The 72,089-nt window shown below is 48.6% G+C and overlaps 1 protein-coding gene across 1 annotated transcript; it reads right to left on the reverse strand.

The window, feature by feature from the left end:
• Positions 1-13,618: 13,618 nt before the first annotated feature.
• Positions 13,619-52,100, reverse strand: LOC149339014 (all trans-polyprenyl-diphosphate synthase PDSS2-like). Its single transcript, XM_089550392.1, has 5 exons — positions 51,801-52,100; positions 31,245-31,566; positions 25,350-25,580; positions 19,706-19,861; positions 13,619-14,079 (listed from the first exon to the last, which is right to left on the reverse strand). The coding sequence occupies exons 1-5, from the start codon at positions 52,094-52,096 to the stop codon at positions 13,924-13,926; spliced, it is 1,161 nt and encodes a 386-aa protein (XP_089406518.1). The 5' UTR covers positions 52,097-52,100; the 3' UTR covers positions 13,619-13,923.
• Positions 52,101-72,089: the final 19,989 nt, after the last annotated feature.

A 72,089-nucleotide genomic window follows, 5' to 3' on the forward strand; every position in this document is an offset into this window, starting at 1 on the left:
TGAGTGACGTCACATGGCGCACATCTGAGAGCAGCGCGGAACCGCCGCCGACTCCTCCGCTGCGCGGGTGACTCAGAGGTGCCGTCGGCGCTCCGATTGCCGCGCCGTTGCTTCCGCAACTCTACTTGGGATGGCCATTGGTCAAACCACCGCCAATTTTTTATAACAGGAAGTGTGCTCGAGGACAGCTTGCTCCGTTTTCACACCTTTCTCTTTAAAGTGTACTTACTGCAGAAGGAGGCGTTGCACTCCTTAGCCAATGTGAGCAGAGTAAACACCTGATGAGGTGCGTATACACAGCACTCGTGCTCTTTCTGAAAGAGTACGATTTAGTAGAAGTGTAGTCTAGCATAGTTATTTGAAGCTTGCTTCTATATTTGAAGCTTGTTTCTATATCTTTATATATACATATAAAGCTTCTATAGGTATACCCAAAGGTAAGGTACCTGTATAAACGGCTCACAGGTATTTGATCCTGTTGCTGAAGGTGGGTGACTAACAAACATACACACGTACTATCGGGGACAAAAGTGGTATGCTCCACGCGGCGGGAGCCAGAGCAACGGAAAACTGCGGCCTTTTGGCGAGCTAAAGCACGAAACATTGAAACGAGCCAAGCGACATGCCTGCCGATAATAAAGGCCACGCATTGGCTGCCTCTATCCCACATTACGCCAGTAGATGACTAAAGCCCCTCAATGAGGGGCTTTAGTTTTCCGTTGCTCCGGCTCCCGCCACGTGGAGTATGCCACTTATGTCCCCGACGGTACACTGATAATTGTGAGACGCACAGTTGCGCGCGTACTGAGGTTCAGTGTCTTGTCATGTCGTCCTTAAGCCTAAGACTAGCCTTTGTGTTCATAGCCTAAACCTCGCGGCGGGCACTAAATGTCGGTATGCAGCACCAACTGTCCTGCAAAGTAGCTTTCGTTAATGCAAGCACATATGATGGCGTCAAATCAGCTCGCAGTCGTGTAAAGTTTATTACTTGGTCTATAGACCGCACGTACGAACAAAAAGAAAAAACGATACTGCGTTATTTAGCTTCGATGACACTGCCTTCGACGCACAAGAAACCTCCCGGGCCTACGGAGTAAGTTTGATGGGTCCGGGTCATTGCACGTCGCTTGTAAAGCGAGGTGCTTGTAATACGCGCGTGTTTCATGGTAAGGTGCCGCCCTCTTGCCTCGGCTTTCGGCAAGGTAGTTGCGCCCACCACTTTCCCACGGTATGTGGCGGTCATGGTAACCGTAGTAGTGCTAACCGTAGTAACACCAACGGTAGTAACACTACACTAACCGTACACTCTTAGAAAAAAAGGTAGTGAAAACGTAGTAACGGCTGCTGTTACAACCTTTTTTTAACCCTTACTACCTATGTACTATGTTGCTACGACCTTGTTACTACCTCGAAAGAAAATTAAGTAGTAACAAGGTAGTGACTTCTGCTGTTACTAAGCTTTTTTGGCAGTTACTACACTTGCACTACACAGAAGATTTCCTTATGTCATTGGCCATCAGCCACTGAAAGGTCCTTCTCAACAACGTTGTTGTCCCGTGCGAGAATGTAGATGCTGCTGCTACATTTACACGCAATGGAAAGAACAAGAAACAACTGTGGCTGCACATATCATGCCACATAAGCTGATAAATCAACGTCTGGATAAATCAACGTTGAAAAAAGAAGAAGAAGAAGAACTGGAAAGAGGCCTGCTCCGGTCGGTGCTGGTGCTTGGCTGTGAAATCAACTGCGGTTTCTTGGTGGTGCCTGCGTGCTCGTTACTGGTGAGGCCTTTCTACGTGGGGGGATTTGGCCAGGTCTAAGGTTAGGTCTGTAGGCGTGGTAAATGCGCATTTGAGGGCGCGTTTGGCTCAGGTATGTCGCTGACCTCCCCGGGCGGAGGGTCGGCAGCCTGGTTTGCCAGCTTGCCCACCCAAAGCTTGCCGCTGGAATCTTTTAAGAAAAATGGAATTGACGTCATCCCTGTGGCTCTCGTACCGATCGGTGAGGGCGTGATCAAGATGAAAAGCTCTAAAATTCTTCAACAGGAGCTGAAGTCTCTAACCAAGCACTATTTACAGATCTCTGAGGTGCGGCCGTTCGGCCGTAGAGGCATTGTCTGCAAGTCCTCTGACATTGCTTGCGCCACAGACCTGCTACAGTGCAAAATTTTTGACTCATTGCCGGTGAAAGCCTTCATCCCGGAACAGCTCGCTTGCTCCAAAGGCATTGTTCGTGGCGTCGACCCAGCTTCTTCCCCGCAGGAAATACTTGATGAGTTTCAAGATGCAGGTGTGGGGGTTCTTGCTGTCTACAGGTGCAGTCGAGAAGTAAATGGTTCGCGCGTACCGACAGAATCAGTCATAACAACTTTTGCTGGCTCCTCCTGTCCTTCTGAGCTCAAGGTCTGGCCGATAGTGTACCGTGTGGACCCTCTGCAGCCCCGTCCTCTCCAATGTTCTAACTGCTGGCGATTCGGTCACAGTGGTAAAGCGTGCAAATCTGCGACGCGCTGCCGTCTTTGTGGTCAAGGTCATTCAGCTGACAACTGCTCCTCTGATCAGCCCCTGTGTTGCCTCTGCAACTCCAACCACCCAGCTGATGATGTTGTTGTTGTGACTGAGAGAAGTATGAAAAGGAAATTGCACGGGCCTGCTACTGGCTCGAGCCAAGCCACCACCGCTGCCACGTGCAGATAGAGGAGAGTAAAAAGATCAGAGGAAAGAGAAAAAGGAAAGGAAAGGAAAGACGCGCGTCGCAGCAACAACTGCGTCCGCCGGAGCGGGCGCTGCTCAAAAAACAGATAAGCGGCCGAAGCCGCGCTCGCCGAAGCGAGGACATGATGCCAACTGCTCGAAACGCGCTGACGAGCAAAGCCTGTTAGATATTATCCAGGTGAAGCGATGGTCGAGAGCTGATGCTTATGCACATATTGATCGCAAGAATAACTCGTACGCTAGCCGTGCGCGATCTTCTGTTGGAGAACTCGAGTCAAATGTGACTGCTTATATAGTGTCCACAGTAGAGCAGGCTCTTTCTGTGGTCGTCGAGCGAATGCTGAGCACTTTTGCTGAGGCTTTATCGCAGCTAGTTGCAGGCCAATCTGCGCTTCCTCAATCATCTGTTCAGGCGGCGACGTCTGTATCTCTCCCAACTTGTGCTGCTAGTTCTAGTCACTCCATGTCGCCTCCGGACGCATCCCAAGTCCCGCCTCCCACCACCGCCCCAGGCAATGTGTCTAGCGTCGATATCTGCACCACGGATGTTGAAATGCTATGCCCTACCCAGAAGCGTCCAGCTCCTTCCTCACCCTCGAAGACAGTTGCTTCGCAACCCAAAGCAAGGAAAGGACCTTCAAAAGTAATCCCCCAGTCTGATGTGCTGAAAGAGGCTGTTGCTGCCTCTTTCCTCAGTCAATAATCATGGCGGGTCTCAAAGTTATTCAGTGGAATTGCCGCTCTCTACTTTCTTCCCTTCCAGATCTTGAACTACTTCTTCGTAAACATACTCCAGATATAGTTCTTTTGCAAGAAACGTGGCTCTCTCCACTTAAATAATTCTCAATGAAAAACTTCCGTGTTTTCAGAGTTGATCGCGTTACCGGCAGGGGCGGCGGGTTAGTAACTATGGTCTCTACCAAAATGTGTCACCGGGCCTCTATTTCGAACAAAATTATGCTCCCTGACTGCGAACTGTTGGCAGTCGACATCTCACTTCCACAGTGCGCGAAAGTTATTACTATCGCAAACGTCTACTTCCCTGTAGGCGTTCACAGGACCGACAGTTTGGATAGCTTACTTAGCAGCGCAAGCGGTATAGTCATCGCAGGAGATTTTAATTCGCACCACAGTACCTGGGGTAGCAGTTCAGACTCCTGCGGCCAGCTTCTTTGGTCATGGATGGCCACGCATGCAGTGCGCTGCTGCAATTCCGGAGCTGTAACCTTTATGCGAGGAGCTTATCGTTCAGTCACAGATTTAACATTAGTTACTCGTGGGGTTGGGGTGTCTGCATGGTCAACAGAGGACTCGGGTACATCTAGTGACCACTTTCCAATAACTTTTAACATTCTAACATCTCCCTTCAGAAAGAGTGGGGCGACAATGAAATTTGTAAATCACATTTCATACAAAAAATTAATGTCTGCCACACTTCCATCTATAGTTAGCTCGAGTCGAGCAGAGAGAGCTCAGCAGTCCATTTCCTTTCTGCAAGATGCTGCTGAGCATTCTGTATTCTCTGTGTGCACCTCAGTCCCTGACAGACAGCCGTCTCCATGGTGGACGGAGGAGTGTGAGAAGGCTTATCGTCGTCGCAAAGCTGCCTGGAAAAGCCTTTCCTATAATCAGAGCCCAGCTAATTGGATAAATTATAAGTTCTTCTCTGCCTCTTTCAAACGAACTGTCAAAAAAGCCAAAGAGGAATATAATCAAGATTTAAATACGTATCTGTCAAGTCCCAAGAATAGGAAGGCTCTGTATAGGTTCATGGCGCGCAATAAGAACTCTCTGACCGCCAACTGCACTAAGTCAATAGTGTTGTCTCCTCAGGAGGCTAAGCAAAACCTTGAACAAATCGCTCAGGGGCTGGCTTTGCGTTTTCAGATGCAGAAAACAGAACCTCTACACACACTCGCCCCAAGCTCGGACTATACTGAGGTTGATGTATCGGAGCTCCTACCAATTGTTTCTTCAATGCATTCTGCTGCCCCTGGATCTGATGGGGTTACTGTGGGTATGCTGAAGATTTTAACGCAAGACTTCTCCACTCATCTTCTAGATATCGTCAACGCGTCATTGCAAAACACGTGGATTCCTCAGAGTTGGAAGATTGCGAAAATAATTTTGCTTTTGAAGAATGCAGAGAACGGATTTCAATTAGACAATATACGGCCAATTGCTTTAACCTCAAATTTAGTCAAGTTGATCGAAAGAGTAGTACATTGTCGCCTCACAAAACATGTTAATGCCGTAAATGGCCTCAGCTCTGCGCAGATTGGCTTTCGTCGCGGCTGTTCCATTTGGACCGCGCATGTGGATCTAGAAAGCCGAATCAGACTTTCAATGCGCAAGAGGGAAGTTTCGGCCTTGGTGACACTTGATGTTGCTAAGGCTTATGACAGCGTGGAACACACGGTCCTTCTTAACAAACTTGCACAGCTACATCCACCGCACTACATTTATGCCTGGATTTGTGAATTTTTAAAAGACAGGATGTTCTTCTGTACAGACGGATCTTTCTGTTCTAATACCTATGTCCAATCCAGAGGTGTGCCACAAGGATCTGTTCTGTCACCGCTGCTTTTTAACATATTGGTTCGAGACATTCCCATTCATCCCAACATTAGAGTGTTTGTATACGCAGACGACATAGCTTTTTTCGCCTCAGAAAAGAATATTCATGCTCTTTACCAGTCTTTGCAGGCATACCTGTTTGCTCTTGAAGATTGGTTGGACCAAATTAGTCTATCTCTTAATGTCAGCAAGTGTGGCGTGCTGGTATTTCCTCCAGACACCCCTTTGTACATCTCGCTAGTCTACCGTTCCACCCCAATTCCGCAGGTGGAGTCGGTTAAATACCTAGGTGTAACTTACGACCCAAGTTTGGACTGGCGCCAGCATATTAAAAATAATGTTATTAAAGGCGAACGTGCTCTAGGCCGGCTGATACGGGTAGGCAATAAAAATTTTGGCATGCGTCGCGACACCTTACTTCTCCTCTATAAGGCTTATATGAGACCAATTCTGGAGTTCGGTTGCGTCTTGTTCTCTGGCAGCGCAAACTATAAGCTGCAGCCTTTAGCCTTACTGGAAAGGCGTGCCCTACGGCTATGCCTAGGGCTCCCAAGATCGTCTTCCAATGCTCTCCTTTATCTGGAAGCCCGTATTCCAGATCTGTATTCCCGCTTCCAACTACTCACAGTGCGTACTTTCCTCAGGTCCTTTGACCCGGCCCCCGGTGTTAATACTCCCATTTTCCTATCCCACCCACACCTGTTTTTCTCTTCTCATTGGCCACGTTATCAGCTCCCGCAAGTTAGGTTTACGCAGAACCTGTTGGCCCCGCTTCAGGTCGATCTGACCTCCTTGCAACGAGTTGCTGACATGCAGGCTGATCCCGTCTTCTATTACGACCATATCTTTCCGTCCCATGCAAAACATATGCCCGCAAACACCCTAAATGGTCTTCTGGCTGAGCATTTACAGCATTTTCCTCATCATGCTGTTCTCTCCACTGATGCTTCCGGGAGCTGTGAGAAGGCGGCAATTGGGATATATTCACAGGATCTGGATTTCAGCTATTCCGTTCGTATCCCGGATTACACTTCTGTATTCTTTGCAGAGTTTTTGGCACTTGGTTTGGCTCTTTTTAAAATTCCGACGCATGTAGCACGGGTACTTATCCTTGCAGACTGCCTTTCAGTTTTAATCTCTCTCCAAACTTCCGGCTCCTCTCTATTGATGCGTTCCCTTAGGTTTTTTGTTCCGCGCACAGTAAAGGAGGTCCGCTTTGTCTGGGTACCTCGTCATTCGGGAATCTATTTCAACGAGGTGGCTGATTTATTGGCAAGGTCAGCTCTCACTGCCCCTGTAATATATCCCGTACCGCACCTTATTATGTTGGAGACCTCCCGTTTCCAGCGATTCCAACATATATCAGCCAGCTTGGGTGATCCGTTGCTGAATACCGCGGACTTTCAACATTTAAAGTTCCCATGGAATGTCCGTTCATGTAGGACAAGGCGGTGTGAAGTGTCCATGACGCTTTTGCGATGCAGAATCCCCCACCTTAACTTGTACTTATGCAGATGCGGGTTCGCTACGACAAACCTTTGTAGCACATGCAGAGAAGTTGAAACAATTGACCATTATCTCCTCTCTTGCCGGCGGTTCGCATTTCAGAGAAAACAGTATTTGGAAATCCTTCTTTCGAGGTTAGGTCTCCCTTTGTCTCTACCCGTTCTGCTCTCGTTTGGTGCGAGCGCCACGGGTTTCTCGTTAAGCTCTATTTGCGGCTACCTTCATGATTACATCATTGCAACTGGTCGTTTACCCTGCTAAATCCATATAAAATTCCACCGAATGTCCAAAAAGCGTATTTTATTTGATTCCTGGAATATCTAATTTGTTTATTAATTAATTTTTAACAATTCATACATATTTTCTAATTTCAAACATTCACTATTTTACTTCGCTTTTTTCCCACTTTTTTCCCCCTCTTGGCATTCACCACCGTACCTTGGCCAATCCCCCCCGTGGGTATGTGCCATTTTTATATGGTGAAGAAGAAGAAGAAGAAGAACGGTCGCGTTTTTGATGCTCTCCGCAGAAATGGATAAATCGGCCCTAGGCCGAGGTACTGTTGCGGCTTCTGCTGCCAGTAATACTTACCGTACTGTTCTTCCCCGTCTGCCTGCTGGTAAGCTGGTTTTTAACTCCGTATTTCTGCATGCGGACCTTGCTGGCCGTCCCTATCGTGCCCAGGACTTTAGAGATGCCTTACGGGGTGTCATTGACCTCTGTGACATCAGCTCTATCGGACAGTTTCAGATGTCTCACGTATGGGTGATAACATGCAAGACAGCGTTAGCGAAAGCTAAGCTCGTGAGCACTCAGGAGTTACAAGTGAAAAACCGCCGTTGTGTAGTGATTGACCCGGAACCGAAGACAGTAAAGCTCAAGATACTTTGGCTCCCAGAACACCTTGAGATTGTTACATTCGGGACGCCCTTCGCGCTTGTGGAACGATTACGTCCATCACAGTGGAGCACTGGAGGGTTCCAGAAATGGAGGGCATGCGCACCTTGAATCGAGACGTTGCCTTGACTCTTGCTGATGGCGTCACTGTCAACGACGTGCGTCACATTTTGACAATTTGCGGTGTACAATGTCTGGTTTTAGTGCCAGGAAGGCCACCACTGTGTCTCCGTTGCCACAAGGTTGGCCATATACGCCGTCATTGCCGCACTCCTCGGTGTGATGATTGTCGGCGTTTCGGCCATACTACAGAGGAGTGCGTAGAGTCGTATGCTGATAAGCTACGCGGTGGCACCCGTGCCATGGACGACGCATTGCAGGAGCACTTGATGGACGCAACAGAAGTTTTGGATGCTGCTGGTGGCACGCCAGCTGTTGCGCCCATTGACTCAGCGACTACTGACCCGCTGTCTGGCCCCGTTCCTGCTGTGCAGAATGAGCCTACCCAGCTTTCACAGATGGAGCAGCTGTCTGCAGATGATGAGCGTCGATGCCTGGCGGAGCAGGCTCCAGCTATGTGCAGTGTCAGTGATGGCACTCTTGGCGCACGTGCCTGTGCTGTGCGTGGGCCAGAGGAAGACAAGGACGACGGTGTGGCTCCGGCGCCGAGTGCCTGCACTGCTACATCTTCTGAGGCTCCTGCCGGATGTGCCACACAGGTAACAGAGTGCCAACCTGGCACTTCACTCCCCGACGGCAACTGTGATGCCGATGAGAAAATTTTAGGTGTGGTCTCGAAGCGCGGTGTGTCTCCGAGTTCTGCCTCCTCTGAGGAGGACAGTGTCCCCGCCAATCACAAGTCCCGCCGTCGAAAGTCAAAGAATAAGAAACCTCCTCGGCGCTCCAGATCAAGGAGAAAGGGCGTCAACTCTAGGGAGGTCTCACCTTCCGGAGTGATGCCCCCAGACATCGTGGATGCCTGATTGAAGCTCAAGTTAGCCACCATGGCGTCTAACCAGCAGTTGACTGTCGCAACACTCAACATATGTGGACTCCGTTCAAGGCAGAAACAGGTACAGTTACGCCGATTGCTTTGGGGCAATCGGCTAGACATTGTCGCTATTCAAGAAACTAAGATAGAAAGTGAAGTGGATACAGAGATAGCCCTGCGACCTTTCCTAACAGATTAGAACGTCTGTTCATGGAAGACAGTTGGGCTAGTTGGTGTGAATTCGTTAATGACTGCGACATTGCAACTAGCGTGGAAACACAAGGACAGCGACACAAGAAACCGACGGGACAGCACGCTAGTCCCGCGTGCTGTACCGTCGGTTTCTTGTGTCGCTGTCCTTGTGTTTCCACGCTAGTTGCAATGTCGCAGTCATTAACGGATTAGAACGTCTGTGTGTCGCACTCAGTGGGTCTTTCGGCAGGTTGCTTTCTTTTCTTAAAGAAGTGTCTACCTATTTCTGACTTTAAGTACCAGGTTGACATAGAAGGGCGTCTGATATGTTGTGACTTTCGACTGCATGGCGAGTCATGGAGGGTTATCAATGTGTATGCTTCAAATAATCCGGTGCAACGAGCAGTTTTTTTTCATGCAATTGCAACTCTCCTAGGACGTGATCGTTAGGTCGTTTTCATGGGTGACTTCAACTGTGTGTGCGACCCACGCGATCGCACAGGTCCTAACCAAAACGTCGATAAGAGCTCTGGTATATTATTGTCTATTACCGAAAAAGCAGGTTTAATTGATGCCGGATTGTCATCCGCCTTCACATACATCAGAGGAGCCTCACATTCACGCCTTGATCGCATTTACGTTTCCGTAGATCTCCTTAAACGGCACATTTCATGTGATGTCAAGCCTGTTTCTTTCTCAGATCATGCTATGGTCATTGGGCGGATTGGAGAATGCGCCCGTCCCAAATTTAAGCCGCAGTGGGAACTGTGGAAGCTTAATTCCGAGCTTCTAAATGATGAGCATTTTCAGCAGCGAGTGATGACAGCTTTGGAATCTTGCTTGGTCATGGATGTCCCATTATTTGCAGCTTGGGAGATGTTTAAGCTAGAAGTTCGTAGCATAGCTATCGAGATTGGCTCCGTGAAGTCTTATCTTAAGCATGGTGAGGAGAAACGGTTACTTCAGAGTCTTTATAATCTGCACGCGCTTGAATGTGAGGCTCCTGGCTTGTACACAGAGGAAATTGGTGCTGTTAAGTGCAACCTTCAGAAGTTTGATGCAGAACGCTATCGTGCGGCCCGTGTACGATCCCGCAGCAACCGTGCTCTGCACTCTGAGGAGCCTACTAGACAGGCCTTGCTAGATGAGCGTCGTCATGTGGCTGCCAAGCGAATTTCTGAGCTCTACTGTGGTGGTGCCCTGGTCACAAGTACAGATGTCATAGTTACTGAGTTTGAAAACCACTATAGCTCTCTGTTTGCTGCCACGTCTAGCACTGCTGATGATGATCATACAGCGCGATTGGTGTCCATGATTAACCAACTGAATGAGGATGAGTGCAAGACAATAAGTGGCTCTTTAAGCTTGGGTGAATTGCAAGATGCAATTGAGCAATTGCCGCTTTCGAAAACCCCGGGGCCTGACGGCCTCTCAGGAGAATTTTACAAGGCATTTAAATCCGTTCTAGCCCCTGTCCTGCTCCAAATTTTTGAGACAAGTATTGATGTTGAATTTCTGCCTCAGTCATTTACGAAAAATCATATTGTCTTTATACCAAAGACCGAGGATAAGGAAAAACTTCGATTTGTAGATGGCTACAGACCAATCACGCTTTCTAATGTAGATTATAAGATTTTTGCTAAAGTACTGTCAAATCGGCTGCAGCTTGCAATGTCTACTTTGATTGGGCCTCATCAAACATGTGGCTTGCGGGGACGATCAATGCAATCTAACCTACATGTAGCGCGTACGGTGTTGCAGTATTGCAGTGACGCTCAAGAACGATTAGCAATGCTGCAAATTGACCTGGCAAAGGCATTTGATCGAGTGTGCCGTTCATTTCTTTTTGCACTTTTAAATCACGTCAATCTCGGTTCAATACTTTCTACTGGCATACGCCTTTGTTACAAATCCTGTACCACGCGCTTGATTGTTAATGGCTGTCTCTCGCAACCAGTCCCAATTCAGTCTTCGGTGAAACAAGGGTGCCCACTGTCTCCGCTCCTGTTCGCATTATACTTGGAGCCACTTTGCATAAGTGTTATAAACAGTAGAGCTGTCAATGGTTTCCGAATAATGGGCCACGAACTGAAGGTATTGGCTTGTGCAGATGACCTTGCGTTTTTTGTACTGATAAGCCAAGCATCGATGAGGTTATTCGTTTAACGGAGGACTTTGGTTCGGTGTCAGGAAGTCGGATTAATCGCTCTAAGAGTTGCGGTCTATGGTTTGGTAGCTGGGGTACGACACCTGCTGAATATGCTGGTATAACATGGACATGCAGGCCACCAAAGTACCTTGGCGTCCCTTTGAGTGCCTATAAGCATAGCGCACATTATTGGAAAGACCGCGTGTCAGCTCTTCAGCGCTATGCTCAAACGTTTGTTCCCTATGGCCTCTCAATTTTTGGCAGGGCGACCGCCTGTAATCTGTTTCTCGCCACTAAAATATGTTATGTACTGCAAATTATTCATTGCGCAAGACTTCCTATCCAGCGTATTCACAGGGTTTTCGCAACTTTTGTGTGGGATTCGTCTTTTGAATCCATGAGGCGTGATAACCTTTTTCGGCCTGTAAGCGCTGGCGGCCTTGGTCTTGTTCACCTGTATGTCCGACAGATAGTGTCACGTTTCATGTTTTTCCGTGACACTACACACCCAATAGTACGTTCATTCCTGCAAACAAATTTAGTTCTTGTTTTACCCAACCTCATTGTGTCTTCCAATGTTTGTGACCGTCCGTGTTTGTGGGGCATAATGCAAGAGGTGTATTTGGCTGTCCGTTTCCTACTTGTTCGTTTTTCTCCCGAGTTCCTTTTTTTAGTGTCGAGGAAAAAGTTGTATAAGGATTTGATTAGTATGCTGTTCCCTCCGCTCATGTACCGCTCTCTGTATTTTGGTTTACCGGGGCATGACGTACTCAAAAGAGTACGTAAGATGCCAGTCTCTCCGTGTACAAAGACCTTTTTCTTTAAGTTACACACCGGTACGTGTCCCGTTAGAACATGGTTAGAGAAAAAGGGCATTTTTGTGTCTACCGTTAATTGCCGCCTTTGTGATGAACCAGAAACAGTTGAGCATTGCTTCATCAGTTGCAAAGATGCAGTACTCTTCTGGGATATCCTGCAACGCACATTTAAAAAAAGAATTCATCTGACTCCACATTCTGTTCGCTATCTCACTGCGCTGCCATTTGTTGATGAACCCCTGGACATGTTCTTTCTGACTGGACTGCACAGCCTCTGGAAAACCCGCATGATGGACAGACACTGTGAACCTGTTGTGTCTACAAAGGATCACTTCAGTCGAATGGTTGTTCATCTAAGAGACGTGTATGCCCAGACTGAGTACGAACCGGAGTGGCACTCACTATTAGTGATGTGCTATGCATTGCCCCTTTTCTAGTGCATGGTGTTTTCAATATGTATTGTTTAACACTGTTTTCATAATGGCTTGTATATAGTTCATGTACATAGAACATTACATCACTGTAATAAATACCATGTTGAAGAAAAAAAAAAGATAAATCAACGTCTGGTGGCGTGGCGTAGTGGTTAGCGTGGTAGGATAGAGGGAGTCGAAGGTCCGCGGTTCGGAGCCTCGTGAAAGTAGATGATTTTTTTTGCTTCTGCTCGTTTTTTTTTATTTTGGCTCTTATTTTGCACTATTATCATCTAGGCATAAGATCCTAATGTCAAAAGTCATTAGCTTTTTTTTCTTAAGGTGTATTCTCTCCAGAGGTAGTAAATGTTACTACCTTGCAGTTACTACGTACAGTTACTACCTAGGTAGTCATATATGTGACAGTCGTTGCTACCCCAAAATGTAGTAACCTCAACTACCTTTTCTTTTAGAGTGTAGTAACACTAACCGCACTAAAGCAACGCTATGTTACAACTTTCCCCTACATGAGCCAACGCAAATTTTGAGGCTGAGTGGTCGGAAAGGAGCTTTCTTGTATGGATGTTACCTTCAGACGTTCGCAATGATGAAATGACAGCATTTCCTGCATTGATAAGCATGAAACATCAGTTCAAGGGGCAAAAAATATTTCAAGATTTTTTTGCATAGACATCGCTTGAAGTACTTCAGAAGCTCACCTTTTGGGGGATGCTGGCAAAATGGAAGCAGCAGGTATCGCCGTAGCTCTCGTTACTCCCGCATGAACAAAAACAAAGGGACAGTTGAAAGAATTACGCAATTTATTTTTTTATATATAAAAACATGTGATCACAAGCGCAGTCGTTACTTGCATCCACTGCTTGCGTCCGGTGTCACTTAGCTTTGTGCGCAGATAAGATAAAAGACACATATGGCAATCTCTTAAATAAACTATTCTGTGATCTCATATATAAAACTTGTAAAACAACAATAAAATGGTCTAAAAGCGAGCGTTGCAAGCTTCTTTCGCCTCTTCTTTCGTTTCCGACAGCCGCAAAAGCAACAATTAAACAGAACAAGTATACAAAGGCAGGACGGAAAGCGATCAGCAGTGCTCAGATAGAACGTCTCCCGAGTCATTTCCGTACAGTTGGTCGGTCACATGCCAGGGGGCACGCACAGAGCCCAGTATGTATTCGTCGTTATCTTGATCTGACAAAAAAGTGCGCTCGTCATGTGACGGAATTGGGCCCAAACGATGGCCCCAACTATTCGCCCATCCTCACCGCTGTACAACAAAGACGTGTGCCGTGCCCAGTTTGCAACCTGGACTGGGTCGCTCATTGGACCCCATTGGCCGACAGGGCAAGATGAACAGCCTCATCGGCCAGCTGTTCACGACCGTGTCTTCTCAGCTGCTATGAAGCAATACCTGTTGCATGCAGCTTACCGCGGAGCCTCCCGCGTTTTACATGTAACATCCAGGACCACCGCGTAAAAATAAAAAAAGAAAAGTTTGTTTTCATGCGTAGCAAACGTTCCAGAAGCGAGGCTGGCGACCTCGCGGGCTCTTGTATTCTGCCCAACTCGAGCAGATGCCGAGAAACAAACAAGATTTCAACACAGTCGCTTTCTGACGATTCTGGAACAGACAGCCAAGGCGTCACAGTTCCTTGAGGCTGCTGACGATGGCGACGAGCGACTTGGCGGCGTCCGAAGGCCCCAGACTCCGCGCCAGCAGCCGGGCCTCCTGGATGTAGTATCCCAGCATGACCTGCGCCCTGTCCAGTGCGTCGCCGGACAGCACTTCAGACTGGAGCTGGAAGGGGCGATCGTATACCGCATTCGGAGAAGGAAAAAGGAGGAGGGAGAGAGATGGTTATAGTTACAGACTACGGGTATAAAGGAAGTAGCTATAGCTCGGCCTTCTTTTTTGCCCTTACAAACCAGTTACACCCTCGTGACCATAGAAATGATGTCACGTATGGCTACATGGTAAAGGCTGGTAAAAAACAATTCCACTGTTGAGAATGCTAGTTTTAAAGGGAACTGCAGCACTTTTTTGAGAATTCCTCGATATTCAAGGCTTCAAATCTATATAGGCTGTAGGTAAAGCATGCCAAGTGTTTTCGCACTAGCATTTAAAATAGTGACGTAATCAACGATCGAATTTCGCGCTTCTCCTCAATGCACCGGAGGAGCGCAGAGAAACTCGCGTGACGTCATGGAAGGTATGATTTCAAATTACCGCTGTCGTCAGCCACACCCTGCCTTGACTCGTTAGGCGCTGCCAAACAACTCTAGGCAGTGTTTGCCTTCGGTGGCGTTGGTTTTCTTCCTTCAAAGCAGGCGTTTGTGCGTTGGAAATGTACCGATACCTTCGATGAAGCCATCAAGCGCCCCCCACTTGGCGTTATGCGCTGCGGAGAAGCTTGAAGGGCGTCCGGATTTTAATCGGCGATTACTTCACTATTTCAAGTGCTAGCCCGAAAAGACTTTGCATGCTTTACCTCCAAGTTTCACAAAATCGACCCTCTTAAGCTCGTTGGTTTCCAGAACCTATGCAGTTTCCCTTCCAGGCGGAGGTTCCCGGCCTACGCGTAGCACAGGCTCTCAGTATCTATCGCCCAGGTCAGGTGACCACATTTTAGCCGACTTTGGGTGACCAGTCACACAAACAAGAAAACTAACGCAGCTACACAAGCGCCGAAAGAGTAAACGCCATACAGAGACGGTATATTTGTCCCCCTGCCGATTGCTTTCGTTCTGAGCGCGCAAAGGTGCGATGGATCAATTAGAATTTCCAGCCCCTCTAATAATAAAAAAAATATCAAAAGGCAGACTTCTGTACACAACCAAAGAGCTCCGCTTAAGTAGTTGAATGAATTTATTCAAGTCAAGCTAAAAAAAAAACTAAACAACCACTCCTAGTTATCGCTGCTGCCATCACGCGTTGCACAGAGCAGAACATCAAATATTACCACGGGAATTTTGATTGTTTGACACACCCCATTCATTTCTCATGGCCTGATTTGTCGGTGCGAGCGTATGAAGCATTTTATAGGTCAGGATCTGCAGCGCGTAGGAACAGTAGGCCTTTAGTATCAACACCTTCGAGTGCTATCTCAGCGCACTCTTTAGTTTTCTCTCAATTACAAATGTGAATACTCCCATTGAGTTACGCAGTGTTCGCTCCTCGAGGTTGCCAGATGGCGCCAGTTGATGCGGTTCAGTAGGAAATCCTCCGGTGATAAATGTTGAGCTTACTCCTTACTCTTCAGCTTGTTCTGTTCAAAGGCGTGCGAACCTTTCAGTATTGCAGTTCATTCGCTCTGTAATTCTGCCACGTCTCATATTTAGTGTATGGAGCGTTACATATCTGCATATGGCGTTACAGAAAGACGTAGGTAAGCTTAAAAAACACCAGTGAGATTATTGATTATAGTGGTCGCCGTAGAGGCTTCTGTCAGTTATAGAAACAAAATCTCCTTTTAATTGTCGAGGGGAAGGAAAGTTAACTGCTGTTAATTGCTTAATTGCTGTTAATGCTTAATTGCTGTTAATTGCTAATTCATCCGACGGCAAAAGAGAAGATAAGCCATCCCAGGTGAGCCTACCCACGAATCCCCCACCATGGGTATGTGCCATCGCTTCAGAGGCAGCAACAAAAACGACCTCACTATATCGCATGCTATGCGCTACACCACGAAGAGAAAGGAGTAAGGATGGAACAAGGAAAGTGACACCTTACTCCCTTCTTTACGCCCGTATAGGACTAATTGTGTTCACAGTGTACCATTCGAGCTACGGCGGAGACTTACCTAGTGTCATTTGGGCCTATGGATTTAACATAATGAACAGCTGTTACTTTTGCGCTTAATTTTTAACAAGTAGCCCAGCCTTCAACAGACTCATATAAGCGTTGGAAATGCAACCGAGCTCTGAGCGTTTTGTTTAGGGCGAGATGACCCTGCTTTACGTCATGATGTGTACAAGAGGACAAACTGCGGTGTCGGTGCGGTTTTAACGAGCGACAAAAATCGCCCCGATTGCGCCGTCGGCTGACTCGTGTGAGCGAGCTGTATACGTGATGTCATTCAGCACTGTGAAGTCACGTTGCTAGTTGTCTGCGGCCCAGAACTGGGACTCGTCCCGTCGTGCGGATTTACCAGAGGGCTTATGTTACCACATGAGTAACATAGCTCAAGCGTGAGTGACTCACTGCCGAGCAAGCGTTAGCGCAGGTCAAATCTGTCGCTCTCGCAAGGGGCACCCTACTAAAATCAGGTAGTACCTCGTCTGCTGTAAAAGGGTAAAGAAAGCCGACTGTGCGTGCCTCTCTTCCACTGTGTTAATATAATCTTGTTGGGTGCTCAAGAAATTGAAAACTGCATACACCACGAAGATGTAGAAAGCGGAGTCACTGTCACTTCGTAAGCCTTTTTCTTACGGGCGATATACCAGGTGTTTCAGGCAAGCCCGCCACTAATTTTTAAAACTAGGTTTATGGTTTATGGGAATTCCAAAGCGACTCAGGCTATGAGGGACGCCGTAGTGAAGGGCTCCGGAAATTTAGACCACCTGGGGTTCTTTAACGTGCACTGACATCGCGCAGTACACGGACCTCCAGAATTTCGTCTCCATCGAAATTCGACCGCCGCGACCGGGATCGAACGAGCCTTTCGGGTCAGCAGCCGAACGCTATAACCACTGAGCTACCACGGCGACTCATTAAATCTAGGCTTCGCGAGGTACGAAGACTACGTCTGGGCTTTAGTAACAGTCTTGAAGGACACCATGAAACAGGTCAATAATGTTAAATAGTAAGCTGGTTAAATAATTTTTTTAGTAGTTCCCCAGCCTCACAGTAATAGTCAAAAAGTTAAGCATATATATATATAAGATACCCAGCTTACTAGTTAACATTATTCACTCGTTATCAGATATTCATCAACTCCAGTATTGTACCGCAGAAGCCGTCTGCCTACCTCACAAACCGTATTATTAAAAATTAGTGGTAAGATTCGTTGAAATATCTGCTCGACTGCATTCATGTGGTAGTATTGAACCGCACTGAAATTTATCCGTGCCTAAAGGGGTTGACCACATGACCTGCGGCAGGAGGTGCGGATGCCCATGGTAACGTGTGAGGACTAGGGGCGAGGTGGACTGCGCGATCAAGTCTCTGAACAAGCCGAGGAACGGCTCTCCGCTCGTCAGCGAAGCAGACTGAACACGCCTAACCGACACTACCATCGACCCTGCAGCGTCTTCCTAGAAGATTAATTGCGTGGGAAAAACTGGCCTTCTAACACTATTCACTCGTTGCATGGAGGCATTGTATGTTTATTTATTCCCATGCGCTAAGACAGGAATGATTGCGTTTAGAACAGGATAGTGTGCTCCGTTTTCTTACTCCAGGAGTTTCAGGGAAGACGAAGAAATTTTCAAAGAAGTCGCTTTGGGGTAAAATATGGCTTTTGCAGCATACTATTGCCAGTGTTGGCGGTATCCTCCTACAACCGCTACGTAACTTATAATCGAATTTCTTTCTCGTGCTGTTTCGGTTTCGTTTTCAACAGCCGAACGATGGTTGTGACGTCAGTGTGTAGTTATAGGTCACGTGATGCATTAAAAACTGCCATATAATCGTTGCTTCTGCATTCGTTGTCATTCCGGCTCTTGTGGAAGGTTAGCTTCAGCACTGTAATGAATTAAAACGGTGAAGCAGCGATTATATCAGAGTTTTTCCATGCCTCACGTGACCGGCTGTTGAAACCGAAACAGCGTGACAGAAAAAAAATCTATTATGAATTATTTAGCGGTTGTAGGCGAATACCACATGGTGGCTATGCACAGTAGTGCCTTCCGCATCATTATAGAGAAGAAAACATATCACCAATATTAGGCGTCTATACTCCTTTAACCATCACAGCTATGCAACTAGTTGCAATTAGAGCTGTTGCTTGAGCGAGTTGGTATGCCATTTTCAAGGAGAACATCGCGAAAAAGACAAGCACTAAAGGAAGACTCAGACCTTGTCTGCGTGTATCTTCCTTCAGTCCTTGTATTTTTCGCGCTGTTCCTCTTGCAATTAGAGATTTGTGGCCGGTCGTTAGTAATAGCCATATCAGTTTTTAGAATTTCGAAAACGAGATTAGCCCCGGCGCTGTGGCTCGACAAAATTTGGCTACATCGTGCCAAAATACGTGTGCTTTCGGAAAGCATGCAGGCAAATCAGCCTTCCCAGTGTACGTAACTAGTCGAGAAAGCGAAATTTTGTCGAGCCACGGCGCCAAGGATTACCGCGTTTTCGAAATTCTAGAAATTGATATGGCTTTTACTAACGACCGGCCACAAATCTCTAATTGCGGTGCGGCCAGAATAATACGAAGCACAGGAAGGGACGCGGAACAGCGGAAACGTGCTTATGCGCGCTGCCTAGCAGTGGCGACAGGAACGATCTTAATTTGGACGCGGCGAGATGGCGCCGGTAGCACGGACCCACTTTTCCCGCAGGCCTATCAACATCATAGCATATAGCACGAAATCCCTTGCTCTATGATCGACTGATACTCTGCTGACAGCGCCACGCGCTTCGTTGCCCCGTTTCTCGCATCGAGGAGCGGCGCGCGCTGTAAACGGGCGCAAGATGGCCGTTTTGGCATTACGTGTTATCTCGGCCCTTGAGTCCGCGCGGCCACCGCTTTGCAGCTTAGTCGACGCGCGACACCGAGGCTGAAGTGAGACGCCTGGATTAAGGCAGCACCTGGCGGTGTTGCCTGAACCAGCTCAGCACTTTTCGAACAGTGATAACGGCAGGGTTGCAGCAAAGAGGGGGGCCCGGCAGCAGGCACTCTGGCTGCGCGCGGATAGCCAGGGGTGTCTTTGTTGTGCTGATAGGTGGCGCTTAGATGCAGTTTCTGCTAGCTTGGCCGCCTTTCGCGTGCTCCGTATTATTCTGGCCGCACCTGTACGTGGAGCACAAGACCAGAGAACATCACAGGATGTTGGTTGGTTTGGCTGATTGGTTTATTGGGGTTTAACGTCCCAAAGCGACTCAGGCTATGAGGGACGCCGTAGTGAAGGACTCCGGAAATTTCGACCACCTGGGGTTCTTTAATGCGCACTGACATCGCACAGTACACGAGCCTCTAGTGTTTCGCCTTCATCGAAATTCAGCTGCCGCGGCCGGGTACGAATCCGCGTATTTCGAGTCAGCAGCCGAGCGCCGTAACCACTGAGCCACCGCGGCGGGGCCATCACAGGATGTTGCCTGCCCACTTCATCTCCGTGGTAAAGTGACGAGTCTTACAATCTCTTCGTTTGTTTACGGTCGAGAGTTAGCTTGCCTACAATGACGGCCGTATTCCGCTCCACTGTTCGTGCAAAGTGGCGACCACAGAAGAGTGCTGTGCGCAGTTCAGCTCTTTCCGTGCACCAACCTTTGAGAATTGAAGGTTCTTCATGCCGGACTCCTTGAGACGGGCCAGCAGCTGCGGATGCGTCTCCATGTGCAGAACGAGTGGAAGACTAGTGACGTCAAAGTTGAAGCCGGAGGAGTAGGGCGTGTCCAGGAACTGCCTTGTTTCGTGGTAAGTCTGCGTACAGTGCAAGAGGGGCAGCAAAAATTACGGTGGGAAAACATCTACGACGCTACCCCCGCAAGACCATGTCATACCCGGCCATGGGGCATCTCTTGAAGGACCCTTTCGTTCCTTGTCCAACACACTTTACAGTTTAGCAGAGCTAGGCGCGCTATGTTTCCTGGCTGCAATAGAGAGTTTTGGATTAGCGTATACCGCTACCGCTTATCACGCTCCGCGAGCCGCCGTTGCGCATGCGCATACTCGCAGTACTGGGGAAGAGGGGTTGCGGTGGTGGTGTACGCTGGTATGAAAGTCTCTAATGTTTCATTCATCTCTTTCCCAGCTCAGTAAGAATTATCACTGCTATCAGGGGCTCCGGAACTTTTTTATTTGTTTTTTTTTCTAAGGGGAAGGGAGGAAGTGGGGCAAGACTAAGTTTTTATTTATTCCTCGTTGAATTCAATATTTAATTTTGTTTATATTTTTGTTTTTTTTGTGTACTTTTCAAAGGTGCTTTTTGCTAATGCATTTAAAGCCAGAAGGATTATAGACACCAAATTTGTGTCTATGTGTTTTCTTTTTTCAAACGATTCATTAGACATTATTACACACAGACCACCGCGAGCTTGATATTCGCGTACGACAGCTAAATAATTTATAATTGAATTCCTTTTTGATGTTCGTTCGCTTTTGGTTTCATCAACCGAGCGATAGCTGTGAGGTCTGTTGGTCTAAGTCGCAGAAGGCTTAAAAAAAAAGGCGATATAACTTTTGATGCATAGTTTCTTGCAATCAGGCATTTAGTGAATAACAATAAAAAAAATATGGTTGCACACTATGGAGGCAGCAGTTTTTATTTTCGTGCGTACAGTGCTTGCAGATGTCGGTAACGCCCAATGGACGAGCAGTTGAATAGCAATATTGACCGCGTGTCCTCGCGACACGCATTATTCCGCTCCCTAGCATTTTAGCATTTCGCAAAGCCGCTCGCACACTTGCGATAACAATACATTGTACTCAGCCTCACTAAGTATTGACCCTCAAACTTGCAGCTTTAGAGAGATCCTGTTAAGTGCATTGCTGGAAACGACGCACTATATTCATAGTGCTGGAAGTACAAGTTAACCTTTATAGTGTGTAAAGGCAACTGCAATATACCGGCACACTGCGTTTCTCTATGCCCCTGAATCGATGTCGACTGCCAGCCAGAAAAGCGGCAGATATGACTCCGCATAAGAACATCTTGAGGCCAACGAGATTCGTCGTCTTACGCAAAGAATACACTGCATGAGCGATATTGAAACATCCGACACCTTTCGGCTGCGAGTTACCGTGACCGTGCCTCACAGCCTCCACAACGTTGTCAGCGCTTCATGCACAAAACTAGCTGCATTTGAACGCATTTCCAGCTGTAATTAATGAGAGTCGGCCAACTTTATTGCGCATGGAGACATTAGAGCCCCCCGGAGACGGTAATTCTTTTTCAGCCTTTAATAAAGTAAGCGATATCGTACACCAGTTGCGTTTCGCTAGACAACGATATCCAAACTTCGCTAAGGGCCCAGATAAATCAGAAGAATGCTGCTTCAGAAGATGTCATTCAACAATCCGGCTAAGCTCCACAATATAAATCCAGAAGCTCTCAAATCAGAATGCAAGTTCTGTGGTGAACACGCAGACCTATACAATATGATATGGGCCTGCCAAGGCCATATCAGTGGGCTGTTCTATTTTGTCCAATGGACAAAATAGAACAGCCCACGTAGGAAGGATGGGAGGCAGCCCTGTCCAGTTCGGACCTCGAGGACCAACGTGCACTCATGGATAGGATCAGAGCTGTGGCTTTCGCTAATGAAATCCCGGACTGAGGATACAACCAGTCTTCCCTAAATTTTCCTCTCTTTTTCCTGATACAAAAAGTTTTCATAACGATCATCCTCTCTTCTTCCCCTTTTATCAGTTATCATCCACCCAATTCTCATATCGCCATTCATCACCATCATCAGACTAGCTGCGCCCACTGCAGGGCAAAGGCCTCTCCCGTGTCTCTCCAATTAACCCTGTCCTTTGCCAGCTGCGGCCACCTACAATCTACGTTTCTGAAATGCATATTCACATATATTCCCTTTTCAAGATACTATTTCCATAACTGCAAACTCTACTAATAGTATCAGGTCAGCCCAATCCGTGTACATCCAACCTTCAAAATGCCTTAGCCCCCACTGCCGAAAAAATATAAACCATTCCCCTGGAGAAATACCCCAGACTTCAACATAGACTCCCCGAATGCCATTTTGAAATAAATAAATGAACTTTCCCAAGCAATCGCCATTTAAATCAAGTGGGTAAGGACAGATTAACTTATAGATTTTTAAGATCAGCCAGGCAGCAATCGGAATTGAGGCAAGCCTCCCTCTTCAAATACGAGCCGGACAAACTCCCTACAGACTACTCCATGGATAAGACCACCAGAGATACCGGACGGACCAGGAGAGCTCCACTACAGCCAACCCTCAATGAACCTTAAACTATCTCACCCCTTCCCGCAATGCAATACTTGCATCCATTCCCAAAACCAAATAATCCGCTGAGCGGCCATCGCGTTCTCCTGGCAGTGGTCGGGCTGGATACTGAATATTTTCGTTTCTTTTTTTCTAACAACTTTTTTTTTGTTTGGAGCAATTACTAAATATTTTTATTTTGATTGGTTTAAGCCAGTTAAACCTCATGGTACGGGCCGGGGTATATGATTTTTAAATTATTTTTTCCACGCATCAATGTAGCACTTGTTTCTTGGTCGTAATTTAGGGTGTTTCACGTCCGTAACTTGAAAAAAAAGTTTTGAGAGTTTAAAGACCCTTTTCTTCTGTATGGTATTGTCAGCGCTGTTGTGCGTCGAAATGCCGGTAATAAGTGTTAACTAGCAGGTTCGTTAATTGGTGTCTAACAGTTAACTTTATAGCTATTAATGTTAGGCTCCTAATTTATAGGCTTGAAGACCACCGCAGCACGATATTAATACCAGATAACATTTTTAAACATGATTGTCGCCGCCGCTGGAGGGTGAGGAATTCGGGCCCCCACATGGGCGAAACTCAAACCACGCGGACGGGCAGCGTCTGTCGCCGCGCCTACAAGCACGCGTCGCTTTTGTTACCTGCTCCTTTCATAACGCCCGGCTTGAAGCGGTGAGCGAGGAGAGAACACGTGACATGCGTGCAACTGGGTGGTGTGTTCTCGTAGGCGTGGCTACGTGGTTTGGATTTCGGCCATGTGCGGGCCCAGTATTCCTTACGCTCCAAGGGCTACAAGAAGCGCATTTTTGAAAATCTAAAAGCTGATATATGGATTGTACTTACCGAGAGCTGTAGACCTCTAAATAAATGAGGAGCCTAACTGAAATAGATATAAAGTTAACTATTAGATATTAGTTAACGAGCTTACTAGTTAACGTCCTAGGTGTATTCTAATGTACAACACAGCTGAAAGTACCATGCCGAAGAAATCAAAAATAAAAAAGCCAATTTTTAAAAATAACAAACAGCCTCAGGTGAAACTTCCTGTAAACCAAGGATAGAAGGCATGCTATGCGTACAAGAGTAGAGCTGGGTTTAGTGTAGCGTATGGTCTACATCGGCTAACAATAGTTCACTGTCTTCTAGGTTCACTGTACGCGTATGATGTACAGTCATGAAATTTATGAGCGTGAACACGGGAGCGCGTGCCAGATAGTCTCCAACCCTACTCGTGGCGCTACGCAGCGGCCGCCTTCATAACCAAAGTGGAAAGGGAGGTGTGACCTCCAGCTTGCTGGTAGCAGGCAAGGCGGTGTAACCCTTTCCACCGCGTTGCAGAAAGCAGCCGCCGCGTGTCGCCACAAGTAGGGCTCGAGGTTATCTGCCACGCGCTCCCGTGTTCACGCTCATAAATTTCATGACTGTACTCTTTGCAGATGGCCAAAGCGAACTACAATTCCTCGCAGTAGTATGTGGGAAGGAAGCAGCAAACAAGAGACTCTACTTCAGTGTGAAAATCGGGAGTAGTGATACGACTGAGTATCAATGCAGGAATGTGAAATACCGTTCGCTGAGGAGTGCAAACATCTGTAGGTGTGAATTAATGAAGAAAGATATTATTCAACCATCCGTGAAGAGCACCTCAAGACGAAAGGAAAGATGAACGCGGCCTTTATGATGCGCAAAGCACTATGGGGATACAATATATATGAAGTAACGCGAGGGCTGTAGAAGGCTGTAATGGTTCCAGGCCTGATAATGGGGGACGGGGTACTGTGCTTTAAATTCGATGTGGTAGAAAGACTCACGGAAATACAGCAAACGATGCTGTGCAGAGGGATATGGGTTGGTCGTATCATGAAGCTCGGGAGGCTGAGCGCAGAAATATCGTTTGAAAAGATTCTAACAAATATTGACAAGAAAATATTATCAGATACTTGTATAGCAAAAACATGAACATGCGGTAGATGAAATGGACTGTACAGCCTACGATAGGATACGCAGGCAACCACAGAATAAATGACGTTATAACGAACGTCAAAAAAGAAAGTCCGCGAAGAGGAGACTGCTAAAGGAAGGAAAAAAAAAGGAAGAAGAAGAGTGTTCATCGCATGAATTCCAATTCGGAAAGAGCGCAGTCCGGAAGGAAACGCTCTAAGGTAGTTCAAAAGGTAGCGTCCTGATCTTTGAGGCTAGGTTAGATCCCCTTAGACCGAAACAGTATAGGAGTAATCATGAATAACCGCATGATATTTGTGTATAATGCAGGAGTAGTGTAGAAAACACGGTTCGCCTTCCAAGAGCTCTGGTTTTTAGACATAGTGAGTGCAATATTAACACATCAGCAGTAAAAACGCGCAAGCGAGGACTTGAGTACCGGTTGCGCAAAAGCAGAATCAAGAAATTGCACGAACCGCCGGAAAATTGAAATAATATAACTTAAATAAATATGAAAAAGCATAGACTGGCAAAGAACAAAGAACCATAATATCACTAAAAGTAAAAAAAAAGAGCGAAACAAATACAACAGCAACTTTAACTTGCTACTCAAAGATGGCGCTCACCACCACCTAAATCCGACGACGGTGCCAGTATGATCTGTCTGTGGTATGCGCTAATATCAACGAAATCAAGTGTTGCTCAAGTGTTGTGGACAAGCGTGAAGGCAGACTTCACGAAAAAAAAAATTCGAAGGCTAGATAACCGCTGGTTCTTAAGGGTAACGGAGTGGATTCCAAGAGAAAGCAAACGTAGCAGGGGACGGCAGAAAGTTAGGCGCGCGGATTAGATTAAGAAGTTTGCGGGGATACGGTGGCTGCAACTGACAAAGGACTGGGATACTTGGAGAGACATGGGAGATGCCTTTGCCCTGCACTGGGTGTAGTCAGGCTGATGATGATGATGATGATGAAGCCTGTATAGGCACCAAAAACAGGATTCCTGCAACTGTTATAACGAAACAACAACGGCCTCGGCTGTCCCACCTGAAAAGCGAGGGCGACGTGCTTGCCCAGCTGGTAGACCTGGTCCTGGAGGTCCTTCTGGTGTCCGGCGACCATGGCGGCCGCCCTGTACGCAGAGGCCAGCAGGCTGCACGTCTTCAGGTGGGTCTTGGCCTCCCACCACATGGCGTCCACGAGGGGCGCCTCGCTCAGGTCGCTCTCGAAGTACGACCGCACGTAGTCCTCGACGGCCTTGCCGAACACGTCGAGCATCTGGAATGCACGGGCATCGACCCATTCACACCCTGCTGGGAACTAGCATCTCCGCACGCTTGGCGGCGCAAGTTCCTGGTTGAATTGGTATATTCCCAAGAAAATATTTGACAGGAACAAAAGAGCGAAACAAAACTGCGCGAAGAAGACGGGGCAAAAGAAGGCACCAATACACACACACAAAGCGCAGACTTCCAACTGACCTTATTTAGCGAAAGCAGGGTGCTTATAAAGGCTATCACAGCAAACAAGGAAACAAGCAGAAGCAAAGGCAACGTGCGTACGGCAATGGCAGTGTCACCAAGACCACGTGTGTAGCTTTTCATGGGTCGTAACCACACGTGGTCTTGTTGACACTGTCATTGCCTTTTCGCACGTTGCCTTTGCTTCTGCTTGTTTCCTTGTTTGCTGTGATAGCCTTTATAAGCACCCTGCTTTCGCTAAATAAAGTCAGTTGGAAGTCTGCGCTTTGTGTGTGTGTGTGTGTGTGTGTGTGTGTATTCGTGCTTTCTTTTGTCCCGTCGTCTTCGCGCAGTTTTGTTTCGCTCTAACCATGAACCGACAAGCCCAACATCATGTCTTACTTCGGAACAAAAGAGTAGGTTGGAATGTGATTTTGACAAACTGCTATTTGAGAGTGAAGCACGTGTCTGTCTACGGTTCTGCGCCGCTCATTTTCTGAGCTGCTTTTTCTTCTTGTATATAGTCGGATACAACTTAAGTCTGCAGTGAAGCTCCGCCCATATTTGGGACCGCCGCACAGAACTTCTCCACGACCAAAAAGTAGTCCGTTGTTAAAGCTTTTCTCGTTACCTAAACAAGAAACTAATCCCAAGAAAAAAAGTTATAAGCTCTAGAATTCTGATACCTGGCTTGTTTAATAAAGTCGCACGTTAAAAAACTTATTTCATTTATTGTCGCGGTTGGGCAGCGGACTAATACAAGATGCCTCGGACCGTAGCCCAGTGCTAACAACTGCTGTTTCTTTAAGTTGTATCCTATTATAGGCAAAAGCGCTTCCACGAGATGGCTCGTATCGGCCAAATCACCTCTAAAAAACAGCGCGGTAAGAAAAGCGCGCCAAATCAACCAAGAGCAGAATTTGACGAATGGTGTACTGCTGGTACTGTCCTAGATGAGCGCACATCGGACTATCCCACTCTTGCTGGCCGGTTCTCTAGCTGCCGCTGCTAGTCTTACCGCTTTCTGAACCCAAAAGTGCAATGGCGATATAAGTATGTGTATAAGTAGCGAAAAGTACATCTGCTTAAAGCCACTGAGAGAAAGAAATCAGCAGGAGGTAACGGTAGGCTAGAGAGCGGGAAAGTATACAACCTCCGCATTTTGCCTAGCGGCGAAATTTAAAAGCGAAAGAAAGAAATGAGAAAGTCCGATGCATCACGCAATTAAAAGAAACATGATGTGTCTAATTTTAAAAGGCTGAAAGAATAAAACGTGAAATAGAGAACGCAAGTGAAATGGTAGCATTCTAGCCGAAATTATTGAGAAAATGACCTCGGAAGATTACGAAAAAAATTGGAGCAGACACTTGAGCTTTACCTTGAGGCTATGACGCGATAGCGTAATGGGTTAATTCGCATATATGTAGAAGGCCATTCTCTACTTTATATTCATAGATCCCTGGGAGTCCGCATACCCCTCCGGGTGCAGTAGGGCAGCTGTTAAGCGATTCGCCACTGCCCTGCTATGGCAGTGCTCCCAGCGGTGGGCCTTGTGCAACCCAGGTTGCTTTTCCCGAGCAACCAATCATTAATTTAACTGCCACCTGCCACGGTGGGCAGTTTTCTCACTATCCGGTGGGCAGGTTGTGATGATGCCGCCAGGTCACGTAACCTAGGTGGCCCACCTGCCTCCAGGTTGCTTACTGGGCGCCCCCTGCTAGAGCCATGCCTGTGAAACTTCGGTCATAACGCAGACACCGGATGTTCTGGAGGACGAGGCCTTTAACGTTTTAATAACCGGAGGCCCATTAGGAAAGCAGAACAGATAGTGCGGAATAGGAAACTCATTCTGTCCATGGCGATCGAGCCAGAGGCAATGGTAAGATTACCCAAATCGCTGGGACAGTGTGGCAGGGACTGCCACAAGACAGCGATAATTACAGATCACTGGCCTTTTGCTCTGCAGCGCACATACCAGGTCTGATGACGGCAATAATGATGTTTGCAAATGACTTCAAAACTTAATAGTTAATGACTTTAAAGGTTAATACGACCCCCGAAGCTCATGCATCGTTGCCAGCAGCCGAGGTATAAGTCTACTGAAGGACCAAAGCCACTCCCTTATCGCTCCAATTAACCTGTCTTGGATAGCTGCGGCAACCTTATAACCGCAAGCTTGCTAATCTTAACCACCCGCCTCACTTTCTGCCACGCCTGGCTACGCTTGCCGCCTCTTAAAATCTATTCAGTTACCCAAAGAAACCTTGTCTATTGTCTATGGGGGATTTAACGTCCCAAAGAGACTCAGGCTTTGAGGGACTCCGTTGTGAAGGGCTCCGGAAATTTCGACCACCTGAGGTTCTTTAACATGCACTGACATCGCACAGTACACGGGCCTCTAGAATTCTGCCTCCATCGAAATTTGACCGCCGCAGCCGGGATCGACCCCGCGTCTTCTGAGTCAGCAGCCGAGCACCGTAACCACTGAGCCACTGCGGCGGCTTTACCCAAAGGTACCGCTGGTTATCTTCTCTTTGGCATTACATGCAGTCTTCGAATGAGAAATTCTTTCTTCTTGCTTTCAGCTAAGATACCATTAACTCGCTTCTGCTGTCTAACCAACTCTCAATTTCCTCGTGATTTCACTCTCGTGGCCCGCGTCTGCGGTCACTACCTGCAGTATTCCGTTACCGCTTCGAATTCTTCGCTGCCTACCGTAAACTGTTGTTCCCGTTCCTGAGGGCTGAACGTTACGTTATTTTATTCCGCTGGCACCACTGGCCGCCATCGCAAATTTCACCGGTGTATGTCCGAAGGCGCACCGTGACCTTCAAGCGCGAGAGATAAGCAGGTGACGACGCACACGTCGTGCGGCTTAGCCAATGAGGAGGTGGCGCGGTCACGTAGCTGCAGCCAATGAGAGAGCGGCTTATCATACAGCTGCGGCGGTGTAGCACGCGTGAGCGCGCTTTCCCCCATTTCACCCCCCTTCCCCCAGCGCACTACCGCGGCAATAATCACTATTATTATTTCCGCAGATGGTGTGGGGGGACTCGCTGGGGACTTCGGACGGAGCGAATGTGTATCCTCGCGCTCCCTCAAGCAGCGTTAGCGTAACTACTTCGCATATGATTGACTCAGCAGATGGGCTGTCATTATTATAGCGAAAGCTCTACTTCACGACCAAAGGTGCAAGAGCCAGGCCATCGCTGAAGCCTCGACCTTGGATAAATAAAATAAATATTTACGCGATTGGGATTCGAGCCCGCGGCGGCAGTTTCGTTGGTCACTGCACGACAGCACTGTTCATTGCACATCACTGTCTTCATCAACTTTCACCTGCGGTGCGAGCGGATCAGATCAGCTTAACCTCGATCAGAGCTTAACCTGAGTCTAATATCGTCGCCAGTCGTGCCGACGAACCAGCAAATTAAAACAATGAGCCCATCACGCTAAATGCATGCTTTCGCACGTCTACTTAGTTAAAACCCTACAATTTTTTTTTTCATATTACCCTTTAGACAAATAATTCCGCCTTGCCCCGGATTTTATTAGCTTCCTCTAATAACTGTATCATTCCTAGCTGTACCAAACTCTGCCGTCATCGTGCGTTTTCAGTGCAACGAGTTAGGGTGCATGCATCACTGCTCAGATGATTCAGTTTGGCAAGGAGGTGAAAAGTGACCAGGGCTCTGGGGCCCTGTCAGCAACGCTGAGACCACAAGCCTGACTTTTACACGTCTGCAACCCATACCATGATTTAGAGAGGTGCCTTTTTTTTTTTCTTTTCAAACCGACGCTCGGTACTTCCGGCAATCATAAGCCAATTGCCAGCAGTTTTTAGCAGTCTCAAGATATCTCTCGGCTAATTTTCTAGCCGGTCCGCCTTAAAGGTGCACTGAAGAGGAATATGAACTCGTATTTTTGCCGCGGGGAATCGATTTACACGTTCCCAGCATTCTTAGAAGCTTCATTTTATTGCCCTATGCAGCCGATTTCCCTAATTAAATAGGATTAACGTCCGGCTAACGCCTTTTTTTTTTGAATTCCCCGCATACGGTGGAAGAAGTCGACCAACGCATGGAGCGTGGAGTTTCTTTAAGGCAGTCGCGTGGCGACATTGCTTTCGCTTTTATTTTGTTTCTTTTCGGTTTCCTTGAATAAATAGGTCTAGTCAGAGACTACACAGCTGCAAATTAGGCCCACGGAAATAAAAATACGCGTGGACTCCTTGCTTTCGCCGACCACTACGTATCACTCCGCCGATGGCAGAGCGGCAAGCCGCCACGGGTCTGGGTGAAAGGTTGGTCTACTCCTCCCACCGTATGCGGGGAATTAAAAGAAAAGGTGGGAGCCTTACGTTAATCCAATTTAATTTAGGGAAATAGGCCGCACAGGGCAATAATTCGAAGTTTCCAAGAACGCTCGGAACGTGTAGACCGAGTTCCGGCGGTAAAGATACGAGTTCAGATTCCTCTTCAGTGCACCTTTAAGAGCGAAGCTCGACAGCGACCCCTGGTAACGATGCAATGCTTTCTGCTACAGGAAAAGCATGCTGAACGGGATTTTTCCGCTCAAAATGGTCTTAAAAATGCATAATTCAAATTAGCTGTCCCCTTTCTACCTAAAAGAGTTACCTCTACATCCGGCCCTGCAACAAAAGCAAAAAAAAAGTTATCTTTACGTACCAACAGTGTTGTTTTGCTTATGGGCGGCAAGGCTTTTGGAAGCTGTCCTTCAAGGGCGTCTGTCATTGATAGAACACCGTAATGGCGTCGTTCTCAAAATAAGAGGCGAAGTTTTTTTGGCGAGAGAAGCATGAACGAACAGAAGCTTTGCCGCAGTGTCGACCTGGCGGACTGCGGACTATCCGTGACCATACACGCATAGTAAAACAGCACCAGATTAGTGCTTTCTCCATAACACCTGTGCTGACAACTAAACGCTTGTTCATAAAAGCGCTCTCGGATACAACTCAAGTCTGCAGTGAAGCTCCGCCCACATTCAGCCTCCGCGCACAAAATTCCTCCACGAGAAAGAAGTAGTCCGTTGCTTAAACGTTTCTTGTTACGTAAAAAAGAAGCTTAGAACAAGAAAAAAATTATGGACTCTGAAATTTTGATACGTCGATTGTTTGATATAGTCAAACATTAAAAAAATTGGTTTCGTTTACAGTTGCGATTGGCCAGCGGAGTAATACAAGACGCCGCGGACCGCGGCCCGGTGTTAGCAACTGCTGTTTTTGTAAGTTGTATCCTAATATAGAAGCAAATAACTGGTAATTCAACTTGGACTCCCGCGAAAGATTTTGGTGCTCGGAAGGACAGCTTGTCCTGAAGCCCATAGAGCACGTCGTTGGCGGCACTGTGACGGTTCTTTGGAGAAGCCATATCGACACTGCGTCAAGGCTTCGACAGAAAGGCGGGAAATACGCAAGCAGCAGCAGGCTATACTATGTGGATTCCGCACACGGTCTGCGCACCACAGGAATGCCAATGTCCGTGGTTGTCTGGAAGGCCTTGGCGAAGAAGAAGTCTCCGGCGAGCACGGTCATCTTGTTCCCGGTCTGGGTGTCGTCCAGCACGAGCGGATCCAGGCGGTCGGCGGCGGCCACGTTTCGCGCCGACGCGTGGATGGTCTGCGCCGCGTGGAACTCCTCGGTGGCGTTGACCACCAGCTGCTGGCGGCGCAGCACCACCTCCAGGGGGTCTGCGTTGCGCTCGGCCGTGCCGCACGCCTTGATGAACAGCGACACGAGCAGGCCGCGCGTCTGGATGTTGGCGCTCTGCTGGAACAGCAGCTGCCTGCGCAAAGAAGGACAAATAAAGCACAGCTCGCGCAAGGGAAAATGTGGGAGCACTGTTAGTACAAATCGTACTGTACCCCGGCCGTCTAGCTCAGTATAAATTAGACACACAGGGCTGGAATGGTGGCTGGTCAGAGCCCTAGCCCTATATCCTTTGACCGCAGACTTACTTGTAGGAAACATAAAAAAAAAACTGCCTGCGGCATTAATTGGCCCCTGAAGGGTTAAGCCTGCAATATGGTAAAAACTTGGGCTTGTTGGCTCTGACTTAAACCAATCTTGTAGCGCAACACACGACCAGGACACAGTACGAGTCGACACACATAGCGATGTGTGTGTCCAGTCGTTCTGTGTCCTGTTCGTGTGTTGTGCTACAAGATGGTTTTAGGTTAAGCCTGAGCCGTACCAATGAAACGTATTATTCGGTGCACTCGCTCCTTTGTCCCACAGGGGACAGTTTTACTAGCTTTTCGCTTCACAGTCTTCGACTGGGGTACTTTGTTTGACTTAAGCTACAAAGTGCTAAAACTTAAATATGGATTCCGAACAAAAGGAAAAACAACAGACAATAAAGCGACGTTTCGACATTCTGAAGTTTTAATGTGAATGTCCCCGTCCGGGCGAGATTTCGTCCAACTCTCGATTTCATGTTACAATGTGCGCTTTTGTGTGAGTGAAAAAGCTGGAACTAAGAAGTCAACTGCTAGAGAACTGGCATACCTGGTGCGAGTTTTTTGTTTGGTCTGAATTCCCTGTTTTATTGCGCACAGGACTCATGCGACACCATACGGCACTTTTGTGTACCATCCTCGCTTTGATGCAGCGAGCAGTTCAAATTCAGAGGCCGCTGCACTAACTGGAGGAACAGCGCCCTTTTCTGTTAGGTGGCTTGCTATGCCGCGATGCCGCCGGCCGCCATCTTTCTTTCATGCAAAGAAAGCATGCTTTTAGCACACATTGTGTTGTGTTGGGTTTAATGGCGCATAAGCAGCTATCATGCAGCAAGCTCAACTTTCAGCATGCTTTCTTTGCGTGTCACGCTCAGACTACCGTTTGGAATCCACGTGCTTCAGAGATTCGGCCTGTACGTAGTCCCGCGCATGACAGCCGCAGGAAACTGAGCCGTAAATAAATGCCACTCAGGAAGGTCGGCTGCGCTGTCTATGACCGTTCGAGCAGGTCGAAGGGAAGGGAAGGGAAAAATTTATTTTACTCTAGTCCTTCTTCCTGCGGTTTGAGGGCATCTTAAGAGACGTTTTCTCCTTGATTCTATCTCCAGGATCCTTCTCTGTCGAAGTCGTCCGCCTCTAATCAGTGGTCGGTTGCCCTCAGTCCAGGGTTCCGCTGGCCACTGCCGCCCGTTGAGCTCGCTGTACCAGACCTTGTTGGTCTTCAAGCGGTCGCTGGACAGCAGAGTCTCCCACTGCTCAGCACTCGGGTTTTGTATTTTGGGGACCACGTCTATGTTTTGGCAGGCCCATGTGATGTGATAGAGAGTAGGTTTTTCGTCGCACCAGGGACATTTGTCCGCGTATATCGTAGGGTGCATTTTGTTTAGTATGTGTAGGTTTGGGAAAGAGCCTGTTTGTAATTGTCTCCAAGTGACAGCTTCCTCTCTGCTGAGAAATGACCTGGCTTCCTTTCGGTTCCAGAACAAAAGCTCGGAGAGCGATTGGTGACAGCGGTGCTTCTGTCGAAACGACGATCCGCATAGGGAAACAATACTAATATCTGTACTTCTCACCCGTCGATATTCCGCGCTTCGCGAAATTTTGAAATTGAAACTTATATCGTGCGCGAATCGTATGCCGGAATTTACAGTAGGGGATTGACTCGGCATGTACCTCCACCATTCACTAACGACAGCTGATCGATGGAGTGGAAAATGGCCATAGTCAGAAGCCCTGGATTATAACCCGACGTGAACACAAAAGGAGCGTGAACTATAAGCTGATTAGGAGGCGAGGAAAGAGGCTGCACCACTCCGGCAGCTCGGTAACGTGTAGCGTTCAGGAGCAGGGAGCGACGTGAGGAAGAATATGGACACAGTCTGCAGTATATTCTCGTCCAGCGTTGCAAAAATGTGCTCTCATTATCAACCCGGTGGCGGGCACTGTCGGTCAAATGCCTCCGATTAGAGCTTATATGAGCCAGCTTTGGCGGCCGCTGATCTGTTTTTCCAGCCAGCGTCCGCTTCGGCGGACGCGGTTGTTGCTGCGACGCGCGTCTTTTCTTTTCTTTTTCTCTTTCCTCTGATCTCTTAACTCTCCCTCTATCTGCACGTGGCAGCGGTGGTGGCTCGGCTGGAGCCAGTTGGCAGGCCCGTCCAATTTCCTTTTCATCCTTCTCTCAGTAGCAAGAGCAACAACAACCACTTAACCCTGCAAAGCCACCAAAACGAACACTGTGCTGTCTCCTAGTATGCTTTCCTTCTCTTGGAATCCACTACGCTATCCCCTTAAGAATCATTTGTTACCTGTACTCCACATTACCGACCTGCCGAATGTCCATTTCCTCTTGATTTTAGCTATACGACGCCAATGACTCCAATTTGTTTCCTTATCAACCGCTATGCTCCCTTCCTACGAGGGGGTACCCAAAAGAAACCGGACTTATTTTTGTTTGAAATTATTTGTTCAGATTTTAAGCACTGACCTTCAATATCCCTCAAAGTACTCTCCACTTGCACTAATATACTTGGCTAATCTTTCATTCCACTTTTCAGAACATTGTTTAAATTCATCTTTTGCAATGCTTGACAGCGCCTCCGTCGTTTTTTTCTTTACCTCTGCAACATCAGCAAAACGCTTTCCGTTCATGTGTTTTTTCATTCTGGGGAACAAAAAAAAAATCACACGGGGCAAGGTCCGGTGAGTATGGGGGGTGAGGAACAGGGGTCATACCATTTCTGGTCAAATATTGTCGTACAGACAAGGCTGTGTGAGCAGGGGCATTCTCATGGTGGAGAAACCAGTCACCCGACTGCCACAAATCAGGCCGCTTCCGCCGCACACTGTTGCGCAATCTTTTCAAAACTTCCAAGTAGAACGCCTGGTTAACTGTCTGACCATGCGGAACAAACTCTGAATGGGCGACTCCTCTCACGTCGACAAAACAAACCAGCATTGTTTTGAGGTTTGATTTCACCTGACGAGCTTTCTTGGGGCGAGGCGAACTGGGAGTTTTCCACTGGCTTGATTGTTGCTTTGATTCAGGATCGTAAGCAAAGCACCAAGTTTCGTCACCTGTGATAATTTTTCAAAAAAGTTTGGATTATTTCGGGACTCTTCTCTCAAAGCACAACATGCTTCCAAACGACCTTGTTTTTGTTCAGGAGTCAGCAGTCGTGGCATGAATTTGGCAGCCACCTTTTTCATTCCTAAATCTTCTGTCAAAATTCGCTGCATCGAACTCCAAGTCACTCCCGACAGCTCCACAATTTCTTCAATTGTCCGTCGTCGATCTTCATTGATGATTGCACGAATTTTTTCATCATTTTCTGGTGTTCGGATCGTGGAAGGACGACCAGAACGAGGTTGATCATCAATTGACATTTCACCATTTCTGAAACGGGAAAACCACTCAAACACTTGACTTTTCACCATAGCATCATCCTTGTACGCTGTTTTTAACATTTCAAAAGTTTCTGTTCCATTTTTACCGAGCAGAAAGCAGAATTTCACCGCCACACGCTGTTCACGAGAACCAGCCATTGCAAAAACGACACTCACAGAAAACTGTTATCACTTTAAACGCAGACGACACTAGTACGTGTGACCTTCAGCGGTGCCACTCGGCTGACTGACTCTGGAATGTTCACTCTCTGCGCTCCTAGCGGGAAAACACGGTACTACGAAAGCGCTGCCCACCAAAAAATTAGTCCGGTTTCTTTTGGGTACCCCCTCGTATATTACCTCAGTATTACCTCAGTCGCGTTACCTCAGTCCCCCTCACCTTCATTTTCATTCTAAAGCTGTGTTCTGCTTTACGTAACTTCAAAACTTCTCATTAGCGCTAAAGTACGTTCGTTTATAACTAATTTAAGACAGTATATATGCAATCATCTGACACCCAGCGAGGCGAGTGCTGGCCAATGTCCTCTTTCAGGACATTTTTAATAGGACGCGACTTCACAGCATCTGCCAAGTACACTGAACCTCATTTTAAGTCCCTAACTATTGGTCTCTCGTAATACGAATCTGCTATCGTTACTTGTTCTAGGTGAATAAACTGCCGTGCTCCTTCATATACCCCCAATGCTTACTCCAAACTTCTGTTACCTTTCCACTGCTGAATATTACTTTTGCTTTGTTCATATAAATGTTTAGTGCTACCACTGCGTTTTGAGTGTTTAGGTACTCAGTCATGCGATGCGATTTTTTCGTTGAGTCACTCAACAAGACAACGGTATTAGACAATCGGAAGTTACTATTATATTTAGCATGAACTCTTATAACTAGCTCTTCCCAATCTAGCCTTCTGAAATCCTCTTGCGAACATGTATCGAACAGCAATGAACAGATTTTGCTAGCTTGCCTCACACCTTTTCACATTTGTATTACCTACATCACTTTTCTTGCAGAGCACAACGTTCATGATACAGTCACTGTCTAGATTTTCAAGCGCACCTTTAAATTAGCCTCCTATGCCAACACTCATTACGCAGTGTCTGCATAACTGCTGATGCTTCTGCTGAAGCTTAATCTATGAAGGTCAAACGTAGAAGCTCTTATAAGATGACTTATTGCGGAAAACTATTTCCGAAAAGCATCTAATTTCCTTGTTTTAAGTCTAAGTTTCGTCTGATTCCATTACCGAGGATCTCAGTAAATGCATTGTAAACAACGCACCGTAGGTTAGTGGGTCTCATTTTCGAAGCCTTTTAACAAACATTTCTTATGGGTGAATATAATTTACAAGAGTGACTGCATTGTGAGCTAGTTGGTGCTATACTGTTACGATATGGCGCAAAAAACAAAGGGCAATAGAGACGAGACCACAGAAAAGCACTGTCTGCGTTCGCGTCTCTATTGCCTTTGTCTTCTGCGCTATGCTGTCACAGTTAATATAATTTTAGCATTCTTCCATACTTCTGATACACTTGATCTCGTGAAGCATTGCATCTTCATGGAAGGTAAGCACTTCCAGCACAGTGTCTCCACCCTCCTTCAGCTGGCCTGTCCTTACTTGATCCTCTGCTATCGCTTTTACCCCTCTGCATTTCTTGTAAGGCTTCTTCTGCTTCCTCTTTCATTATTAGCAGAATTGGGGTTCTTTTAGCAGTACCACTTCCACTTACGTCATGAAAGTTCAGCTGTGGTACAAATCCGTGCCGAGTTCACCTGCTACTTCAACTGTATGCCATGGGTCAATAGTTAATGATATTGCCCTCTTTGTCTTTCATTGCGCACATTGATTTTCGAGCACGCTTGAATTCTTAATTGCTCTTTCCCTGCCCTGTCGCTATTCAATCGTCCCGCTTTCCTTCTCAAGGACAGGAAGCTGGGAGGGTTGGTTCGTGCTTTACATAGTTACAACAGCAAAAATGACTATGGACTTAGAAAGGGCAATACAGCGTGGTCTCACCCTTCTTACGTCCATCGTCATTTGCAGTGTAGTAACTGATCCATTTTCCTTACCCTCTACATCGTCCTGGCATGCTTGGCTGTCGTCGACTCAACGGGGCGATGAGCTAGCGTCAATCCAACAAGCATTGAATCTTCATGGGAGTTCCTGATATTGCGCTAACAATAAAGTTATTTTCTCTCCTCTATGCTGCTTTGAGTCTTCCTTAGTGCTTTAGAGCTTCTTCAATCCTTTCCACTTACTATCCTTATGTCGCTTACCTTACGGTTATCGATCGGTGTGCTCTCAGTGAACATTATTTTTGACGCCAGTACACATGCTTTGGTAAACAGTATGTTATAAAGGAAGTTAGCATAGCTGGCTGTCGCCAGTGCATTAAACCGCAAAGAAAGGACGAGGGATCCAGGGTGTTTATTATTTTCTTTTACTGCGGCAGCAGTATAGTCGTTTTCGGCGAAAGTCAGTGGTATTTGTGCGTGTGCGAAGTCTCCATTTCCAGCGCTCCAGCGGATCAGAGTAGATTAGGGCCCCTTCCGGGCACCGCACGGACTGGAAGGTGCCTCTTCCGGAGCATCCTCTAGTGGGTGCACCTCTGGAAACCCACCGGTGAAAATGCATCGCCCACGTACGAGCCCCCACCCACCTACCGCCATCCTTCAGAAGCACACTGCGAGATCAAATTGCGTCATCATCATCAGCTGGACTACGCCCACTGCAGGGCAAAAGCCTCTCCCTTATCTCTTCAATTAACCCTGTCCTTCGCCAGTTGCGGCCACTGTATCCCCGCAGACTTCTTAATCTCATCTGCCCACCTAAATTTCTGCCAGCTTCCCTTCCCTTGAAATCCAATCTGTAAGCCTTAAACCAAATCGGTTATCTTGCCTTCAGTTCAGTGTCATAGATGTGTCACATAGATGTGTCGCATCGCATAGTATGATATGGTTTTATGCACTCAGCGCCGCGAGGCTTTGCCGCGTTGACGGATTGCCGGAAGGCGTTCATCTGCATAGCTGGAGCCGTTCCCTGCTGAGGTATCGACACTGTGTCAATAAAATTCGACGGCATTGTGAAGCTCACGCCTAGCCGACGTTAAAACACATAATTCGAACATATGGTGGTACTTCAGAATACTTCAGAATAGTGCTCCACTGATGAGAGCCTCCACTTTCGCATGCTCGCCTACCAAGGAGCAGAAGCGAGCCAATCGTCAGTTACTGTCACGTGCGAACAGCACCCGTAAAACGCACTGCTGATGGTGATGGATTTTTATGACGCAAGGTCACCTGTGGCCAAATGGAGCCATGGCGTAAGATATTGTCTTGTACTCGAGCTGGGGTCGAAGACCGATTTCCAAGGCATTTCACCCTTAATAAGCCGGGCACCAGACCAGGGGAAAACTTGTACCCATTGTATCACCGGTGGGTACACGGCTGCTCTGGGGATCGAACCCCGCCCCTCCCGTATGCGAGGCGGATGCTCAGACCACTAAGCCGCCACTGCAGTGCCCTAAAACGTACTGGCACTGCTGTCAAGAGCACCAACACCCTGCGATTAAATATATAGGAACCACGCAGTGGTCGGATGCTAACTTCTCGTTTACACCTCCGGTTTCAGTGTCATGGTGCTCAGCCGACAAAGCTAGCCCGTGCGAACAGCTCTCAGACACGCGAGCCACCCAAGGCAAAAGAGCGGAAATTTCCTTCCGTCGGAAGGCAGCTACAGATGTTCGGCAAAGGGCGTGACCGGTGCTCGCGGAGCGTATCGAGGCCGCACATCCCCCACCGGCGAGATCGAGCGATCGCATCTCGCCTGTTCCTCTACGAAATGAAGACGCCACCTTGTTTCAGCGCAGAAAAAGGTTCTGAACGGACTGTGCTTGTATACACACGCACATAAATTTACGATCCTACAGAGAAATTTACACAGCACTATCGTTTGTAACGAGCTAGACTTCCTCCAGCGGATAGATCCTTGTCCAGATACCAAGCCATCAACAGGCGCCGGTTACAAACTTACACCTTTTCAAACCAGGCCCTCTGGAGTCTTATGTACCCAGGGCAATTTTCAGACAAATGCGCAAACTGCGAGCTTAGGGACACCTTGGACCACATACTATGGGAATGTCCTCATGCCCCCCGGGAGGGACAAGGTATAAACACAAAATATCAATGGGAGACCTTACTACTGAGCTCCGACCCGGCGACTCAGTTACAACTCGTCCGACTGGCCGAAGCCGCCGCCGAGAGTCAAGACGGAGCGGAAGTGGGTTTCCGCCTTAGCTTGGCAACGTGCTCGAGGCACATAGGCTATAGCCGCTCATGCTTGTTTTTCAACTCCCAGCGGTCGTGGAGACGTATAAACTTCTGGTATGTGTAGGTATTGAGGCGTATGCACAGACCTAGATATGGCAGAACTCAGTGGATCCAGACAGTCGGCGGGCCAGTTGAAATTTTTTTTCTGCGCCTGTTTTTCGTACCTTGCGTGTGCTTACGACCTTAGCCGTAAGTAACATGAGAGCGAACAGACATTTTGCACAAGCTAGACAATTTCCTGGTTGTTTGCGTACTATATGTTAAATGAATTTCGGATAGTATATATACGAAAAGAGGAAAACTAGTTAGAAAACAGAAAAAACAGGGCTTGCCACATATAATTAGGGAGTAATCAAAAAATAAATGCTCAAACCTTGCTCCCTCGCATATTGGTCACGACTGTACCTACCGGTATGTGTAATAACCGTGCCACACATGCTCAAGAAATGGCAGTAAATGATAAAGGCTCTTAGTTTGTTAATGCCATTACTTTCGAAGTTGGTCCTACAAGTCCAGATTTAATGGCATTATACGAAAGTCACGATCACAATAACGACTGCAAGGCAGTAAAAAAAAATTGCGTGGTGGCTCAGTGTTTAGAGGGTATAAGTTTGAGTGGTTAAAAACTATACATTACTGTTTTGGGTTTTCAAATGGTCAGTTGATTAGTCCTTTATAATTACTTGTTGTAACTAATTAAATACTTGTCATGTCAACACAACCTTGTCGTTGCTGGCTAGAATTTCAGCTTTTAGGCTTTTTCTCTGGCTCCCATTTGTAAACATTATATTTTTGGTGAAAAATAAAACAAGAGGTTTTCATTAATTGACTGATTGACTGGTTTACGCCGAGCGAGAGTGAAATGTACCACACTTTGTCTTATCCCTCCGCACTGTTCAAGTTGAAGCTTACAGCAACACACCTTGCAATGAGCGACTGATTTAACTGTCTGCCCACTTGCACTGCATATCGCAAGCCGCACTGCTAATTAGATGATACCTACAACAATATTGGGACATACGACAAGGATCGCCCGGTGCTTAGCCTGGCACCCCGTATTTCTGCTTTCTGAGAGTAGTTCTTCTGGCAGTCTTCGTCCTATCATTTTTTTAGGAACAAAACTTGTAATAGGTAAAATAGTCATACGTTCTGAAAAAAAAAAATGGCTGAGGCTTAACTTGGTTAACCCTGGTCAGATGCGAAGCATATTGATGGCTAGGCTTGTTAATACATGGCTTTCCTTGGTTGAATACTTGATCATTTTAATACAACCACTAGAAGCCTTCTTCGTGGGGGAAGACAACGGCATGGCTACAGCGGAACGCCGACTAACCCCGAGACGCGCGTTGGGTGGGCGCCTGGATTGCCCCAGAAGCCGCGTCCGCCTGCCCGGTGGAGCGAGCGTTTCACCTACACCGAGTGTGAACGCGCGTTCGAAATGCGCGGGAATGCCGCTCGAGCACATTCCGGTGTCTGGGCGATGGCATCGTTCTCCCTCTCCCAGCGCGTGACGGCGATCTGTCGTGACGTCATGTGTCACGTGGTATGTCACGTGGTGTATCGTCACTGTACCACGTGGTCTGCACGGCGTGCAACCACAGCGACGGCGCGAGGTGGACCCTCATCGTCCTCTGTCGTGACGTCATGTGTCACGTGGTGTGCACGGCGCGAAACCAAGGCGAAGGGCTGTAGTGTACCTCTGGTAATATGCTTCGCATAATAATCCCGAAAAAAAGAGGCACACTAATAGGTCTAGATAGACAGGACTAGCGCTGTCACGTCACGCGGTCACTTCCTGTCACGTCCTTTCCATTCTACATCCCTCCGTTTAGCAATGCTTCACTAACTTGCCGAAACGAAAACTTTGATCAGTCCTCATTTTACTCTTGGAGCGAATTCACTCTGCGAGCAAAGTCATTCCACCAAACGGGCTCTGCTGTCGACTCCGTCCTTTCGAGCCGTTGTTTCTGTTGCCCGCAAAGGACCCAATCTGCCTCAATTGTGCATTGATATCTAATCAGCGTTTCCCCTACGTTGTTTCTGTGAGTCACCTGAAGCACTGTCCTGCCTCGGCTGATTTATTTTGGCATGACTCTCCTATCAGGCGCTTGCACCAACTCGCGCTGACCGTGACAATTTCGATAAGAATTATCCGGCCTTCGAAACTATGGCAATAAAACGACGATTCGGGCTAGTCGATATAACATTTTTGCAGTGGAGGCGCTAACTTTGACAGCACTTCTATTGTATAAAAAGAAACTATAGAAGCTGCAACGCCGCACCCGGCGTATCATCATTCTGCCCGTGTTATTCCGCGTAGTATTCATAAACTCCTCGTCTTGTGAACACGCAAAAGCTTCAAGAGCAGCTGTAGCGCCCAGAATGCGTCATTTAAAGAATCAGGCTGAGCCGCACCTGGAGTATGTTCTTTTTCAGTTCTCATAGAGGCCCCCCCATATGTATAAAAGTTATATTTAGTCATCGGCTGTATTCAACTGCAGCTTGAACCAATTCTTCGGGAAAGCCCGGTGATAAGAAAGCGTCACCGCCCCCAAGCATGAATTGTTGTGGGTCGCGAGACACAGCCGACAGCATATACATTCCAAACACATGATAAAAAGATGGTTAATATTTATTAAATGACCAATGACTTCATCTGCGCTGGTGAGAGAGAAAAAAACGTTTTCTGTGAGGAAAGACCTTCACATCTACCGCTCGACAAGGAACGCCATGTTAGACGGCGGGCTCTTGTAGGGACAGGCTTGTAAAATTGAGGAGCGAATAGAAGCACGGTACCGATCCCAGCGCGTCGGAATATGAACTCGCCATGGTGGTTCAGTCGTTACGGCATCACGGATGTTAAGTCCAAGGTCGCGAGATCGAATCCCGGAAGCGGTGGCCAGGATTTCAAAAGGAGGGGAAACGCGAAAAATTCCTGTTTGTTGGATGTCAGCATACTTTAAAGAACTCATCCTGGTCGAAGTTAGAGAGTTTTAGAATAGTGGGGCTTAATTATTGGAGGTCTCAAGGGAACAGCGGGCCCCACTGTTACGGACGTGTGCGCCGGGGACTTGTAGAATAGGGGTTTTCTCTACGCGCGGGCATAAGGCTTGGGTTTGTTGACTGCAGCACTATTCCGACCAGGAAGAGAAATGACCGGTAAAAAATAAACGAATGAAAATACTTGTGTTCGATATGCCTGGCTACTTTTCTGCAGTACTAGATCTGCATCCGCAACAAGGACAACATACAAGTAATGCTTTTGACCTTTTTAGGACTGTTTGCCGCGTGCAGCGCCATCTCGGGAGGAAATCGCAAATGTAGCTCTCGCGAATATAATTATTTTCAACTGCGCTTTTGTTGCCACGAGTAAAAATGAATGCATGAATAAGGAAACATTGTGTGTACGGAGTGCAAATTCTTTGTGAAACTTTCTTGAACCAAAATCGCTAACCTGTTTTAACAACCCGCGCTTTCTGACGTCAAACGACGCGTAATTGCTAAGCATAGCAGCTCTGTAAACACAGAAGCACGAATGAGCACAAGAATCTCTGTAATCACAAAGACACAAAAAAATCTTGTGTTCCGAGCGGAAGCGTTGTGCGTCTATCGTTTCTGTTGTCCTGTCGTTACGGCCGATTTTTCTGTAGTATTGCGAAGGTGTCTGTTGTTGCTACAGAACTGGCTCTGTGGTTAGGACCTGAGACTGTTCAATATTACAGAAAATCCTGTCGTTACGACAAGAATTTCTGTTGTCGGGGCGCAAAATACTACAGAAAATTATTTTGGGGACAACAGAAAGTTTTCTGCACTATTTTTCGATCCACTGCGATGGCTGCCGCTTTTCTCTCTCCCTCTTATCTATCCTTCCTGCCTTTGTCTTGGCGCGCTTCGGGTTTCCACTTTGAAGGACAAAGCCAGGGCACATTTCCTTCCCTCATAACCGCTGTACCACTGACGTGAGAGTTCCGTTTCTTGTACAATAGCTAATGCAACAGTAAAGAATTCCAGAACACAGATAACAAAAAAAAAATAAAGGTGCATTCCTTAGTGATGACATTACGGGTCAGACAATGACGGGCATTATCGCGTAGAGATTAATAACACCTATGCTTGTGAGATCATTTCGCCTGAGATGGTTCGGTGCCTAAGTATTGCCGTAGCGCCGGGTACGGCTCCAAAATAAGTCGCTCATAGAGCTGGGGTATTTCGACCCCGGAAACCTGGCTGAAACGACACTTACCATGGCTGGCCAGCTTACATTGTTAATGTGTGCATACTGCAGGAGGAGGGACATACATTTCGTTTCTTTTTTTTTTTTTTTGCGAACGGGCTTTCATTTCACAAGAAATTGATCTCGCGAACGATATGCGCGGTCACGCGAAATAAATGTAGGCACCATAGGTTGGCGGACTCCCTCATGAGTCGACCCACTCGGCTTCACTCAAGCTCACACTCAGTTCATGATCTGAGTAGCTTGCGAGTCCGGACCCATGCCGCCGCGGTGGCTCAGTGGTTATGGTGCTCGGCTGCTGACCCGAAAGACGCGGGGTCCATACCGGCCGCGGTCGTCGAATTTCCATGGAGTCGAAATTATAGAGCCCCGTGTACCGTGCGATGTCAGTGCACGTTACAGAACCCCAGGTGGTTGAAATTTCCGGAGCCCTGCACCACGGCGTCCCTCATAGCCTTAGTCACTTTGGGATGTTAAAACCCCAATAACCAAACCAAACTCAAATTCATGTCAGGATTTGGCTGAGAGAGTGTTTTCTCGACGACGATGTGCGCTTAGATTTTTTTTTGCCTTCTTGCTTATTGTCATCGCCTTCTTGTTTACGAAATGGGACGCTATCGGTGACGCCTATGTTTTGTTTCTGGATTTTTTAGCATAAAAGCTCCGCTTTCGGTTATAGTGGTTTCTTTGCGATTAGCACGCAGTAGTACGTCGCCATCACTTTAGGCTGGAGAGGCGCGCATATCCCCCTCCCCACAAATCGTTAACAAAAGCGCAGGAAGTTACCTGGTGCCGAATGCAAACACGCTCCCTTCTGAATCCGGCAGTGCTTTCCCTCATGTACCCTGGGCAATATGACCCAAACTGCCATAAATGTGGTGAAAGGGAAACATATATGACAACATTCTGTGGAACTGCGCAGATGATCCGCCTCCGGCGAGGTTGACACAGCTCTCTTCTCGCGAGCGGTGGGAGGCCGTGCTGGCCAGCTCGGACACCAAGGTTCAAGTACGGGCGATCGAGCGGGCCAATGAGGTCACCGCCAGCCATGGCCTAGCGGCCATCTAGTACGTGTCTCCTGAAACCTTCTGTCGACGCAATAAATGTTTTTTAATCCAACAATCGACATAGGCCGAATTCTATCTGCCCTGTGCTTGGGCTGTTTCACTGCAACAGACCCGCTTACTGGCACAAAGCAGAGATTTATGCCGTTGGTACACGAACTTGTAAATAAAGATTACGTGCTTTCGCTGCGACGGTTGCATATTTTCTCTTTCTGCTTTGTACGTGCAATCTGCATCCCCTGCCCAACTTTTTTTCTTCCTGCTTAAATACGACAGTCACCACCCATCTTTTGTTAGCAGCTTACCGTTTCTATTCAAATGCCTTGCCGATATTTCGTATGCGGGTTTCGTTTCCAGGACGCATTATGAAGTCATGTGAGTCGGTACGAGCGCGGACTGTCTTCCAGTGTGCCTACTGACTCGATTAAAGCTTCTCTGTGGGCGAGTTGGTCCCTAGTGATTTAGTAAAAAGTTATAGCGCAAAAAACACACACAATCACAGGGAGACGGCACACGTACACAAGCGCTAAGGTTGTCTGTTTGCGCTTTAACTTTTTACTAAATCACTACGTACTCGACAGGGGATGACCAAGGGGATCAAACCCGGCCCCGGTCGGGATCAGTAGCGCAACGCCCTCGAGGCTGACCCCTTCCCCGCGTCGGGTGAGGGTCGTCGGTAGGTGCACTTGACCCCATGAGGCCGCAACCTTGCGGCGGAGTCCGGAGGTAGAGCACGCTCGAGGGAGAGGGTGCGGAATCGGATCGAGGCTGCCGCGGACTGGTTCTGCTTCATTCGGCGCACAAGCCAAGCGGAGACGAAGCAGGATGCAGCGCGGGGTCGCGTGCCACACTCGGCTGCGTTCATTTCGATGCATTCGCCAGAATTAGGAGTTGGGGGGTTATCGCACGGGGCTAACCTAAGTGGCTGGACAGCAAGATGTGCACAAAAATTCAGGGAAAAGAGAAAGCAGGAGTGTTCAGAACTAGAAGGATGGCCCTGTGAATTTAGGTGCTTTTTTTTTCTTTCACTGCCTTGTGTTTTTGAAGTGCACGTCTTACAAAGTCAGGGACGGCCATCAACAAGTACCTGCTTTATAAAGGATGGGGTAATTTTCTTCGTTCGACACAAGCCGACTGAACGAATAGTAATCGTCGCCTTTCGTTACAAAAAAGTGGCCTTTCATTGCAAGTATAAATTAGATCTTGCCCTCCATAACGCGAATTAGAAATACTGATTAAAATAGCGGCGAAGCTACGCTCTCCGAAGAATCTGGACAGTAACCGCAAGTTTGTCTCCGCCTGAATACGCGCAGCTTCTCCCCAAATTGTGGGAAGTGTAATCCAGAAAAGTATTCTTGGTTGCATCATACCACTGGCGAGATGGCTAGCACCAAAGCATGCAAGACCCTAGTACGTCACTTAACATGCAGGCTACCGCGTGCAAAATGTGACTAGCGAAATTTTACTGAGGATGTTCCTGAAATTTTCCCAGTTGGTGTTGCGCACAATTTAGAAGAAAATATATTATTTCTTAACCAACTTAACCTTAACCAACCAACACTCCTAAAAGTTTGTTGAGACTGAAAGGTAAATTTTGTTTTCTACACATACGAAGCAGCACGGTGCCCGTGGCAACGGTTATTTAGCGCGCATTTGAGTTTGGTAGTGAGCAGTGAATCTACAGCTCTACTGAATGTAAAAGCTAGTAATACTTTTAAATTCCTACCCAAAACGACAACAGTCTCCACCTGTCGGCACGTGGAAGAAGTTTCCCAGACAAGCATCGGTGTTAGCAGTTAAAATTTAATCGTTCACACCATCCCAATCTAACGTCCGATACCCAAGTCCGAAAAGTACACACGATTAAATGGCATTGCAAAACAAAGAACAGCATTGCAAAAAACAAAGCCTCGGGGTGGGACTGCCCACCCCCCTGGCAATGTTCCTTCTTTCCCCTGGAGATCGCCGCGAATCACCGTCGCACACCTAGGCCCCAACTGCGCATCATCCAATTCTTGGAAGTCTCGGAAGAATTTTTGTCGTCGCTTGCCGTCTTCAGCAAGGTTGGGTTCGCACCTCTGTGTATCTCACCCTCGAAGGACATCGGTGTTGTTGACTTCGCTAAACTCGCTGCCCGGCGTCATCCGGGAGAGGCACATCCGCGAAGCCTTCGCGCGTGAAACTCTGATCCCCGTCACACGGGGGTTGTTACGGAACGGCACGACACCAGCACTATCCCTTTTGTCCCCGGTGACGACCCGCCAGTGACCGCTTGCCGCCACCAGGTGCAGATGGCTCTCCTCGTGCAGTGCCGTCCGGGCAATTGGTTTGGTTTTTGAGGACAGGAAATGGCGCAGTATCTGTCTCACATATCTCGGCGGGCACCCGAACCGCGCCGTAAGGGAAGGCAGGAAGGTGGGAGTGAAAGAGGAAAGAGGTGCCGTAGTGGAGGTCTCCGGAATAATTTCGACCACCTGGGGATCTTTAACGTGCACTGACATCGCAAAGCACACGGGCGCCTCTTGCGTTCCGCCTCCACCGAAACGGGGCCGCCGCGGTCGGGTTCGAACCCGGGTACTCCGGCTCTGTAGACGAGCGCCTTACCACTGAGCCACCGCGGCGGGTACCGCGCAATGGCCCTTCTCCGAAAGTCGACGCCACGTCCCTTGCTGAGGCCTACTAATAGTACTACAACTGGAGCACCGCGAAACTTGGGAATTTTAATTGATGAATCTGTAAGTAAAAACGAAGGAAGCTCGATGGGCACCGCCACATTCGGCGATGAACAATGAACGCCAAGGGCTGGCAGAGCCGAAGATGCTTCTCAGGCACCCAGCACTCGCACTGCGCACAACCACGCGCCTCTTCATAGTCTCCGCCGTCTCCTCCGTAGACCCGCTCAACCGTCGTAGCACTGAATGAGCGCCCAAAACAGACCCGCCGCAACCCTCTCCCGACGCGCAGGAACCGCCATCGCGCGATGCCCGTTTCCGCATTGGAGCGAGAGCTGCCAGTGTAGGGCCGGCCCGCACTTCCCCGCTGCTCCAGAGATAAGAATCGGGACTGCGTGCGCCTGGACAGCGTCGGGCCGCCGAGAAAGCCGGCACTGTGGCCCACTTTTACTCTCGAGCGGACGCCGCGGCCCGCCGGTCATCGAACCCGGCCGACCCTGAAGCCGCCGCCGCCGCCGATCTTGAGCCGCCGCGGAAGAAAAGGAAACGATAGTCCTTTCTTCTTCATCCTTCTCTTCGTCCCGCCCAGGAACACATCCTCCTCCCTGCGTGCCCGACGCCGCGCGTCCTCCGCGAAGATAGGCGAGAAGGCACGCTGTGTGTAGCGGAGGCGAAAGCGGCAATCCCTGGTTGTCTGACTCCATTCTTTTTCCAGAAATAGCGGCGCATATTCGCTCGCCTCCGCCGATGCTGGTCGGTCGCCACTGCGGTTGCCGCGGTGTCAAAGATCGCGCAGAGGCAGATGAGAAACAGGATTCGCGAGCGGTGGGTGCCGAGGCGAGGCGGCTCGAAGCGGTTGTGTGGCCCAAGAGCATAACGCGTGCGGCCTATCACGCGCCCTTCACGTTGCTTGTCACGGGCCGCTCGCACCTTTCCTCGACGCCCAGGGGTCTGGAATAAATGATCCTCACACGCGCGTGCGAACCTGACGTGCGCAACAGGTCTGCTGATACGATAACTCTGTTCGAATGGAAAGGGCATTCCAGGAGGTTTACGCCTGTGCTGGTTTTGAATGCCTTCACGACTGCAGCTTTCGTTCGTGTGACTTAAACGGAATGCCGAACCTGGGGCTTTATGTGAGCAGTAATCGCGTAGATAACGACGACTTTTTGTATCTTTTCTTTTCGTCGACGACATACACAATGTCACTGCTTGTTAAGGTTCCTGCCATTCCGCATTTTGCAGCGTCGTGTCGCTGATAGCCTGACGACCGCGAAACACCTCCTGTAGTAAGCGTCACTGATCGCATTTCCATTCATGACCCTCGGAGGTACACGCCAAGACGCGACGGCTAGCCGGCATAAGGCAGTAGAGCGGCCCGGACTAGGCGGGCTTTCCCGCCGTAGAAAACCTGCAAAATTGCGGAAAAGCTGACTTACAGAGACACACGATTATATTCCAACCAAGTACCCTCGGTCAGAGGCTGCGTTTTAACTTCCTGCGCTGCCCACAGAAGGGGTCAGTTGCCCTTCATAGTATTCGTTTTCGAAAATGAGAGAGGGTAATTCCATTTAATCTGCGTGAACCTGAACTCCGGGCGGCTTCCACCAACTTTCGAGATCGTATATAAAGGGTAGTTGTCGAAAGGGCACAATGTCTCGACCTGTCTCGACTTGGTCCTCGCATTCGTACTGGTTTCGCACCTCTCTTGTGGACAGAAAGCAAGAGAGCGCGAGGAAGAAAAACATATTCTTCACTAGCTAGAGACCAGTGCTGCATGGTGAGGATTTGACACTATTCTGCCCAAGATTTGATGAAAATTTCGCACCCACTGGAAAGTTTTTTTATTTGACTCCATTGCGTCTTTTCGATAACTTCCGTCACAGCCAGATTAAGGGGCATCTGTCTCCTTCCACTTTGAAAAGAATGCGACGGTGCCATCTGTGCCGACAAGAACCTTCGGTTAAGAAACATCATTGCTGAGAAGGTGAATTAGTCATTTCTCGTTAAACAAAACTCTCGTTCCCTAACTGCGTTTGCTCCCCGACCCTGCTTGCAAACAAAGGGGAAAACGCGAGGAGGGATTCCCCAGTCACCTTCCACTGAATATAACTTCGAAGAGGAGAGGATCCGACCACGTCCTCCTGATATTACGCATAGAGAGCGTTTGCCGAAAGGCTACAATGGTGCCTTCCGCTCACCGACACATGTCTCTAGCTTATCATCAATAAATAAAAAAAATGAACTAGGGGTCATTCACGCTATGCCAGTTTTAAATAGATTGCAACGGAAAGCGACTCGGTCTTACGCGCTCTTCCTTTCGTGTGCAGAGTAGCTAAGGATGCGCAAATCTTCTGTAAGCCAGCTATCCTGCAATTCTGCAAGTTTTACGCCAAATTTACAGTTCCCGGTACATAGCTGGCTCGGCGGCAAGCGTGCCTTGACGCTGGGAAAAGCACACCTGTCGACAATAGTATCACACTAATCAGTGCTGTTCGAAGACAAAGAACGTAAGAGAATGCTGAGTAAGAGTTAACGAAGAAACTGGCGCAACGTGCGGTGGCTGCTAGCTGCTGGTTTCCCAACCTCCTTGTACCGGTGCACCGGCTTGGTACACTTTTATTTCCTTAGGCGCGTTTTCGCCGAGGTAGCAGTCTGATCAACCGTACGAAAAAAAAAAAAACCTAATTTAGCCAAAAATTCGTAGTGAACCGTTTTGATGCAAACGAATCGTCGTTATGAATACGCTGTTGATTTCGGTAGTCAAGCAACACCTTGGGTGCAAGCGGACACGGCGCTGACGGCTGTGAATTTAAGCGAGGTTATCAGCAGCTCCTAGAGGGGTGCGCTACCGGACGGAGGTCATTTGACGCAAGGCTTTGGCCAAGAGGCTCTGGTTGACCCCATGGCTGATTGACCAATGGTCTCCGGTTTATTGTTTATGGTTTACGGGGGCTTAACGTCCCAAAGCGACTCAGGCTATTAGGGACGCCGTGGTAAAGGGCTCCGGAAATTTCGACCACCTGGGGTTCGTTAACGTGCGCTGACATCGCACAGTACACGGGCCTCTACAATTTTACCTCCATCGAAATTCGAACGCCACGGCTGGGACCGAACCCGCCTCTTTCGTATCAGCAGCCGAGCACCATAACCACTGAGCCACCGCGGCGGACCAATGGTCTCCGATTGACGAACAGGCTCCCTGTATTGTTCCGCATCTTTTTCACCCGGTTTAGCAGTTACAAAATGATGCCTCAGCCGTGCCGTGATTAAAACTCGGAAGCGGGGTACTTCTGCAGCGACTTCCCCGCACCGAGCAGCTCGTGCTTTCCGGCACCGCTAGCGCAGAGGGACGAGGCACGCGAGCCACGCGGAAGCCGTCGTCTGGGCGTCGTCGCTCTTCCTTGACGTACGCTGTCGAGTGGTCCCCCCCCCCCCCCCCCCTCCCCCCCCGGCCGGCCGGCTGACCCACATGCGCCCGTCCTCCGGTGTGGGTGCACCAGAGCAGCAGCGAAACGGCAGTGCGCCACTTCCCCCGTGTCTCCCCCCCACCTTTCCCGGCGACGCTCGCACGAACACACGTCGCACACGTGCATAGCGTTGCACGGTGATCGGCTCAAAGGTGAAGCGCGAACTGACAGGTAGCGGCATCGAATGTAGGGAAATGTTCTCTGAGAAGTCCGTTAATTGCACCGTGTAATGGAAACGAGCTGTATCGGGCGACAACGCATGATTATCGCCCTTATCAGAAAAGAGCGATGATGCATACCCTCGATGCTTGTTTCCAAGAAGTTCAGCTCATATTGCCGTAATCAGTGCACGCATACAGCATTTTTCTGAACTTTTTTTTTGTGCTCAGTTTCTTTTATGCATGCTTAGGTCTGTATTCTAGCGGCAGGCAAATGCGAAAGTTGCTGCGCTTGCTATCGACTGCACTGATAATAATGCACTAGATATTCTCGCGAAAACGTGCTCCGGCTAATTCTATAAGATGACTGCGCATGTACAAAAACCGAGGAACCACAGTGCCAAGAATGCAACCGTTGGACTACAGTGTTTTTTGCCAATTACCGATCCTATAGTGTGATGTGTGAAACAATGTGCTTTGTGCGAACATACGGAGCCTGTCTTATGTGACCACAGTCTGTCATAAGTGAATTCCCGTCCTCGTCCACTGCTAGTAAAATACGCAGCATACTACCATTCATGACAGCTTCTCAAAACGATTCTGGCGCACCAGCATCTTGCTTTAGCTGAACAAAATACTAACGCACAGCTCAAGACTCCTTTTTCCCACGACGGCAAGTGGGAGCTACCTTGAATTACCGCAAACATGCAAGCGCAGCGCACAGAACACGACTCACTTGACAGAATCCACAATGGGATGCTGGCTGCCCATCATTTTGGCCACGGTGCCCAGGAACGTGTGCAGTTCCCCCATGTTCATCAGCTTCTCCGAGATGCGGCTCGTGTTGTGGCCAGTCAGCTTCTCGGCACGCTGGATGGCATGGTTGAGTCTCAGGGCGCTGGGCACTGCCGCCCTCGTGCTCGAAGGCGACGTCCAGACGCACCTGTGCGGCGGATCACAGGGGGGTCCGCCGGTCACTGCGACGGCTTGACGCACCGTGGGGCACAGGAGCCGGCACTTTCCGGAAGCCATGGTTACGCGCGCGGGAAAGGGTGGCGTGGGCTCACACACACAGTAGCCGGCCTGAAGAACTGCGATGAACGCTGCTGGGATACGCACCAAACGCTGTCCTTTCCGAGGCGATGGCTTGTAACCTCAAGGCTTTTGGAAGTACGAGTGGATCAACCCGAATGATGCGCCGTCAGAACAGTGGCTTCAAGCGATGTGCTCACTCACGTTCCGCTACGACTTCTGAAAGCTAGGCATCGGAAGGACAACGTAGTACTCGAGGAAGTTCAAGGCCTTCGACGACGGGAGCTAACTGTCCTTCGTCCCGAGCCGCGAAACAGGTGCGGGAAACAGAAGGACTGGCCAGTCCTCGCTGTGGCCAATGAAACCGACGCACTGTGACGCGTAGGCGGCAGCGCCTGCAAGACTGCTCCGAAAAAAGCACCGTGTCGTCGAGATGCCGTACAAGAGCCGCGATGTCAGGTTCCAGCAGTCGAGGCTATCAATGTTCCAAGGAAAAGAGGCACGAGCCTGGCGCGTCTGGCTATCCAACCCGTTCAATGGGAGATCCACGCGATGCCCCGCAGCAAGGAGCGGCAGTCAGTGGAAGTCGCCCCGAAGGGTGAAACGCTTTTCTGGGAGAAGAGGGCGGAGCGCGGCGGACTTGACGGCGGAGATGATGGCCCGGAGGGGAAACAACGACAAAGCCCGCGTGGACGCGCACGAAAGTGCGCGCGCGTGCGTCCTGCTATGGCTCGCGCGCAGCTAGCGTCGTCTTCGAGGAAGGCTGGTTGCCACGCCGGGTACAGCCCGAGAAGGTTCTTCTCCCCCTCCCGCGCCACTCGCGGGAGAAAAAAAAATAAAGCAAATGCTCGCGCGAGCAGGGCCCGCCTTCCAGAGCTGGCCGCCGAAAAAAAGTGGGCCACGCGGCTACGTCGGCCGGCTGCGCGGCTCGCCGCCGCCGCCGTGGAAAGAAGCGGCGCGCTCTCTTCTTCCCAAGAGGCTGATGGCCGTGGCTGCCAGGCGGCTTCTCTGCGATCAGCGTGCGCTTTCACTGCTGCCGAGGCCGGTGAAAGTGGCCCGCCAGATCCCGTTGTCCTGCCGCCGCCGGCGTGTGTGTGCGTGCGTGTGTGGCCAGAGACCCGTGCAGTTCCAGGGCGTCCTTTCCCGCTCGACGGCTTCTGCCCGGCACGAATTCACGCTGCCCGCGTCCGCCACGGAAGTGCCTTGCGCGCGCGCATATTATTATCCTCACTACTTTTGTTTCGCACTTAGGGGAGAGGGGGGTGAGGAACCCTGTTCGGACGGTAATCCAGGCTGTTTGATGTGGAACCGAACGAGGCAAAGTGAGCCGCTGATCACCGACGATGTGCGTCATGGTAATATAGAACGACCCTTTTCCTCCGGTTCCTAAAGTAATCTTATAACCTACCCAGTGGCCGATCCCGGTGATAGCGAGTCGAGGACGAAAGCCGGGATCACAATGAACTAGGAAAGCGTGGATTGTTGCGGGGTTGTGGACATGACCGCACTGCGTGTTCCGAAGAGCAAGCATCGACTGGCTATGCCGTGCTGAAGAAGCACCGATTTATCTTCACCAGCTTTCGTGCAACCAAGTGTGCGTTTGAAAGAAAAACGTTTGGTGGGTAGCCTTTGCAGGAATCAGTTGCAGTGGAAAGAAAACCTATTTAAACTGCCCTATAAATAAGCACTATATCGTCCAAAGTCAGATGTTCATCCGGGCACTGGATAAGCAAAAAAAACAAAAAACAACTCATTCCTCCTAGTCCGCTTCGAAGAGAAGATAAGTTAGGAATAACTTTAACCTCCGTTATCGCTATCGACAACTGAGCCCTGATGATGGCGTCAGAAACATTCGTCCCATTGAAAGTCTGATAAACAGCTATCTGTGAAGCAAACAAAGGAACTTAGTCTCCAATGGACTCGGTGCAGCTATACCAGTGTACTAGGCATGGTGAAGTACCCACACTGCAAAAAAAGGAAGTGGCGCCGAAAGGACTGAAGGGAGACTGGCCGGTTCTTTAATCCAGGAAGGCGTTGGCTTCGGCTGCCGCCCTGGCCCTGCACACCAGCCGCAGCTGGACCTCAGGGTCGGAGCTGTACAGCGCCGCCTCTAGTACTCCGCAGCAGTAAACCACCCTCCTAGATACGGCCTAGGCTTTAGGCTTTATAGCGTTGCAGCTCCAAGTTATCCTCCGCCTTTCTTACCGGTGCTCACCAATGGAGCAGAATCGTGGAGGATAACGAAAAGGGTTCAACTTAAGTTAAGGACAACGAAGCGAGCTGTGTTAATTAAATTGATAGCTGCAACGTTAAGAGACAGGAAGAGGGCAGAGTTGGTCAGGGAAAAAACGTGGATTAGTGAAATCCTAGTTTAAATTAAGAGGAAGAAATGGGCTTGGGCAGTGCATGTAATTCAAAGGAAAGATAACGGATCATTCTTAAGAGTAACGGAGTGGATTCCAAGAGAAGGCAAGCGTAGCAGGAGGCGGCAGAAAGTTAGGTGGGCGGATGAGATTAATAAGTTTGCGGGATAGGCTGGTGCCAGCTGGCGAAGCACAGGGTTAATTGGAGAGTCATGGGAGAGGCCTTTGTCCTGCAGTGGGCGTAGTCAGGGTGCCAGCTATAGAGTGTGCGCCCGGTGCGTAGTTTGGTGACCTACGGTGCGCGCTCTTTTTCTTTTCTTTTTTACTTTACGAAACGTCTTCACGGTTGAAAGAGGCGCAAGATCTTTCAGCGACGTCAAAACAACCGTTGGGAGGAAGTGGGAAAACTGGCTTTGGCAGTGACATATGGCATCGCAGGCAGTCGCAAGCATGTAGCCTTCCCGAGTGCCTTCGCTTTCGTCATCGCCCTGCTTTGGCATGCAGGCAGGCAGCCATCCGCAAGCGCTGTCATTTTGGAAACAGTGACGAAAGAGGCACCGCAATGCTTATGAAACTGCATTGTCGGTGCACTTCCGTTGGGTTTGATTAGGTATTAAACATGCGAGTGTGGATGCATTGAGGTTAGGAATTGCATATGCATCCATGCCTGAAGACCACCGCATGGAAAGAAAGAATTCATGAAGGCCGAGAGCGATAGTTTTCCATTTCGACGAATAGGGAAACTTGGAGTGGACCCCCTCGCAGTAGTGACAATTTGTAGAGCGATCCAGTAGTCGATAACGGTGGACTACGTCTGAGCCGTACATTTCGAAAGGTTATTCAAAGCTGCAGTAAAGGAAGGCAATGTGTAATAGAAATGCGAAGGCGGGAGGGACATATTCGAAAGTTTTAGAATAGAGTGATGCGCAGTCTGCTACCGTAAACCGCTGACGCGGGGACCCAGATGCGCCTCCGAAGCAGTAGGTGGGCCGGCACCTTCCACTCGGAACCATATGCGCATGCGCAATTGGCTGTTCGCGGTAGCTGATGACGGGTCGCGTTATGCTAAACCTTCACAATTGTCAAATAACGAGCCTATTAGGATTTCAGTCCTGCAGTCTCAGCATGAGATTCACGTCGTGCACGGATCGTTTTCATGGGCTGCATTAATGCCCAACCACCGCAAACGTTCTAAAATGAGCATATTTGAGTGAATACGAAAATACCAGCGAGTGCTGACATAATGAGTTCTCGTCTCTTATCGTTTCTCTGCTGATGTCATAGCGCGCACATCTATCCCGCAAAAGGTGAACTAGAAAACTATAGCACCAAAACAAAAGCAAGAAATATTCGCTCCTGGAATAAATACACGTAGGACCTGTAAACATTTCCAAGGAGCGGCTTTCGCACCATCAGAGTGGAAATCAAATACACTAAAAGCTAGTCTGCCTCAAGTTGTTCTTAATTTGCTGCCTGCGATCGATTCAACTGCTCTGTTCACATTTCATTTGACGCTGACGGCATCGTGCGCACAAAATTGATACATCGTCAAATAGTTCACACTGGCGTTTTCAGGAGTTATAATGTAGCGTAGGACTCCCTTTTTATCTTGAGAATGATTAAGAAAACAAGCACAAGATTCCTTTGCGTCGCAAGTATCGCTTAGCAGATTGCACGCGCGCATGTGCTAGGCCGACACTGGTTTATCGCCATGTTTTGATTAGCGAAACTGCTGATTGCTTCGCGTGCCATAACATGTGAGTACAGAGAGGAAAATCGACCCATGTGACTGTCAGTGTTGAGTCTATTTCATTCGTCACAAAATATTTATGATTTCTGTCTTCTTATCTTTAAAGGAAAAGCTGAGTTAAACGGAGATGGGAGCGTTCACAGTACGCCGTAAGCTATAAGACGTGGCCACGTGCATGAAGACTGTTCGTACATCGCGGGAGCAGCTCATTGCATTCGGCCATCACCACTTCTTGTCTTCTCGTCGAAATTGGGAGAAAGTCCCTATTTCTGCCTCGTTTCCGGGATTCCCGGAGTGCGCAGGCACCCATATCAGCTCCACTTGGCGGGGCGGGGGTGCATCGGGCGAGCCAACCTTTTAGCCCGAGGTTCTTTAAACCGGGCTCAGGTGGCCTCGGATCGGGGTTTCACGAAGGAGCGCATGCACTCATTCAGTGAGCTGACCCAGGCATACAGAGCCTCTCGCCAGCTCTACCCCCCGCCCCACCCCTCCCTAGATAACAGACACGCAACACTCTGGCGCAGATTACAAACACATACTCTTCCCTCGCCCCTTACCCTAACCCACTATCATCCCTCCTTCCCCACTCCTGCTTGCGCCCTATGCCCAGAACCCTTCGCTTCTTCCCTCCACATCCTTTCCCTCTGCCCGGCGGACCCTCCCCCGCGGGACCTAGAGAACCTCAAGACCTGGGAGGACTGGGAGACCCTGCTGCATTCGGAGGACCCGGCAGTGCAGACCATCGCCACCGGCCGTGCTGCCAGTGTTATGGACCTCAGGAACATAAACACTTGAGTGCAGTGGGGTCGTGCGGGGACCCTGGGGCGTGCCCCGAATTCCTTTGTAAATAAAGTTTTCTCTCTCTCTCTCTCTCTCTCTCTCCCTATTTCTGGCATTTCAAGAAGGAAAATGACCAGACGGAACACCGCAAACACGGGACGAAGTGTTTGACAGGACGAAGCACCTGTGTCGTTCTTCTCTACTTCGGCTTTTGTTTGCACTGTTTCTTCTTGTCAGGTTACACCATATAACCCGTAACAGTACCCTCGTGAAGTTCTGCCATTTCCATGTGTTGAGTAGCGTGCCAGTAGTAGTGTCCGCCGGGCAGACCTGTGCACCAAATTTCCTCGTAATAAGGTTTTCTCTCTTTCTGCCCGTCCCCACTGCCCCGAGACAAAGCTGCTCAAGTGGGCATTCCCAAAAATTTGCGACGTGTGGTCTGTAATTTGAGTGGGCGTCAGAGCGCGCGCTCTGAGGGGAAGGTGGGACAGTACGGTAGACTTTACATTAAGTGACAGCGCAGAAAAAGCGTGGCAATTCATTATTTCCTTCGTTCAGTCCTTTGTCCCCGTGCCGTGAGGAGCGGGCTCCTACGAGCTAGTGACCCTGCACCCTTTCTCCAACTTTCCCCTTCACCTTTCTGCATCCCTAGCCCGAACAGCGAATAACCCACTCCCCACGGCCCAGCGACAAAGGACTGTCCCCATCATTTTCCTGCTGATGATCTACTGCATTGCCAAAAAATTTGACTGTGCTTTGTAGAATTGCGGAAGCAACGGAGCTGAAATCGCAGCGGCGGCGGCGGCATCTCAGGGGGCACTTTGACTATCTAAAGTGCGCAGAGGCGAAAGCGTTTCCGTACCACTTTGACTGCCTTTGAGGCACTGGTGACGTCACCATTGGATGATGTCACACATAATTAAGTAGTAATTACTAAGTAATGATAACTTACTGATTAATGGCTAATTACTGATAAATGACTGAGTGACTGAATACTAATTAACTGCTAATTAACGACGTTTAAGCTTCGCAACAACTGTGCGATGTCAGTGCACGTTAAAGAACCCCAGGTGGTCGAAATTTCCGGAGCCCTCCACTACGGCGTCTCTCATAGCCTTAGTCGCTTTGGGACGTTAAACCACATAAACCAAACCAAACCAAACCAGCAACAGCGTGTTGTAGCGCTGCCAAAAAGGAGCCCACGGAACGCCACCATCCGTTCGGCGCGATGCCTTGCCCTTTCAATCCAACGCTTTTTGAGGAAAGGAAATGGCGCAGTAATTCTCTGCCATCTCGGTGGACACCTGAACCGCACCGTACAGAAAGGGAGGAAGTGGGAGTGAAAGAAGAAAGAGGGGCCGTAATGAAGAAAATGTAAAATGTGTTTAAGAAAACGAAACTGCGCAGTAACTCACATTTCTCGGTAGACACCCGTCATACGTTTGTAGAATAAGGGAGGAAGTGGGAGTGAAAGAAGAAAGAGAAAGAAGGGCCGTAATGAAGAAAATGAAAATTGTATTTGAGGAAAGGAAATTACGCAGTAACTGTCTCACAGTCACTCCTCGCGCATGCGCAGTTGGGGCTCTTCGGGGCACCGCGAAATCACGCACCTAGCGTTGCTTCCGCAAGGGAAAACTTCATTTTACTCTAATCCTTTGTTCTGCTGTTTGGGGGAATCTTCAGAGGCGTTTTCTCCTTGATTCTATCCCCAGGAGTCTTCTCTGTCGAAGTCGTCCGCCTCTCAAAAAGTTGTCTCCCCCGACCCAACAGGCAACCTGGCATGCATCGTCTGGCGGCCGCTACAGGGGTACAGTGACATGGGTGCCATTCTTCCGAGCATCAGCGGGCAGCGAAATGTACGAAATGCCTGCTACATCCTCATTAGCAGCTGTCGGAGTGCGTCTCCGTGGGTGAAGCACGGTGTTTTCATCCAGAAGCCCTTGTTAAGAAGTTTTTCCGCATCACCCTACTTGATCCGTTCAAGGCATGGCAGCACCTGTCTTGACACTCTTGATCGCAAGGTAAACCGGATGTTTATGAATGACATGAATTGCCTACCAGGAATGTGCATCGTGAGTCAGCATGATCAGAAAACTTTCATGTGACCCACAAGGATGCGGGAATTCGCCCTCTTTGAAAGGAAGGCATCATTGTGTAATTTAAGGGGACTACATGTACCAACTGCATTCTTCGGCCTGCGTCACGTGAACCTTTCGAGGTGCCGAGTTTTTCCCCCTTGGAAGCCAGGGAATTGCCTAGGAGCATAAAAACACGCGATCAATCTTGCACACGTGGTTCCCGTTTTCAATGCTGCCATGTAAACAGATCGTTGTAAACCTTTATCAGCCACGGTCCATCTTCGCCTCGGTTACCACCTCCCGACTTCTGAGTACTAATGCTGTCTACCGGGGCCTCAATGATTATCTCCAACAAGCTAGAAGATTCTCCAGGCCACGCTTAACAACTGCCTGCGGATATGCCTTGGCCTCCCAAGGGATTCCTCTGCATCAGGAACTGTAGGGGAAGCAGGCTGTCTCCCGCCAGATGTCATTGCCGCCCAGGAGACTATGCATACTCACCTCCGCCATGCCCTCCAAGGGAAGAAGCTCTTCTTACACCGTGCCCACCTAACTCACGGTAACTCTGGCTTTGGCCAAGCTGTGCAGCTCCGGCCCTTCCCTACTATTAATCAGCCACAGAAACTACCACCTTTGACCTTTCCTTCCTGAACACTGTCGCCTCTAAAGACGAAGTTTGTTCCAGGGGCGCATGCAAAGAGACGCATGCCACAGGAAGAAGCTGTTCTCGCCTACTTAACCGAGGAATATACCCAGCATACCCTCATCTTCTCTAACGGTTCAACTACACAAGAAACTTCTTCCTGTGGCTTTTATGTGCCCACAACAAGCCATGTCCTTTCTTACACGCTGCACCAGAGGACATGCTCTACGACAGCTGAGCTTCAAGGCATTAAAGAAGCTGTTTCCTATATCCTACACAAAACTCTCCACCGGTAGGTTATCTTTACCGACTCCAAAGCATCTCAGCACATCCTGTCCAACCTGCTGGAGAAAAATCAGCTCGTTTCCCTTGACATTGGCTATCTACATCATTTGGCTATTTCCGCAGGCCACTGCATAACATTCCTCTGGATACCAGCACACTGTGGCCTTCTGGACAATGAAAAAGCAGATGAAGTGGCCCGTAAAGGCCGCCAACATCGGAGATACATTCGAAATTTCTTCACGAAATCTGTCATTCCTTGCCAACTCGCTCGCAATCCTAAAGCCTGACCCGAAAGCGAAGAACAAGCAGCGCGAAGCGAGCAATGACACAGAGGGTGTCATTGATCTTTGCTTCGTCTTGTCTTTTTGGTGAGTCTGCACCGTGAATACGTGCCAACTATATCAACTAACAACTTAAGAGCAGGCGCAGAAGGAGACATGTATGGTAGGGCACTGCTGCAGGAAAATAGAAGAAAAAGCCACTGTATACCTAACCCAAAATCTAAATTGTTCTGATTCACCGCCCAAGATTCAGTAGGCCTTCCTTTACCACATTTTGTGTCACGCGACGTATCATTTCGTCTCGAGCCGTCATGGAAACGAACCGTTACGCCCTGTTTAAGATGCGGCGAAGCGTCACCGTGACGCCTGTCGCCGCAGGCTGAAATGAATTCAAGAAAAAGGAGGGTAATAAGTCGAGCTGTTGCTCTTTCTGTCAGAAAAATGCTGTAAACAGCACCAATGTGCAAAAGCCAAGGCAGAGAAAGAGAAAGTAGTGCTCCGCAGAGCGGTGACGCTGTCTCTTTCGTCACATGCGCAGCACGAATGATTCAGTGTGAGGCAACTTCGGAGCCTCAGTTCGTAAAAAGCCTCTGTCTTCGTCCTGTCCCTTGGCCCTCGTTCATGGGCCCTGTTTACGTCATCTTAGTGAAACACTGAGAATCCCTGAACTTCGCCTTAACCATGCACGAAACATCGAAGTAAAATAGAATACAATTACACACGCCAAGCATTACCTCTCTACCAAGCAGTTTTGTACGCAGTCAGCGAATCAGTACGCAAGGCGAAGAACTTCTTGCCAGCGCCGAAGAGGCTGATCATTACCCACAGAAACCACTCTTCTCTGATGAAGTGTCAGAAGGCTTAAGCAGGCATAGTTCACTCAAGAACTCTATCATTCCAGCTTTGACGACCTCGCGTGTAATGTACATCTACAACGAAAGGCTCTACCCAAATAAGCAAGGGTTTATCAAAAGTGAAAACTGAGTTTCTGTCCTTAGTCCCTCTTCTCCGTAATTACGCATTTATCTCAAATATGCGCTTTGAGGCAGACTCGATAGGATATTACCGAAAGTGACAGTTTCATCAAACAGAGAAACTGGGTGTCTGGAATTGAGTGCTTCGGTGCATTTTACACGCTGATGAAGCTCCATTATTGAATTCAGTCAACACGCAACAAACCTTGTGAAGAGTCTGAATCAAGGCCTAGGTGCATTTTAAACTGGCGTTAACGCGACAAGCTGCAATACTTTGCATGTGCTGAACGCTAACCCAAGGGGCGTTAGTGCTCTGAGTCCGCGCACTGGCGCGGCGCTGTTTCCTTAAACCCTTAACCGATAGGCTGACCCAGTTACAAAACTCCCTATTGTCATGTGGCTGTTGCGGGCTCAGGTGGTTGAGCGAGTGGGTTAAGTGGGAGTCGCATCGTTAATAAACGGCTGAGTAGACGAACGTGTAGCTCACCTCGGCAATAAACCAATCTGGCCTACGGGATCAGCACATGTGTTAATGTTTTGGTCAGCTAAACATGCGATTTTTGGCAGCATGGTGCAGTAGGTGTAACGCATACCGAGGATGAGCACACAGAAAGGCTGTGAGGTGTACCAATAGCTGTCCCTAATCGGGAGATGAAAGGCGGTGAGTGAATGCTGGATACATGTAGAACCGATTCAGAAGTGAAACTGGATGATTGTATTCACCAGGCCACTCCCCTTTGACGTCGCCTTGTTTACACCAGGGATAGGTCTATTTTATTCAAGGATGTAGTGGTCGTGTCTTTGCTGAGTTGTTGGTATTCCTGCCTGGAATTCGTTGAAAGCTCCTTGCCCGGTCCCTATGCCTTTGGCGATACCCATCCATTGGTCGAGAAGTAGCTGTGCGTTCCCTTCGAAGATGCCTGTGATGTCTTAGGCAGAATCGTGAGTGTCTGGGCCAGTTCTACCATGTAGATGCCCTGAACGCTTGGCATCACGAACACACGAAAGCATCGCGGGAATATCGTATGGGTATATTTCGTGCATGCTATTGTATAACCCTTTATTAGAATTGCTGATTTCTCAAAGTTCTTTTTAGTCGCAACTATTAAAACAGTGTGGCAAAAAAAAATCTCCACTCTGCCTTAAATACTTACTGCACCGAATAGGCAGTTCATCTTCCGGTTATTTGTTTCTGGAACACATTACGAGTCTTAAAAAATGGCTTAACCCACGCAGTTATTCTGGAACTAAACAATCGTCTTTTTTTTAACCTAAAACTTTACGTAGAATAATTCGTGAAGAACTACTCCTGTTTACTTGTGCATTGATGTTTGACTTTTTTTATTTGTATAGGTAAATTTTGCGTTGTGTAGATAGCTCAGTTAGGTTTCACTGCATTCCTCTGGTAACTTTTTCTGTCCTGCAGCGTGCTGCTTTATATGGTTAAGTGGTTTATGTTGCTAACATTTCTACTCTGTTTTTCCTCGGTATGAGCAGTATATTCAGCCAAATGAACATTAATTTATTCTGTAAACTCTAAAACTGATTTAGTGAAATAATAGCTGCCTCTCTTCGTCCTGTCTTCTCGCGCTGACATTTTATGGAATGAAACAACTAGCCCCACTTCACGCTCACAATTAATTCCTTTACAGTTTCGTTCTGTCTCTGCTTCTCCATGTGCTCTCTTCTGATCTGCAACTTGCTCAAAATTGCCGGTACAGCCCCGTATCTATATCCAGCTGCACATGTGTATACCGCAGAGTTATGTTCACCAATAGCTGAGGATCTGTGATAACTGAGCTCCGCGAGAAATTCCTGTTGTTACAGAAAAAAAATTGTAGGGGAGACTTAAGCTCCGCCTTAAGGACATGACGTGGTAGAGTTAATGAGTTAATGCCCGCATATGCGAATTTGTTTATTCTCCACTTTATATTAAATATGTCCCTGGGTGTTCATACCATTCCTTACTCAATGGTGCAGCGGTTGAGGGAGGCGACACCGCCCTGCGATGGCAGGTGCTGCCACCCGCGTTCAATCATTTAACAGCTACCTGCCATGGTTGTCAGTTTGCTCACAATCCGGTGGACAGGTTGCGATGACGCCACAAGGTCACGTGACCTAGTTTGCCCACGTAGATTGCTTCTCCGGGAGTGGCTGGCTGGGCCACCCTACGGCATCCTAATTTTCGCTGACAACGCCAACGCCGGATTTTCTGGGCAAACGGGCCTCTAACGCTACCGCCTTTAAACAAAATTCAGATATTTAAGCGCTCCGTTTTAGCCGCTATATCAGAATTCGCTAGAAGTGGATTCACGCGACGGACCAAAATCGCAGACCTCGAGGATGAACCGCGCGCCACGTAGCTTGGCGTCACGGATTCAGGCCGACCAATTCGTGTCCGCGGACCACGCGGACAGAAAAAGCAGGACCCTTTTTCGCTTTGGAATCTGCTGCTTTCGACTGCCGTTTGAATGCTTTCAGCACGCAGACGGTCCCCTGACTTGACACGACGCCACGGATTCGTCCGCATTGGGAGGTTGTCCACGAGAGTACATTTCCGGTCACTGGCACTTAAGTGGCGGCAAGAGCAAGAATAAATAAGGTAAATGATTTGATGTGAGTAAGGCTAGGTTGACTATTCCATGAACACGCTGTTATTCCGCGGCCGCTATTCCATGAGCAGTCGACGGTTATTTCAAAGGTTTTGTTGCGAAAGCAACACTACGCTAGTCGCCCAGCCATTTCGCGGAGCTGGCGAGAGGTCAGATTGCGCATGCACGAGGAGCAGTGACGTCACACGGCGCACAGCTGGCGCGCCGCCGCCGGCGCTGCGTGGGTGACTCAGAGGTGACGCCGCCGCGCTCGCCAGTTGCGCATGCGCAGTAGAGGGCGCATAGCTAGCGTGCGGGGGCCGCCGCCGCTGCCGCGCGCTCTCCATCGCCTCTTTCTTTCTCCCTGTTGTTTTTGCAATCCTCCAGGTTTAACCAGAGCTAAACCACTGCCAATTTTTACTGGCACACTCACTCTGTGACCGCCAAGATGCTGTTCTCTTTAATCGGGTCTTTATAGAATGTGCGTAGGCCTTATTAGTCACGCTTCGTGCGCAGGCTTAATCGCAACAACTCATTAAGTACGCCCTGAGGTAGGCTGCTTTCCATTCCTTCTCCACGCCCTCATGCACACATGTCGTCCAGACCGCTGCATTAGATGGTTTGTTATGCTTCTTTCGAACGAGCTGGTAACAAAGGGGTCATTTATCGACGAAAGACCTGCGCAGAAAGCCTTCCCGAGCACGTAATCTATTGTTCGTGTCCAGCTTCTTCATAAACCGAAGGGACTATGTGAAGGTTGACGCCATACCCAACAGTTCTGGACAAAAGCATTTAGAGCGGGAAACCTTTTAAACTTGAAAGCTTTTAAACTTTTTTAAAACTTAAGTCTGCAGTGAAGCTCCTCCCATATTCAGCCTCTGCACACAAAATTCCTCCACGAAGAAAAAGTAGCCCGCTGCTTAAGCATTTCTTGGTACCTAAACAAGAAGCTTATCACAAGAAAAATATTATATGCTCTACAATTCTGTTACCTGGAGTGTTTAATAAAATCAGATATTAAAAATCTGATTTCGTTTACTGGTGCGATTGGCTAGCGGAGTAATAAAGGACGCCACAGACCGAGGCCCAGTGTTAGGAACTGCTGTTTTTTTAAGCTGCATCCTATAATAGATCGGTGGCTAGATTAGCGGCCGAACGGGTGCCGCCGGGCGGCGGCTGTTCGCCAGTTTTTGGCAGGAAAATCTCTCCATGTGGGTCGGCCATAAGACGGGCTAACTAGTCCATGGATCCATGGATCCACTAATCCATGGATCCTGGCGTTGTTGATTGGGCATGTCGATAGCAGTGAGCGCTGCGAGTGGGGAATCAGATACGAGGGAAGAGGGCGCAGGAGAGGGCAGTGGCGAGCGTGACAAGGCGTCGGCGTCGGAGTGCTTGCGGCCCGACCGGTAGACAACGGTAACATCGAATTCCTGAAGACGGAGTGCCCAGCGGCCAAGGCGTCCTGAGGGATCTTTGAGGGAGGCCAACCAACACAAGGCGTGGTGATCAGTAACGACGGTGAACGGGCGGCCATATAAGTAAGGGCGGAATTTTGTGAGAGCCCCCACTACGGCCAGACACTCCTTTTCAGTCACGCTGTAGTTCGACTTTGCTTTGGTGAGAGCACGGCTGGCGTACGCAACAACGTATTCAGAAAATTCGGGCTTGCGCTGGGCCAGGACAGCACCGAGGCCAATTCCGCTTGCGTCGGTGTGCACCTCAGTAGGAGCACTGGGGTCATAGTGCCGAAGAATAGGGGGTGAAGTAAGACGACGACGGAGCGCAGCAAAAGCTTCATCGCAGGCAGAGTCCCACGTAGACAGGTCGGCGGGACCATTGAGGAGTTTCGTAAGGGGCGCGACGATAGAGGCGAAATTAGGGACAAAGCGCCGAAAATAGGAGCAGAGGCCCACAAATCGGCGCACCTGTTTCGTAGGGGTCGGTTTAGGGAATTCAGCCACAGCCCGGAGTTTGTCAGGATCAGGTAGGACGCCATCTTTGGATACGAGGTGGCCGAGTATTGTCAGTTGCCGGGCACCAAAGTGACATTTCTTGAGGTTAAGCTGAAGGCCAGCACGGGTGAGGCAGCTCAATATCTGGCGCAAGCGCTGGAGGTGCGTCGGAAAATCGGGCGAAAACACAACAACATCATCCAAGTAGCAGAGACAAATGTTCCACTTGAGCCCGCGCAATACATTGTCCATCATTCGTTCGAACGTGGCGGGAGCGTTACACAGACCGAATGGCATGACGGTGAATTCATATAGGCCGTCAGGGGTAACGAATTCCGTTTTAGGACGGTCGGACTCAGACATCGGCACTTGCCAATAGCCGGAACGGAGATACAGAGAGGAGAAGAATTCGGCGCCTTGCAAGCAGTCTAGGGCGTCGTCAATACGGGGTAGCGGGTAGACGTCTTTGCGCGTAATTTTGTTGAGCCGGCGATAGTCCACGCAAAATCGTATCGAGCCATCCTTCTTCTTCACCAGCACCACTGGGGACGACCAAGGACTGGCAGATGGCTGAACAATGCCGCGTTGTAGCATGTCGTCCACTTGCTCAGCGATGAGGCGGCGCTCGGGAAGTGACACACGGTAGGGCTGGCGGAGAGGAGTATGGGTACCGGTTTCAATGTGGTGCTCGACATTGGTCGCACGGCCCAAAGAAGAGCACTGGTGGTCAAACGAGGAGCGAAACTGGTTGAGCAGGGCAAGAAGCTGCGCGTGTTGAGCTGTGTCGAGGGCGGGGTCAATAGAGCGGTCGAAAATGTCCGAAGGCAGTGGGTGATCGGGAGTAGGGCCACGTGGGGTGAGGGCAGCGATGTCGGGACTGGAGGAGGTCACATCGGTGTCCAAGGAAGTGATCAAGGTAGCGGTTTCAAAATGGCCAAGGCACTCGCCACGGAGCAGGGAGAGGGCAGAGAAGGAGGTGTTAGAGACGAGGATGGCGGCAGTACCGTGTTGAATGTCGATGACGGCGAAGGGAACAGAGAGGCGTCGGCGAGAAGCAAGGATGGGGGAAGGCGTGAAGAGAACGGTGGCGTCAGAAACAGAGGCGGCGCAAACAGGGACAAGCACAGCACTGCCAGGGGGAATGTGAGTGTCCTCGGCGACAACAAACTTAGCATCCCGCCGGTCTCTCGCCTCGCTGGTTCCTAGACGACTTGCGCCCGGGTCTTCGTTGCCGGCGCTTCAACGTGCCAATAAACCACTCTTCAATAGGAATAACGTTAATAGCACAAAAAAATGCAAGACTGCCGTTCTGTTATACGCGATTATACTGGAAGTTTATGTGAAAAAAATTGCGTTCATAAAAGGTTTAAGTAAAATTCTTGTTTGGGCGAGTTGGTTCATCTTTGAAAAGGTACGTACTTGCTTGAAGAAGACGGGACCTTAAAGGTGCACTGAAGAGGAATCTGAACTCGTTTTTTTTTTTGCCGCGGGAACGTGATCTACACGTTCCGAGCATTCTTAGAAACGTCCACTTATTGCCCTGTGTGGCCAATTTCCCTAATTAAATCGAATTAATGCCCGGCTCCCACCTTTATTTTTTGAATTCTCCCCGTACGGCGGGCGGAGTCGACCAACGCGTGGAGTGCCTTTCAGCCAGCTCAGTGGAGGCTTTGCTTTCGCTTTATTTTGTTTTTTAGGTTTCCGTGAATAAATAGTTTCATTCGCAGATAATATAGCCGCAAAATAAGCCCGCAGAAATAAAAATATGCGCGAACTATTTGCTACTGAAGATTACTACGTATTAATCCGCCGATGGCAGAGCGGCAAGCCGCCACGGGACTGGGTGAAAGGTAATTCACGCGTTGGTTGACTCCGCCCACCGTACGGGGGAAAATTCAAAAAAAAAAAGGCGGAAGCCGGACGTTAATTCGATTAAATTAGGGAAATCGGCCACACAGAGCAATGAATCGATGTTTCTAAGAATGCTCGGAACGTGTAGATCAAGTTCCCGCGGCAAAAAGACGAGTTCAGATTCTTCTTCACTGCACCTCTAAGTAGTATCCGACTATAGCTCGGCTAGATATGTTCACCGGGCTATCGGCTGCACGCCGGAAGCGTCCAATGCGCGTTGTCAACACCGACCAATCAGGGCGCCACCGCATCTGACTTCGGCCCGCTTCTACATGCTGCTGTACACTCTAAGCGGGAATGCGACTATATGGGTGTAAAAAGGGAGGAATCTGTAATCTGGTGCACTTCCTTTTATAAAGGGGAGTGCACTAGAGGACATCTTACTCACCTTTTACGCCTGTTAAATCGTACGTTCGGCCAACATGTGCATGGCGGCCCCCGTGGAAGCCAGACCTCTCTCTTCTCCACGAACTCCTGGTTGCCGCTACACTGTGCTTCACGTTCACGACAAACGAAAGGCATACGAAACTTTCGCTTTGTCTGAAAATGCCCTCACCACAAAATTTTAGCGATGAAGCAAGTGGAATTTTCATATTTCTTTTGGATTTTCAGAGCTGCTAGGGTTAGCCAGTACGCATTGTTTGACCACAAAAAGCGCGGGAGGTTCGAACAGGTTAACAATTTGGTCTAGAAAGGGCTCACAAATTTGTTTCCTTCGTCGCCATTGAATAAATAATGTCTTAATTGTAAATACAGAGCTCTACTTTTCAGCATTTCACTCAGTATACCAAGAGTTTCAGGGAAGGCTGTCAAAAATTTTCAAAAATAAGCTTTTTGGGGTAAAAATAAGTTTTTGTGGCGCAGTATTACCAGTGTTGGCGACACCGGAAAGCCCGTAAATTGTCTTAAGGAGTAAGGAACTTTTGAACTATCACAGATAGGCAAATGGTTGCAATTATAGATTTATAGCCGGTCGTTAGTAATAGCCATATAAGTTTTTAGAAACTTCAAAAACGCGATTACCCTCGTCGCTGTGACTGAACAAAATTTGTCTACATCGTGCCAAAATACATGTCCTTGCAGAGCATCTGAGATGAAACATCCTGTTTGCTGGTACGAAGTAGTGAAATACTGACAGATTCGTCAATAATTTCTAGTTTGAATCGAAGAAAAGAGTAAGGCCACACCCGGCGGCGATGATGTGCTTCTTTCAAACTGTCGTTCTTCTGGTAGCCGGGCTACGTCGCTGGGGATATGTGCACGACTTTATGTTTGCTCGGTGCGTCCACGGCAAATTCCTTGTCCGAAAGGCCGAGGTAGTTAATGCAGTTGAAATTATTCTTCGGAAAACGTTAGCGCAACAGTAAAATAAACGCGTGAAAGGAAGACAGGAAGATGCGCTTTCCCGTCCTTGTTTTATGTTGCGCGAACGTTTTCCGAAGAATATGCATAAAATCGCCCCATAAAAGTTTTAACTTCAGTATAGTTCAAATTAAGGATAAGTGCGGAGTTGACGAGCTATAAAGGGTACAATTTGTAGCAATAACTAAAGGATGTATGATGGAGTGGTTTTAAGGCGGAAGCCTTTAATGCCTCATCGTTGTAAGCAGAAGTTGTCGACAGAAAATGTCACGCTTTTCAATTGGTCGAAACGGTCGTGACGTCACAGTGCGCGAATTTCAAACGGGGCCAATTGTACCTTGGCTACTAACCATCAAATTTTTAAACATGGACGCAGGCACGGATCAAGACATTATCAACACGCTGCAGCAGAAATACTTCTGCACAACCCGAGAGACGTAGTCACTACCAGATTATAAAGGACAATCTAACCCCCTCCTGGACGCTGACATAACAATAGCGGAAATAAGAGCAGCCCTCCATAAGATACGCACGACATCCGCCCCGGGAGAAGACGGCATTATCAATAAGACACTCAGAAACCTAGACGACGCTTCCATCACAGCCCTCACGGATTTTGCGAACGAGTGTTGGAGGGAGGGAAAACTCCCAGGGGCTTGGAAACATGCCGTCGTTAAATTCATCCCAAAACCGGGCAAAAAGCTCGCGCTCGAAAACCTCAGACCTATTTCGCTTACATCTTGCATAGGAAAACTGATAGAGCACGTCATACTAGAAAGACTGCAGTCTCACATGCACAAAGACAATTTATATCCACACACTATGATTGGCTTTAGACCACATTTATCAACACAGGACACGATGCTCAGACTAGCAAACGAAGTCCTATCTCAGGAGCAAGAAAGGAGCACCAGGCCAATCCTAGCTCTAGATTTAACAAAAGCTTTTGATAACGTCAAACACAAAGCAATCCTAGAATCTCTTTCACCGTTGAATGTGGGCGAAAGAGCGTTTAACTACATCAAGGACTTTCTCTCCGATAGAACGGCTAAAATTCAAATTGGCGCAATTAAATCCGACACCTTCAACTTAGGAGACAGAGGAACGCCGCAAGGATCGGTCCTCTCCCCCTTCTTATTCAATATAACCCTCATCAAAATGGCACACGCACTCGCAAAAATCCCAGACCTAGAACACTCTTTGTACGCGGACGATATCACCCTTTGGACCACCAAGGGGAGTATCGCCACAATACAAGATACACTACAACAAGCGGCAGATGTAGTAGTAGAGGAGGCACAAGCCGCGGGACTCGCGTGTTCCCCCCAAAAATCTGAAGTCCTCATCCTACACCCAAAGCGTCAAAGGAAAAATAAAGCGCCTGAGATCAAAATCTACGCGGAAGGGGCAGCCATCCCAGAAATGGAAACACTAAGAATCTTAGGAATGCTGATACAGTTAAACAAAAAAAAAAACGACACGTTAATTAAGAAACTGAGAAACACTGTCAACCAAATCTCCTTCCTCATCAGACGCATCGCGAATAGGCGAGGAGGAGTTAAAGAAGCCGAGACCAGGAGACTAGTACAAGCCTTCGTTCTTAGCCGAGTCAACTACACTACACCATACGTCACCCTCACAGTAAGAGAAAGAGACGACCTGGATTCTCTAATTAGACAGTCCTACAAAATTGCGCTCAACCTCCCACGTCATACTCCAAATGAAGAACTATTACAGTTAGGAATTCATAACACCTTAGCGGAAATGATAGAAGCACACCTCATTGCACAATATGAAAGACTATCAGGCACTGAAACGGGACGTTTCATCCTAAAGAAAGCAGGAATACAATATGAAGGAATCCGTACACACACCTTGCCAATTCCAAGACACGTGCACGAACACTTAACAGTCCCTCTTCTGCCCAAAAACATGCATCCACACTACGATACGGACAGAAGAAAGGCTAGGGCACAAAAACTTCACGAAAGATTTTCAGTTCAGAAAGACACGGCGCACGTGGACGTGGCAGAACATGCGGACAGAGACGCCTTTTCTCTGGCAGTTGTCGATCATCGAGGTTCTCCCCTTGCATCGGCGACAATAGATAAAACAAAATTTCCGGAGGAGGCCGAAGAAGCTGCCATAGCTTTAGCCATTACCTCCACTACTGCCAAATACATCATAAGTGACTCCAAAACAGCAATTCGAAATTTTGCAAAAGGAAGGGCCCACTCAGCAGCCATCAAAATCTTACAAAAAATCTCCAATACCCGCCAGATAACATTGATCTGGGTCCCCGCCCATTCGGACCATCCTGGAAACGAGGCGGCGCACCAATTTGCCCGAGGATTCGTGGTTAACCGGGAGGTGCGCTACCCCGAGCTCAGGTCGGCCAAGAAGCGAATGACAACCTACAAAGAAATTACTACCCACTTCAAGAAAGAAAGACAGATATTCCCAGAACCACATGGATGGATGGATGGAAAAAAGGATGGAAAAGTGAGTTTGGACCGTGCAAGGTCTCAGGGCCACCGCACAGCCCTCAGATTACGCGCATGCGTCCAGGCCACGTAGGGCCATGGCACTGGCACCCCGGTTCACACAGCGAAGTTGCGCGTCCGGGTCCTGCGACGCAAGGAGGGCCTCCCATTCCTCCCATGTACCGATGGCGGGCTGTCCCTGTGGGGGAGGATCGGCAGGGCAGCCGAAGAGGATGTGGTCAAGGGTGGCGTGCGGTTCTCCGCAAATGCACTACACCCCAGAACCACATAAATCCCTCAGTAAAACACAACAAGTCCGTTGGCGGCAGCTCCAAACAGACACTTTCTTTAATCCATACATGTACTCATTATGGTTCCCGGAGCAGTACAGCCCCGTCTGTTCTCTCTTTGGGCACCAAAAGGCAGACAGACCGCACATCCTATACTCATGTACTCAAGACAAGCCATCGCACAGTCTGCAGCTCTCTACCCAATCTCAGTGGGAGGCCGCGCTGCTCAGCTCGGACCCGGAGGTTC

The sequence above is a fragment of the Amblyomma mixtum genome, chromosome 6, assembly GCF_055824585.1.
Source record: "Amblyomma mixtum isolate Tamu chromosome 6, ASM5582458v1, whole genome shotgun sequence".
Lineage (NCBI taxonomy): Eukaryota > Metazoa > Arthropoda > Arachnida > Ixodida > Ixodidae > Amblyomma > Amblyomma mixtum.

Bases quoted from the DNA above. Each gene is read 5' to 3' on its own strand.
- LOC149339014 (XM_089550392.1), bottom strand. From the start codon at position 52,096: ATGGCTTCCGGAAAGTGCCGGCTCCTGTGCCCCACGGTGCGTCAAGCC. The intron at 25,581-31,244 runs GTGCGCAGACCG...CGTGCATTCCAG, and splicing joins CGGACATTGGCATTCCTGTG to ATGCTCGACGTGTTCGGCAA. The intron at 19,862-25,349 runs GTGGGACAGCCG...CACTGTACGCAG, and splicing joins ACGTCGCCCTCGCTTTTCAG to ACTTACCACGAAACAAGGCA.